Source organism: Pseudoliparis swirei, chromosome 11 (genome assembly GCF_029220125.1).
Source record: "Pseudoliparis swirei isolate HS2019 ecotype Mariana Trench chromosome 11, NWPU_hadal_v1, whole genome shotgun sequence".
Taxonomy (NCBI): domain Eukaryota; kingdom Metazoa; phylum Chordata; class Actinopteri; order Perciformes; family Liparidae; genus Pseudoliparis; species Pseudoliparis swirei.
The window spans coordinates 11892258-11948857 of NC_079398.1; the positions used below are offsets into that span (position 1 = coordinate 11892258).

General features: G+C 48.3%; 4 protein-coding genes and 1 non-coding gene across 47 annotated transcripts; 3 read left to right on the top strand and 2 right to left on the bottom strand.

Moving 5' to 3' along the window:
• The first annotated feature begins 1335 nt into the window (after positions 1 to 1335).
• Positions 1336 to 4176, top strand: marcksl1a (MARCKS-like 1a). Its single transcript, XM_056426441.1, has 2 exons — positions 1336 to 1654; positions 2740 to 4176. The coding sequence occupies exons 1-2, from the start codon at positions 1565 to 1567 to the stop codon at positions 3283 to 3285; spliced, it is 636 nt and encodes a 211-aa protein (XP_056282416.1). The 5' UTR covers positions 1336 to 1564; the 3' UTR covers positions 3286 to 4176.
• Positions 4177 to 5654: 1478 nt separating this feature from the next.
• On the top strand, positions 5655 to 5736 carry trnas-gcu (transfer RNA serine (anticodon GCU)). The gene has a single exon. It is a non-coding gene; the product is annotated as a tRNA-Ser (tRNA).
• Positions 5737 to 7618: 1882 nt separating this feature from the next.
• Positions 7619 to 13713, bottom strand: LOC130201391 (gap junction beta-4 protein-like). Its single transcript, XM_056426389.1, has 4 exons — positions 13595 to 13713; positions 9921 to 10110; positions 8985 to 9286; positions 7619 to 8851 (listed from the first exon to the last, which is right to left on the bottom strand). Exons 2-4 carry the CDS (start codon positions 10089 to 10091, stop codon positions 8509 to 8511), a joined length of 816 nt encoding a protein of 271 aa, XP_056282364.1. The 5' UTR covers positions 10092 to 10110; positions 13595 to 13713; the 3' UTR covers positions 7619 to 8508.
• A 1214-nt stretch (positions 13714 to 14927) lies between these two features.
• On the bottom strand, positions 14928 to 55574 carry ldlrap1b (low density lipoprotein receptor adaptor protein 1b). 5 transcript variants are annotated; one of them, XM_056426258.1, is made up of 10 exons: positions 55171 to 55574; positions 34756 to 34898; positions 34109 to 34221; positions 32469 to 32583; positions 31355 to 31427; positions 28617 to 28712; positions 24860 to 24954; positions 19787 to 19821; positions 18428 to 18459; positions 14928 to 17906 (listed from the first exon to the last, which is right to left on the bottom strand). In XM_056426258.1, exons 1-10 carry the CDS (start codon positions 55253 to 55255, stop codon positions 17860 to 17862), a joined length of 834 nt encoding a protein of 277 aa, XP_056282233.1. In that variant the 5' UTR covers positions 55256 to 55574; the 3' UTR covers positions 14928 to 17859. The 5 variants fall into 5 exon arrangements, with proteins under 5 accessions (XP_056282233.1, XP_056282232.1, XP_056282234.1 ...); XM_056426257.1 differs by having other exon boundaries at positions 24821 to 24954; XM_056426259.1 differs by lacking the exon at positions 18428 to 18459 and adding an exon at positions 38167 to 38256 and having other exon boundaries at positions 24821 to 24954; positions 55171 to 55260.
• Positions 19788 to 24814, top strand: LOC130201314 (uncharacterized). Of its 39 annotated transcripts, XM_056426239.1 has the most exons (8): positions 19788 to 20201; positions 20237 to 20961; positions 20997 to 21338; positions 21719 to 21994; positions 22030 to 22133; positions 22410 to 22549; positions 22862 to 23242; positions 23311 to 24814. In XM_056426239.1, exons 2-6 carry the CDS (start codon positions 20574 to 20576, stop codon positions 22545 to 22547), a joined length of 1248 nt encoding a protein of 415 aa, XP_056282214.1. In that variant the 5' UTR covers positions 19788 to 20201; positions 20237 to 20573; the 3' UTR covers positions 22548 to 22549; positions 22862 to 23242; positions 23311 to 24814. The 39 variants fall into 39 exon arrangements, with proteins under 39 accessions (XP_056282214.1, XP_056282191.1, XP_056282198.1 ...); XM_056426216.1 differs by having other exon boundaries at positions 22030 to 23242; positions 23311 to 24245; positions 24315 to 24814; XM_056426223.1 differs by having other exon boundaries at positions 22030 to 23242; positions 23311 to 24002; positions 24107 to 24814.
• Positions 55575 to 56600: the final 1026 nt, after the last annotated feature.

Sequence of the window (56600 nt, forward strand, 5' to 3'; positions counted from 1 at the left end):
ATTACACCCAAAACACGTTAAATATCTTCCAAAACATGTGGTTCGCCCTTCTTATCTCGGAGTGCAGATTTTTTTCCCTAGAAACTCCTGAGGGTGTATTCCACATGCTCAGCTCACGGATGGAGATCTTTCTTCGGGGGGGGCATACATACCGCATACCGCATACCGCATACCACGGCGGTGACGTGCTCCTGTGAGTATGCGTGGAGGAGGTCGTCCTGTGTGCCATCGGATTGGTGAAAACAATTAAAGAAAGCCTAAAGAGAGAGAGAGAGAGAGACACTCACACACTTAGCTATAAAGGGATGGCTCGAAAGAATACGGGACTTTCATAAGAGGAAATGATGAATTCCTCTTAATGAAGTCCCATAAAGACGAGAAGCAGACAGAGAGACACTTTGTTGAGACGAGGGCCTCGTCGACGGGAAAGAAGGGATCACAATTAAGAGGAGCGGCTTGAAAACGAGGCACCTACACGGCTCACGACATGTCCGTGGGAAGCAGTCGACTGGCTTATATTTGTCATCTTAAAAACTCGGAATGACCCCTGACCTCGCCAGGGTCGCAAGAGACAACCCGTCAGCGTTGGGCTCCCAGTGAAGAAGGAAGGGAAGAATAAAATGCAGTGTCATTGCTGCGATCGTGGGATTCGCTCGTCTGGCCCAGAGACCTCGTTACCGGCTCATTCACCGTCTCCCCGTCTCGGTGCCGGGGACAGAGACGCCCCGGTGTCGCCGCAGGATCTCCACAGAGTGCGTTATGTAACACGTTGTGTACCTTTGGGGAGCCGGGCCTGTCACTCCAAAGCAGATACCCGAGGGGTTTAAGTGCTCACTGCTCCAAGATAGATGCACCATAACAAATGAGACAGGGGGGGGGGGGGGGGGGGGGCATCAAAGAAGTTGCTGTGGTTGGAGTCTGAAAAAATCAAAATAAGTAAAGCTAACTTTTCAGATTAGCTGGTTGAATGGCAAACACATGTATACTTCATGCATGTTGCTCTCACTGCCGCATGCATATCACAGTCCATGCTGATGAAATGGTCAGTGACCTGGATGACGTCAGTTGCTGTTGATGGAAAACGTTTTAAAAAGTTCAAAATGCCCCCCCAAAAAGTTCCAGACATGTGAAAGAGTGGCGCGAGTCCCGCTGATCGGCGGCAGACAGTTGCAGTGACAGGGGGCGGAGGGGGGAGGGGAGTCCCATCCTTTCGGCCTCTGATTGGACAGACGTCCGGCTGGCCACGCCTCCTGGGCGGAGACTCCGGTCGAATTTTTTTTTTTGAGGCGCGGTAGAAATACTCACAGCCTCATCACCGACATCCTTTAATTTGAGCTCAGCCGCCGTGGGGTCCGCACTCACTGAAGGGGGATCTTCTTGTGTCAAGACCTAGCTCGGGGAGAAGGAGATCCGGTCGGATTTTTCTCCACCTCTTTGGAAAGACCTTACCCATCTCGGCGCTCGATTTTAAAATCTCCACACACGCAAAAACAAAAGATAGAAAGAAACCCACCGAGGTTTTTATTTTTCGCTTTTGCTTTTTTTTCACCACACACAGTCGAAAATGGGAGCCCCGTTGTCCAAGAGTGGAGTAGCTGTCGAGGGCAAAGCCGCCGCCGCCGCCGACCCGATCGCCGCTAAAGCCAACGGCCAGGTGAGTGAAGTAGGCCTGACATGCGCGAGGACCAGCGGGGAGCCACATGGCACCCAACGCCCACCACGGGCACGCCGAGCCGCTCCTGCGGTAACCCGCATGGCTACAGAGCGAGTGAATACTGGGGGGGTTGTCAAAAAACAATCCCGGGGACCTCCAGCGCCATGGCGCGGCCGTCGAGTGGCCACGCTCGTCCCCACCAGACCTGCCTTTTGTTAAACCCCGCCGGTCCCAGGGGGCCGTTTATCCGCACGTTAGACGCGAAATAACGACATATTCGGGTGGGCGCGTGCGTTTGGAGCGCGTTCTCTCTCATGAGTTTGCCGCTTGTCGGCTCGATGGTCGCGCGCGACGTCGAACAAAAGAAGCGAAGCGAGCGGCGCAGAGGATGCAGAAATGCGCGCTGCTGGAGGCGCAAACAAAAAGCGGTGAGGGCCGGGAGCCGGGTCAACCCCCCCCCCCCCCTTCTGCCTCCTTTCCCAAACTATTCCACAGCGATGTGTTTTTATTAAAAACCCGGAGCGGGAGATGTGCGTTGGCGAACAAGATAACGTGTCGATAACGTTCATCTGACCCCCGGATCAGAAGCCGCGTTATTTAATATAATATGAGGCGCGTGCATACGTGTTGCTTTGAGAGTAGTTGACGTCATTATGAGTCTCATTTAGTGTGACTCTTGGTGCATGTGCGGTGACCGGCGGGTTCTGGATCCGCGCGGAGAGCTGCGGCTCCGGAGCGGAACGCAAGGGTTCACGGGAATTCCTTTGTTCCCCTCGATCAGCTGGCCGTGCTGCGGCTGAACGCTGCACTACCGCCCCCATGTGGCCGCGTGGTGGTCGTGCAAACAGCTGTTAACCACGCCCCCTCGCCCACATCAGGGCAAGAGGCTTTCCTCAAGCCTAACATGGATTGGGGTAAAATGGGCTAATCTGTCATAGCTCAGATCACTTTGTACATGTTTTTGGAATGATGTGCATAATTTCACATGCAGTTTGGTCCATATGTTTAATTAGGTGACCCCCCCCTTCCCCACCACATATTTTTTTGGGCCCAGTTTGAGTACTAATGACTCCTCTTCTTTGCAGGAGAACGGTCATGTCAAGACCAACAGCGACGTGTCGGCCAAGCCCGACGGGGAGGTGGCCGCCGTGGACGGAAACGGGACAGCCGAGCCGACCAAGGAGGGTGAGAACGGCACCGGGGACGCCATCGAGCCGGCCCCTGTCGCCGAGGGGGAGGCCGCCAAGCCAGAGGGTGAGGCCGCCAAGGAGGGCAAGAAGAAGAAGAAGTTCTCCCTGAAGAACTCCTTCAAATTCAAGGGCATCTCGCTGAAGAAGACCAAGAAGGGCGGCGAAGAGGCCAAGGAGGAGGCCGCTTCCCCCGCGGCCGAGGACAAGCCCGAGGAGAACGGCCACCCCGCCAAGGAAACCAAACAGGAGACGCCGGCCGTCGAGGCCAAAGAGGAAGAGGCCGCCGCCGCGCCGGCCGCCGATGCCGCGCCCGAAGGAGAGGCCAAGGTGGCGGTGGCTGAAGAGGCCCCACCCACAGAGGCTGCCCCGGTCGAGGAGGCCGCCGCCCCCGCCGAGGACACGACACCTGCAGCCCCCGAGGGCGAGGCCAAAGCAGAGTGACTGCACCCCTCCTTCCCTCTCCACCCCCCCCCCCTCCCCCTCCGGCCGCGGCACCTGAACTGACTTTCCAAGATTAAAGTATATAAATATATATATGAGAGACGCGTGCCACGTTCTTAAAAGTTATAAACAAAACTAAAGAAGAAGACAAAGGATATATCACGTCTGCTGATTCCACCACCAGTTCACTGCCTTGTTTCATTAGTTCTTCGACAGACGGAATCTCACCGGGCCCTCTCGTGATCAAAGTGTCGCCCCCTGCTGGTACACACAGGGACTGGCGTGTGGCGAAGGTAATGGATTGGATGTGGAGCGAATAAGGAATACTGACTTATTTTCCCAATTCATGGAGAAGCATCCTTTTTTGTAACAGCGTGGCAGCCCTATAACGTTTTTATTTTCTTTCTCATCTCTTTTTGGGATCTAAAAGTTTGTCACCGTTGCGGAGCGGGGCAGAGCATCGGCTTCACTCAAATGACTGTTATATGGACACATGAAAACCTTTTCAACAGATCATTTGTTTTTAGAACTCTACATTCCTATGTTTTTACCCCCAAATTTAAAGTATTTTGTCATGTATGGAAAAGTTTTAAAAATCGAGGAGGAGAGGAGGAAGAAGAGCAACGTCTTTGTTCGTGCATTTCGATTTTCGATATTTTTTCTGGATTAAAACCACATTCGAGCTTCTCGACTATTGCAGTGTTCACATTTCAGAGTTTATGATACAGGGTTTGGGGTTGTGTACAAACATGTGAGCTTTTTATCTGCAAACCGTCTCTGTAAATATGTTTTGGCCAATATTTTTTGGTTCTCTTTATTTTGCTATCGCTTGAAGATGTTAATGGTTTTATTGTAACTTTTAATAAGAGTAAATAAATGTTCGATCCCCTCCGCCTGTTTCGCCTTTTGATTCACCCTCAAGGACACTTCAGTGAGACGATGACTGAACGATGACACGCTGATATTCAATCAGCTGATTATGAAAGTGGAACAATAAATAAAAACATTGGTGGTTCTTTGCCCTGAATCACACTTGCACTGATATTGTGGTGTATATATAACACTATTTGCATATTCATATTTAGATATATTTGTTCAATTTCCAGACTAGTCTTTTTAGCACATCAGGCACACATCTCATTGCATAATTTCACTACACATACTTGTGTGCGTGAAAAACATTTAAATCCAAATAGTGGATTTCTCTTTATACATAATTCTGAATTACTTCTAGCGGCATGGTCTGGATGCAGTTCATGATCAGAGGCCTCACATAGCATTGTGTATTAGTTGGTCTGTGGCTCCCTGTGGAGGACTAACACGTGTATCATGAGTCAGCACCGTGTTGTGTTATTAGATGAGATGATATAGAGCAATTTCAGTTCAAAACGGTGTGCCTTGTGATTATGGTACTGTGCCTCATTGTTGGATGTGGGACTAATGATTCAGAATATGGCCACTGCTGGTCCTGAAGGAGCTGGAAGCGGCTTCATCCAGACACTCGTCCTGGAGGCGGAGCTGTGCGACTACGGATCATAGTATGAAGTATGAACCCAGACACGGGGCGCTTGATGTGGTATTTCTACAACAAGTATAACGCAGAAATAGTTGTTAATGTCCCATGGTCGATAGCGGAAATGAAAACAGTTTGACAGGAATGTGACCGGGCTATGTGCTGGTAACTAGGGGTAACTAGCGAATTAACCACAAAGTGTTGAGCGAGTGAAATCAGGTAAAAAAGTGTTGCGAATATTCAATTCCAACCGCTGAAATCTTTCTTTGGTAATGCAGAAGGACATGAGGTTGCTGGGCTCTCGCATAATCAAACAGCGGACACGATAGCCAGGTCAACTTCTTCTGACATTTAATAAGTGGACACCAAGATGGCGCGATTGAGATTCTGACATCACGTGAATGCGCTCTATATACTTTATTACTCCACAAGGGGAAATTAGTTCTCTGCATTTAACCCATCCTTAGTTATTAAGGAGCAGTGGGCTGCAGTGATGCGCCCGGGAAGCAACTGGGGGTTCAGTGCCTTGCTCAAGGACACTTTGACTTGCAACAACTAATGGGGAGAGCCGGGATCGAACCGACAACCTTGGGGTTGCAGGACGACCCCCTTACCCCACTGAGCTACAGCCGCCCAAGTAGACCAAGTTAGCTTATCTTTAGCGAGGCGTATGCTCCGTTTGAATACGATGTTGAAGTAGATTTGGCCTCGCGTGTTTCCGTAGAACACATTAAGGCGGATGAAAGCCTCGACCGATATTAATAAATTGATCTCAAATGGTCTAAATCGCATATTTCTCTTCCAGAGATATGATAATGACGCTTTGTGTAAGTTGAGTTCTGACGCTGTCGCAACAGACGAGGTGGCCGAGTGGTTAAGGCGATGGACTGCTAATCCATTGTGCTATGCACGCGTGGGTTCGAATCCCATCCTCGTCGGAATTTTCGTTGAGATTAATATTATGTAGGGCCACACATTACATTCAAAATTACACTTAAACCATTATTCTTTCGCTTTGGTAAGATATATTTATACCGTATGAAAGATTTGCCCACGCGAATGTGGGAAATCCATGTTTTCCAGAAGCGGTAGAGTAGTGACGCCGCCCACACGCGCACCTGCGTTTGGAGCTCCTGCTGCACATCACGTGGTTTTGTCCACGTCAGGACTGCACGGGTAATGTGTGTGCTCCTTACCTTGATGGGTTATAAATACGTGTTGACTACTAATAACTCGAGACAAAATCCCTAAAATGTCTATGATAGATTGATAGATATTGTCATTGTATTGTTGGGAGCTGCTGCCATCTAGTGGGAACAGATCATAACAATACTTGTAGTTTTTGATGACGTTCTGGGATAAAAATGTTGCCTTTAACCAACCAAATTAACGTGCATGCTATTGTAAATAATACTTACGGTGTCTGACCTCCACTTAGCTGCAACAATGAAATACACGATAACGATAACCACAATTAACATTATACAACTAAAATCAAGTTGAGATAATGTACAGCAGCAAACCGAAGTTGCATGTTCGTGTCTTGTGCAGAGGAGCAAGTCGGACAAAATGACGAACCATCATGCAGTTCGAGTCGTGCAGGCCTCCGACGGGCCGGCTCGTCTCAAACGAGCCTTGTTTACAGGATGACTTCATTTGACCGTAAAACAACATGCACTTGGTTAGCTTGTTGGCTCAAAGCTTTATAACCTCTTCTGAGCAGTGGCGGGCCGTCAGGGCCAGCAAGGCCTTCTCTGCTGGCCTAAACATCATCAGAATATATATTTTTTTCTAAATATATTTCCCCACAAATATGTATTCAATTATTTCCCAGAGTAAGAGTTATTCTCTTAATTTCATAGCGTTCCTCTTGGTTGCGCTGCTGCCAGCGCCAGGTTGAGATTTGGAGGGCTGGTCTTTATGTTAGATCTTTTATCCAATCATATTCAGCCATCGTGTGTTGCCAGGGGGCTAACATCTGCCCTTAGGCCTTCAGAATCAACATTGAAGGCGCTGGTAGCTTCAAGTGAATGGGAATGACGATGTTGTGTCAACCAATCAGCTTTAGAGTTGGCTCCTCTAGGCCTTCTCGAAGGCCCCGGAAGCGGCACAGGAGCCAGCTAGCAGGCGGAGTGCTGCAGGTCTTTTGATTGGATTACCAATATTGAGAGGCGGGTCCTATGGGCAGGTAGATGCAAAACCTCAGAACTAGGAAACTGAATTTGATAAAGGAATTAATTCGCGGACTACAAAGCTGTTTTTTCAACCCACAATGGCGGAAGGAGGAGAAGATGTCGATTTGGTCGAGCATATACTTGAAATCTGCTTTGGGTGCGACAATGCCCTGTTTAGTGAACAAACGAGTGCAAGTGACTTTTTTCTTCTTTTTCTCCGTCCCGATGCGCGCATTCTGCAGCGGGCGAGATGGAGAGCCGAGAGAAATGACATGCTGTTGTGTAGATACGATCAACATCAGACGGCTGTTTAGTTTAATAAATGAACAAAGACGTGCTATAGAGAAAATGACGGGGGCGGGCCAATTTTTTTTAATGTCATGCGATCTACCAATACTACGCCGTGATCGACGTATTGAGCCCTGGTCAAGAGCCATGGCATCATAATGGAAATGATAGTAATAAGAGGTGGATTAATTCGGGTGGGACTGTGTAGGACCTCACTGAAGGCCCAGGCCCCAGGCCCACGGCCCGCCACTGCTTCTGAAGATGGACCGTCTTCCATCCTGACTTTCGGTAACTCCGGGAGAAGAGCTGGCTCATTGGTGTGTGTGTGGACAACAGAACAGACCTTTCTTCACAGAGGGACAGTCTATAGGCACTGAGCCTGATCAATATGTTTTATTTTTATTTGACAAGCAATTAAATATAGCACTATATGGGTAAAAAAACAACAAGTCTACAATAGACTATTGAACCACATTATGACGTTCCAGTTGACTCTTTAGTATTTGTGTGTCCGGGGTGTCCATGATGACCGTGTCCTGTAACTCCACCCTGTCAGCTTGGCTACTGTTCAGCCAGCTCGTCAGAAATAATCTCGATTTAAACCGTCTTTCCATTGTGTGAAGAGGTAAACCTTTAAGGATGACTCGTGTTCATTAAATCCCCATTTTTTACCTTGGTCACACTACACGACTTTAACCCCTGATTTTCCATCTCCGGCAATTTTCGTAGCTCAGAGGCAGCTAAGACACACACACTCACACACACACACACAAATCACACTCATCAAATCCATCTCGCCATTGGGTTCAGGTAAGTGTGTTTTGTTGTCCAGAGACCCTCTCCCAACTCCAGTCAAATATGTGGTGTGAAAACCTCCACGACTTAAATAAATGACAGTGATTGTGTTAAAGAAAACACAAACAAGTCAGAGCATTTTATTACCCCCCCCCCCCCCCCCCCGCACTTTCCCAGCGTGGTAACGCTGGAAGCCGAACCTCTCTGGAGCACCGCCACAGCGCTGTAGAGATCAGACATACGCGACGTTTAGAAATGTGATATCCAAACATCGTGGTACCGGTCGTCCTCTCCTCCTGACCGGAGGTGTCCGAGATCCTTCCCAACGGGAACGCCGTGAATGTCTCGTGTGCCACTGGCTCATGGCCCTTTGGTTCAATGCCTCTATCGGGGTACCTCGAGTTCCTGTAATGTCTCCACCCCCCCCCCCCCCCGCACCCCGCACCCCGAGTCCTACAGCGTCGTACTTATACCACCTTCTCTGACCTTGTCCATCTTGTGTAAACTCAGCTGGCTGTCCGTGAGCGTGGGGTCGATCCTGCGGTACTGGGACCTGGGCATGGCCATGTTGGTGAGCTCGTGCTGCTCGGCGAAGCGGATCCGGTCGTTGCTGTTGCGGACCCGCACCACTTTGGAGATGCGCTTGCCGACGAGGTAAATCATCTCGCAGAGGCACATCATGATGCACAGCACGCTGGAAACAACCATGAAGATCATGAAGATCTTTTTCTCGGTGGGGCGACTGATGAAGCAGTCCACGGTGTTGGGGCACGGATCCAGCGAGCACTTGGATACCCTGAGAAGAAAAAGGAGTCGAGAAGAGTCGAGAAGAGTCGAGATTCAAGGGCCGATCGGTTGGGCCGATCCCTCCGATGTCCACGCAACAGATGATTATCACGCTTTCGTCTGATAAGTCAAAGGTACGTTACCTGGGCAAGTCGTATCCGTGGTATATCCGATACAGGATGTAGAGAAACGCAGCGTCGAATCCAGCCTTGAAGACCAAACTCAGCAGGTAGGTCCACCACAGCCCCCCCCTCTTCTTGCCCGGGTTGGCGTACAGGTGAGAGCCGTGGTGCAGCTCCTCGTATTTCTTGTCCTTTCCTTCGCGTAATTTAACGTGAGCCATCACCATCATGGACGGGCAGGTGATGAAGATCAGCTGCAGCGCCCACAGACGGATATGGGAGATGGGGAAGATGTGGTTATAGCAGATGGTGGTGCAGCCGGGCTGGGGACAGAGGGAAAGACGTGGGTTATGTAAACCGGTGTTGCAAATGCTGTTCTCACATTACTGAAATGTCTCGAGTGGATAAAAGAAGTGAAAGGGTAGGTAGACACCACTAGAATAACAACAACAAGGTATCACGACTGTTGGGATCCAGTTGGGATTACAGACTCAAGGATGGCTATAGCAATAAGAAGGTGTTGCTGTATTGAGTGGTGCTGATTGGCTACCAGTTACCTCGTGTCATATGCTACAACATGAGTGAGTGAACCTCAGAATTTGACACGGGGGGTTCTTCTAGTCACAGGTGTAAGTACCAAGAAGTCAGCACATTCATTTGGTAAGGCGGCAATTTGGTGTTGCACTTTCACAAAGTCCGGTATAGACTCACTAGAGACCAGTTAAAAACAAGAAAGGTACAAAATGATGCCATAGTGGCAACTATATTTCCCATAATGCAACACAATACTGTCTTTTGTCCAATGCCAACGTCTCTCAAACTCCCGATCCGAGATCACCCCGAAGACGTCATCCATCGTCGTCTTCACTGGTTCTCACGTGGTTGGACTCACAAACAGTCCGGCCAGTCCTTATTTTTTAGAGAATATAAAGACGTAATTCGAAGCAAACGTCTCACCTGCCGAGTGTTGCACACAAAGTCTTTGCCCTCGTCGCCCCACACCCTCTGCGCCGCCACCACGAACACCATGACGCGGAACACGAACACCATGGACAGCCAGATCCTCCCGAATGCGGTGGAGTACTTATTGACTCCACTCAACATATTCTCCAGTCCCGACCAGTTCATCGTTGCTGCTGCACTGGGCCTGTTGGGCGAGAGACACACTCAGTCACCCTTTCACAGAGAGAAGACAAAGGGTGTGTGTGTGTGTGTGTGGGTGGTGGTTCAGATGTGGATACATAAAGGTGTTGTTCTCTACAACAGTAACATCAATGGTAGGCTTCTGGTTGAGGATTAGTCAGAGGCAAGTTACGTGAATAGTTTCTGAACACAGCTGCGCCCAGAACTGAGGGCTTTATCTCAGAGCTTGCTCGGGCTTGTCTGGAATTGTTCACCTGAACCGGAAAAGGAGGAAACATTTCGAAACAGAGTTGTGTCTCATGTTTCTTTGATGACTTTTCTCTATTTTTGTCCAATGCTTTGTAAATTGTTATTGAGGACTATATGACATTATCAGGCCCCTTCACTAATGAAGGTCCATGATTTATTTGCTCTACGCAGCCCAGAGAAGGTCACGTTAGCCGCTGGTTAGCATAGCGTAGCACAAAGACTGGAAACAGGGGGGGGGGGGGGGGGTTGGGGGGAGCTAGTCCAAAGGAACCCTTAAACTCTGGTTTTTCATCTGGAAGCAAGTTGCGGTTCATGTGCGGGCCGGGACCACTTCCTGAAGTGACCACCGGTTGCCCGGCAACTGCTCCCCGAAAGAGAAGTCGTCTGACACACAAACCCTCACAACACTGTGAATGTTTCCACTGTGGGTCAAGCTGGCCGAGTTCCCCTCTTTCAATGCAGTCTCCGTGCTCCGATATTAAAGCCCTCTGAGGAAAATTGGTAATTTGTGATTTTGGGCTGTATGAAATAAACTGAATTGAGCTAATCACTCAACTAAATCCAGACTGCTTGCTGTCCCGGCTCCTCATTGGTGGAACGAGCTCCCAGCTGACATCAGGAAGTCTCTACATCTTCCACCGGAAACTAAAAACACATATTTTCAGACTATAGCTTGAATAAAAAGAGATTAGCACTTCAGTGGCACTTGAATGGAACTTATGGTATTACTCATATTATTACTCATGGTATTATTCATGGTATTACTTATGGTATTACTTATGGTATTGCTTATGGTATTACTCATGGTATTACTTATAGTATTACTCATGTTATTACTTATGGTATTACTTATGGTATTACTCATGGTATTACTTATGGTATTACTTATAGTATTACTCATGTTATTACTTATGGTATTACTTATGGTATTACTCATGGTATTACTCATGGTATTACTCATGGTATTACTTATGGTATTACTCATGGTATTACTTATGGTATTACTCACGGTATTACTCATGGTATTATTTATGTTATTACTTATTGTATTACTCATGGTATTACTCATGGTATTACTTATTGTATTACTCACGGTATTACTCACGGTATTACTCATGGTATTATTTATGTTATTACCTATAGTACTTTTGTAGTTTGGCTTACTTGAAGAAATGTTACTTTCTGGATTCTTGTTGTTCTGAGTTTGTCCTCATGGTTGATTCACTTATTGTAAGTCACTTTGGATAAAAGCGTCTGCTAAATGAAATGTAATGTAATGTAATTCAATATGCTAACCGGTTGTTAGCTGCACAGTTACCGTGACGACAGCAGCGTGGTATCAATCTGCTCTTCTGAAGCGCGGCAACAAAGCAGCTTTTTTAAGCTGTATTTGCTATTTCGTCAAAACAAACATTATTTGCTCAGCATTTAGAGAGACACATTTACAACAAACAATACAAATGTATATTTCAAAAGCATAATTGTTTTGGAAAAGCAGACAAACCCGTTTGAGGAGGAGTGTGAACTTAGGAATGTGACACTGAAAGTTGTCATAAGACCTTTTCAAGCCACGCCACTTCCACCTGTGAAGATACAGCGCTGCCTAAAGTTGTGTGAGTTCATGACACTTAAATTTTTGCAGCAGTAATCGTGAGTTATTGTTTTTATCTGTATTTGGACCCAGCGTGTACACGCATGTTGTACTTTAATGACATTATAATTCAAAGCTAAATGTGGCAACATGTGTGGGTGCTGTGTTTATTTATCTTCATGCTCCATCTTGGATGCTGATTATTGTGTACACACAGCTGCTGTGTGTGTGTGTGTGTTCACAGTAAACATCGCTGAATGAACTCAGAGGGAACAAAGGCACGTGATGTGTTTGAAGTTGATGAGGTTCATGAATGAAACGGCCTTGTGTCGTCAGCCGGGGTAATAAACCTCCTGGCACACACGTGGTCTCAGAATTTATGATACCTAGATACTGAGTGTGTGTTTTACAAACGTGTGTTTATCCTTGCTAACTAAATATAAAGTGTGTTACACAGTCAGTGCTCAGTCTATTGAACCATGTTTGTCAAAGTTACATTGAGTCTGGCGTTGTACATATTCTTCTTTTTCGATTGTACGATAGACTTCATTTGTCGTCCTTTTATTGGAAAGCACCATTACAATAATTCTTTAAAATTCAGTATTTTGCCACACATATATATACATATAGCTCCTCTTTCCTACTCAAATAAACGTGAACCACTAAAGCTTTGATTAAGTTCAATTACAGGATTTTTCTTCTTTTTTTCTTCGATGCTTTTCTGGAAGTATTTTCCATTAGTTTGACTTGAAGTGCCTCTACATCCCACGTGAGGAGCAGTAAGGTCGATCTGAGACCCCATCCTCTACGCTGTGTGTGGTTTCTGGAATGACTGCTGTTTAGAAACGAGTACAATATTTAGAGATCATTCAAAAGGAGAGTCTCACCGCTGTTAACACTATAAACTCTGGACTGACTCCATTACTTGAGTCATGTAGGCTGAATAAAACCAAAATATCCACAGCAATGAGACTCGTCCCGTCTCACTGCTGTCGGGATGAGACTGTCATGGTACCCTTCTGGAGTCTACATTCATATTTTGTCTTTTTATTTAACTTTTTAACAAGCAGTGGTTGTTTACAACATATAACATGTTGTTGTAAAATATGATGTGCATTGTTAGTTACATGTATGAGGGATAAACCGTAGATCTATCTTCATTATAGAGGGAATAAAGCAAACTATGTTAATGTCATGAAGGCATTTCATTTGAAATACCAGTTGCATGGGTTAGACTATGAAGTAGATTGCTATACATCAACTTGTGTGTGTGTGTGTTTAACTTTTAAGAAGGCTACCTACCCCAATTATTCTGTCTGTGTGTTGAATCTACATTTTATATGAAAACCACACTTTCCATATCCTGGTTGCGGAACATCTCTCCATACTTTGTGTCTTAGTCATAGCCAAAGGAACCGCGTTACTCTCATTGGGATTTTTTGGTTTTCTTTCATGTTTAAATCACTTTTTCCGCATATGTTGGCACGAATGATAGTTTTTTATCGCCCTGTTTCAGGGTAAATAAGGAGAAAGACATCTCTGTAGCTCTGTACTCAGACTGTGTTCACCTCAAACTCTGCTGGCTGTTGTTTACCGATCAGTCCTCACTGAAACATATACCATGAGAATCAAACCAAAAGACTCTTACCTAGTGCTGAGAAGAGACTCAAATACCACGGTCCAGTATGTCGACACCAGCAGGAGAAGATTATAAACAGCTGTACAGTTAACAAAGTTACGTGAAAACTAGTTTCAACTATTCTGCTGCTTTTCCTCCCCGTCTGCCTCTGCTCCCTCGCCCTGCCCTCAAAAATCCGGCCGAACCAGATTCACAGGCTGCTACGTCACCAGACACACACACACACTCACACACTCCTCATGCCCTGTCTTGTCAGTTTGCATGCCACAGGAAGGCTCCACTCCCTGTGAGCTATGTAACCTAACACCTCACAGGAGAAGGAACAAGATACACGAGGAGCTCTATTGATCAGGCGACAGAGCATCCATCCGTCCCATACAGTGTGTGTACGTGTGTGTGTGGGGGGGGGAGAGAGTGAGTGAGAGTAGGAAAAAGAGAGTAAGAAAGAGAGAGTAGGGAAGATGCCACACCCTGTAGGGAGAAATGCAGATGTGTTTAAAAGTGGGCAAAATATTCACATGGCAACCGACTCGCAGAACAAAATATATATATGTATATATATATAAATATATATATGTATATATAAATATATATGTATATATATATAAATACATAAATATATATATATATATATATATATTTACTATATATATAAACAACAATTTGGTTCCGTTGACATGGTTTCGACATCACCATCGTCATGACAACGATATAAAGGTTAGAGGTCGAGTTGTAAATACAGAAGATTACGGCCAATGAGAGCATCAACATGCTCACATTTAAAGAAGTGTGTATGTGTGTGTGTGTGTGTGTGTGTGTGTGTGTGTGTGTTTGTGTGTGTGTTTGTGAGTATGTGTGTGTGTCACTCCTGGGGTATTAAGTTATTCCTGGAGCGCCCAAAAAGTCCTTATTTCAAAACCGTATTGGAGTAAAAATAAAGAATAAGTATAGAAATATAGCTAAAGTATGACATAATAGACTCAATAATATACATTTTTATATTATGATTATTGATTCATTACCAAATGCAACACCTGCTTATTGCAGCCGATTATTTGGTTGGAAATGTTAAATACTGAGCAGCCAAGGAAAACAATATAAATCTGTAAAGTAATTTAATTTGTCAATGACATTAAAAATTGGAGTCATGATAGAGTTAGTGGGGTGGAAGTATGAAGTAACTCCACTTCACTTGAGTAAATGTACTGAGTTACATTTAGTTCACACGTTTATCCAAAGCGACTTATAATCATGTTACATTCATACAGCGTAGACACAGCTGGTAGATTTAAAGTATCCTGTAACTACCATCTGAAAAAGGGTCATAAATGACAAGAGAAAATGATAGAAAGGGGGATTTATTGAGTGAAAAAAGTAAACTTCAAGACACCAATAACATCAGTGTCAGCAGCTCCTCCCCCGAGAGGCTGTGGAGTGACATCACAGAGGAGGTGTACACTTCCTTGAGGCTGACGTCACGTCACCAACATCCATGTGAACATGTTTTTACAGATGACATAAAGCATGTACAGAGGGAGAGAGTCCCTTCAGAAGCTCAAACAGAATACAAGTATTACTTCAGTGTGGGTAAACATATTCTAAAGTATGTCTCTGAATCACTGTTGTTTGTACATTTTGTTATGTAGCTACTTCTTCTAGTATTTACCAGGGGTCGCGACCTTTCCTATCCAAAGAGCCATGTGGCCCTAGATTATGTCTTAAACCACAAAATGTATATGTATATATATATATACATATATCCGCCCACTCCACTCCTCCTTTCTACCTCCATCTGCCTGATGGATCGTGGAGGTCTCCATCGTGGAATATGCCTACTATGAACTATTCATACACTCTGTCACATTCATTGAATGTATTTAAACTCTAAATCTGTCCTTCTGGTCACATGACATCTATTACACCTGTCCATCCTGGAGAGGGATCCTCCTCTGTTGCTCTCCTGAAGGTTTCTTCCCTATTTTTTCCCAGTGAAGGGTTGTTTGGGTGTTTTTCCTGATCCGATGTGAGGTTTTGGGGCAGGGATGTCTATGTCTACAGATTTTAAAGCCTCTGAGACAAATTTGTAATTTGTGAAAATGGGCTATACAAATAAACTGAATTGAATTGAAATATACATTTATATATATATATATATGCATATTTATACATATATATACATAGACATATTAATTTACATAAACAAATGCCCAGTCAAAGGTTCAGGTGTGTGTTCATGGTAAATTTACTTCAAAGTAAACAAACATGTATTTGAGTCCTTTGGTAAACTAATTAACTTTAGGTCCGTCACTGCATGACCAACAGGTGGTGCAGTACACGTCCACTGCCAGCAGGGGGCAGCACTGCATACGCATTGCAACGCATCCCACAGGAGTTGAAAAGGGTTATCAGAATCAGAATCAGAAACAGTTTTATTGCCAGGAATGTTGACATTATTAAAGTTGACATATTAAAAAAAGAACAATAACCATGAACAGACTCCATCCATGGAGTGTTTCATTCGCTTGGGGGCTTGTATTTCCTGCTGTCACCGCAAACTATGGAGATCAATTAAAAACTGCATTGATATGAACATTTCTATTAATTATTTTACTTAAAAACTCTCAAGGCTGAGAGGGGCCTCCTGGTGGCCTGGGGAACATCCCCCCACAAGATCTCCACCTCATGTCTAATTTGGTGTCACTGTGATATAGACTATTGATTTATTTGACTCATTCCGACAGTCGTGCCCAGGTAGTTACCCAGGTAACACCAGCTGGCACTGAGCCAAGAGGCCCAAGAGGCCTGCAGCCAATGAGAGAGATGGAAACAGACTTAATTTATTTAAAAATAAGTACACGTTTGAATTATTCTTTTTCTATCAACTGAAGGAACATTTCCATCCTTCAGGGAGTCGAGTGTTTGACGTAGCCTCCGGCTGCGGATCCTTTCAAATGGAGCGGCTGCTCACCACGAGTCGTCATGATCAATGAACCTCACAGGTATCAATCTCAAAGAAACATTTGGGGAAAGAGGATTTCAAAATGTAGTGTGTTGATTTTAAGTCAGGATCAATCAAATGTTCTGATCAAATGATGTTTTCGATATATTCTCGCATGCTGATTGGACTTTATGTGCCATTCCAACACATTGGACATGCCGTGACTCCACCAGTGCAGCTTGACCTTTGACCTGTTCACTCCTCAGGGGCGTGAGCTTCAGCCATGAAGCATCCGCTCGGCTCCACACTTTTCAGAACAGACTTTCACCGGCAACGCTTATTTTCCGAGCTCGCACAGTGGTGACATTAAGATGCATAAATAAATATCACACAACGTTTTATTTTGTATCGACTTTTATGTAAATTAATGAATTAAATTAAATCCATACAGAAACAAATGCCAAAAGATATTAAAAAGTAGTAAACTAGTTAATGCAACAATATAATTTAAAATACAGCGGTAGTGCCGGTAAAACACATTCAAGCTCTCGGACTTCATGTTGTATTTTAACTATGAGTCAGATGGTAACCGTGACGACGAGAGCCTGCAGAACAACTCCACCATGAGCGGGATTATGACCGGATTTGGGGGGGGGGGGTAAAACGAATCAAAGTTAAAACAATGAAATGTGACAAGAGTGAATAGAGGCACTGCAGAGGAGCTTAAATAAGCTTAATGCTTCTGGACATGAAATTCCCTTATTTTAAATATGTGCTTTGAGAAGTGGATGAATGCAAAGTGAGAAAATAGATTTTGCATTAGAAAAAAAAAGAAAAGGGGGGGGGGAATTGTCATTTTGTTCTCATCCATTTCTTCTAAACATACTCTTTTTTTTTTTTTAAAGCTTTTGTTTCCCGACCAAAGGATGCATCCTTGGAGCACATAGGGAGCAACTTTGTTTCCTCAAACACTGGAACCGGTGACCTTTCCCTCTAATCCAGTTACAGCTCTCATAAATACAAATATGAGACCCTTGTTGACCTTTAACCCACGTAACAACCGACTCAGATCACACACACACACGGTTCGTATTGATTTGGCCTGTTCCGTGAGCCGCCTGCTCTCGCTGTCCTTCAGAGGGCCGGCGGCGGGGAGACGGGTAAAGGTGGGACCCTTTCACCGATGTCTCAAACAATGTCTGTAGTTCCACCGATTCTCCCCGCCCCCCCGCCCTTCCGCTCCTTCAGAACGCGTCTTTCTCCGCGATGAAGTCCGTCTCCTCCGGGCCCCACTGGCCGTGGGACAGGCACTCTTCAGTGTTGAAGTCCTGAGGGTTTACCCCAATGTCCAGGACCTGGGGGTTAGTGCGAGACTCAGCGAGTCTGGAGGAGCACGGAAGACATTTCATTAGACATCTGATCACAATTACAACTCATTGCATTCAGGAGGCTTGTGAACAGTGAGTACAGACTGGGTATGGACAGAAAGCATGACTCAGCAAAGTGGCATCTACTTGGGATGAAGAGATGAAAAGTGACATTCCCCTCTGCGAACGAAACCATGGCAACCCAACGTGACCCAACGTACAAGAATGCCGACTGGAACACAAACGCGTGAACGTCCCGACGCCCGTCATGGAGGCGAGGGCGGGGGACATGACACGGTGATGAAGACGGTGGGACACGTCATCAGGACGGGTCGTGAAGCTCGGGGGTGGAGTGACGGTGAGGAGGTCGTTCCTCCCCCGTGATGCGTCTCTAATTACGGTTATTTTAAGCTTTGTTAATGGTATGCGGCCTTAAAAAGAAAAGTGTGAGAACTACAATCTGATACTCAGACGGATGAGTCGAGTCGGGAGGATGAGGGTGGAGGAAGTCACTGGACCAGTGAAGGACGGCGTTACCTGAGTAGGACTCAAAGCTATCCAGACTGCGGCTGGGGGGGGGGGGGGGGGGGCAAAGGAAACATCACAAGTCAGGCAACCATGTCACTCTTCTTAACAGCCTCAGTGAAGTGAGTCGATACATTTATGCGGCTTCAGCCACTTCATGTCCAGATGAGTTTAACCAGAATTAGAAAACAGGCGCTTCTATTTTTGGGGGCCAAACAGACGAAAATAAGAGCATCAAACTCTCCTCGTCTCCACTATGATCAACAGGCACCGAGGAGCCAGCAGGGGGCGCTGCGGCCCCTCAGGCGCCACGCAGACCTCTCAACACAGAATCATCTGCGGCTCGCAGCCAACAGTAAGGGAGCAAAGTACTCATCGCAGAGAATTTAAATGGCAGAATTAAAGCGGCGCAGTGAGGGAGCAGACGGTTACATGAGCTCTGGTTTGTGGAGAGGAGGCCCCCGGTGCATTGTGGGGGTTTTCCAGGAGGACTGAACAAACGTATGAGTGCATATTCTGTCACTAGTGCAAAGAGAATAGAAAAGAAGCTCATAAAGCAGCTTCATGAGGCGAGCTGGTTTCTCAAGCTCACAGCGGCTTCGTTTGTCTTTTACACGACATTCATCTCAAGTTCTTTTCAAGCCTCAGAGATAAATGTCACGACTCTCCGGCATCGTCTTGTTCAACCGCCACTCTGTAACATCCTCACTCAAAACATCATGAACGCTCACCCCGAAATCACCCGGTACAGTCCGGGGGTCTCATGGCGGACAGAGACGTCAACCTGCCCCCCCCTTTAATTACATCAATATACACGTCTGCGCCGATGCCGAGAGCGTCCCTCATTAGTCACAGAGCGGGAAGATTAACGGCATCGAGTGTAATTACAGTGTGTGTGTGTGTGTGTGTAGACAAATAATCATCTGATAACGGGGCTGAACACGGCCTCCGAGCGCTCGGTTAGACACGGTGGAGCCCGTTCTCCTTCAGGAAACAACGTAGCGAGAGGATAAGAAGCCCGCGGTCCAATCAGCAGCGCGACTGCAACGCGGCGACAAAAGGATCCGAACGCACAAAGAAAAGTGTTTGAATGAGTGAGAAACCAACGACCTGAGAACCGCCGAGTTGACACATTCCTCACAGTGGGCTCCCTAAAGATCAGTTGGTTGAATTGGACTTTCAACCTGCAAATGAAAAGACCCGATTCCACCCCCACCCAAATAATTCAGCTTGTGCTTCTATCCAACTGGACCCCCCCCCCCCCCAGAGGACTGCCCTGCTGAGGGAGAGGGTCCCATGCAGCTGCTGAGCAGAGCCCCCCCCCCCCGGGCCGCTCAGGAAACACCCCAAAGAATCCACACCGATTCTCACCTCGAGAACGCCTCGTCCAGCCCGTCCTCCAGCTCCTGCCACACAGAACACACACAGGCACGGGTCAAAGGTCACGCTCACGTCTCAACAGGCATGGGTTAAAGGTCACGCTCACGTCTCAACAGGCATGGGTCAAAGGTCACGCTCACGTCTCAACAGGCGATGGGTCAAAGGTCACGCTCACGTCTCAACAGGCGATGGGTTAAAGGTCACGCTCACGTCTCAACAGGCATGGGTCAAAGGTCACGCTCACGTCTCAACAGACGATGGGTTAAAGGTCACGCTCACGTCTCTACAGGCGATGGGTTAAAGGTCACGCTCACGTCTCAACAGACGATGGGTCAAAGGTCACGCTCACGTCTCAACAGGCATGGGTCAAAGGTCACGCTCACGTCTCAACAGGCATGGGTTAAAGGTCACGCTCACGTCTCAACAGGCGATGGGTCAAAGGTCACGCTCACGTCTCAACAGGCATGGGTCAAAGGTCACGCTCACGTCTCAACAGGCGATGGGTTAAAGGTCACGCTCACGTCTCAACAGACGATGGGTCAAAGGTCACGCTCACGTCTCTACAGGCGATGGGTTAAAGGTCACGCTCACGTCTCTACAGGCGATGGGTTAAAGGTCACGCTCACGTCTCTACAGGCGATGGGTCAAAGGTCACGCTCACGTCTCTACAGGCGATGGGTCAAAGGTCACGCTCACGTCTCAACAGGCATGGGTCAAAGGTCACGCTCACGTCTCTACAGGCGATGGGTTAAAGGTCACGCTCACGTCTCAACAGACGATGGGTCAAAGGTCACGCTCACGTCTCTACAGGCGATGGGTTAAAGGTCACGCTCACGTCTCAACAGGCATGGGTCAAAGGTCACGCTCACGTCTCAACAGGCATGGGTCAAAGGTCACGCTCACGTCTCAACAGGCATGGGTCAAAGGTCACGCTCACGTCTCAACAGGCATGGGTCAAAGGTCACGCTCACGTCTCTACAGGCGATGGGTTAAAGGTCACGCTCACGTCTCAACAGACGATGGGTCAAAGGTCACGCTCACGTCTCAACAGGCATGGGTCAAAGGTCACGCTCACGTCTCAACAGGCATGGGTCAAAGGTCACGCTCACGTCTCAACAGGCATGGGTTAAAGGTCACGCTCACGTCTCAACAGGCATGGGTTAAAGGTCACGCTCACGTCTCAACAGACGATGGGTTAAAGGTCACGCTCACGTCTCAACAGGCATGGGTCAAAGGTCACGCTCACGTCTCAACAGGCATGGGTCAAAGGTCACGCTCACGTCTCAACAGGCATGGGTCAAAGGTCACGCTCGCGTCTCTACAGGCATGGGTCAAAGGTCACGCTCACGTCTCAACAGACGATGGGTTAAAGGTCACGCTCACGTCTCTACAGGCATGGGTCAAAGGTCACGCTCACGTCTCAACAGACGATGGGTTAAAGGTCACGCTCACGTCTCAACAGGCATGGGTCAAAGGTCACGCTCACGTCTCAACAGGCATGGGTTAAAGGTCACGCTCACGTCTCAACAGGCATGGGTTAAAGGTCACGCTCACGTCTCAACAGACGATGGGTTAAAGGTCACGCTCGCGTCTCAACAGGCATGGGTCAAAGGTCACGCTCACGTCTCAACAGACGATGGGTTAAAGGTCACGCTCACGTCTCTACAGGTGATGGGTTAAAGGTCACGCTCACGTCTCAACAGGCATGGGTCAAAGGTCACGCTCACGTCTCAACAGACGATGGGTTAAAGGTCACGCTCACGTCTCAACAGGCATGGGTCAAAGGTCACGCTCACGTCTCAACAGGCATGGGTCAAAGGTCACGCTCACGTCTCAACAGGCGATGGGTTAAAGGTCACGCTCACGTCTCTACAGGCATGGGTCAAAGGTCACGCTCACGTCTCAACAGGCGAAGGGTTAAAGGTCACGCTCACGTCTCAATAGGCGATGGGTCAAAGGTCACGCTCACGTCTCTACAGGCATGGGTCAAAGGTCACGCTCACGTCTCAACAGGCGATGGGTTAAAGGTCACGCTCACGTCTCTACAGGCATGGGTCAAAGGTCACGCTCACGTCTCAACAGGCATGGGTCAAAGGTCACGCTCACGTCTCAACAGACGATGGGTTAAAGGTCACGCTCACGTCTCTACAGGCATGGGTCAAAGGTCACGCTCACGTCTCAACAGGCGATGGGTTAAAGGTCACGCTCACGTCTCAATAGGCGATGGGTCAAAGGTCACGCTCACGTCTCTACAGGCATGGGTCAAAGGTCACGCTCACGTCTCAACAGGCGAAGGGTCAAAGGTCACGCTCACGTCTCAACAGACGATGGGTTAAAGGTCACGCTCACGTCTCTACAGGCATGGGTCAAAGGTCACGCTCACGTCTCAACAGGCGATGGGTTAAAGGTCACGCTCACGTCTCTACAGGCATGGGTCAAAGGTCACGCTCACGTCTCAACAGGCGAAGGGTTAAAGGTCACGCTCACGTCTCAATAGGCGATGGGTCAAAGGTCACGCTCACGTCTCTACAGGCATGGGTCAAAGGTCACGCTCACGTCTCAACAGGCGATGGGTTAAAGGTCACGCTCACGTCTCTACAGGCATGGGTCAAAGGTCACGCTCACGTCTCAACAGGCGAAGGGTCAAAGGTCACGCTCACGTCTCAACAGACGATGGGTTAAAGGTCACGCTCACGTCTCAACAGGCGAAGGGTCAAAGGTCACGCTCACGTCTCAACAGACGATGGGTTAAAGGTCACGCTCACGTCTCAACAGGCGATGGGTTAAAGGTCACGCTCACGTCTCAACAGGCGATGGGTTAAAGGTCACGCTCACGTCTCAACAGGTGATGGGTTAAAGGTCACGCTCGCGTCTCAACAGGCATGGGTCAAAGGTCACGCTCACGTCTCAACAGGCGATGGGTCAAAGGTCACGCTCACGTCTCTACAGGCGATGGGTTAAAGGTCACGCTCACGTTTCAACAGGCATGGGTCAAAGGTCACGCTCACGTCTCAACAGACGATGGGTTAAAGGTCACGCTCACGTCTCTACAGGCATGGGTCAAAGGTCACGCTCACGTCTCAACAGGCGAAGGGTCAAAGGTCACGCTCACGTCTCAACAGACGATGGGTTAAAGGTCACGCTCACGTCTCAACAGGCATGGGTTAAAGGTCACGCTCACGTCTCAACAGGCGATGGGTTAAAGGTCACGCTCGCGTCTCAACAGGCATGGGTCAAAGGTCACGCTCACGTCTCAACAGGCGATGGGTCAAAGGTCACGCTCACGTCTCTACAGGCGATGGGTTAAAGGTCACGCTCACGTCTCAACAGGCATGGGTCAAAGGTCACGCTCACGTCTCAACAGACGATGGGTTAAAGGTCACGCTCACGTCTCTACAGGCATGGGTCAAAGGTCACGCTCACGTCTCAACAGACGATGGGTTAAAGGTCACGCTCACGTCTCAACAGGCATGGGTCAAAGGTCACGCTCACGTCTCAACAGGCATGGGTCAAAGGTCACGCTCACGTCTCAACAGGCGAAGGGTCAAAGGTCACGCTCACGTCTCAACAGACGATGGGTTAAAGGTCACGCTCACGTCTCAACAGGCATGGGTCAAAGGTCACGCTCACGTCTCAACAGGCGATGGTTAAAGGTCACGCTCACGTCTCAACAGGCGATGGTTAAAGGTCACACTCACGTCTCAACAGGCGACGGTTAAAGGTCACGCTCACGTCTCAACAGGCATGGGTCAAAGGTCACGCTCACGTCTCAACAGGCGATGGTTAAAGGTCACGCTCACGTCTCTACAGGTGATGGGTTAAAGGTCACGCTCACGTCTCAACAGGCGAAGGGTCAAAGGTCACGCTCACGTCTCAACAGACGATGGGTTAAAGGTCACGCTCACGTCTCAACAGGCGATGGGTTAAAGGTCACGCTCACGTCTCAACAGGCGATGGGTTAAAGGTCACACTCACGTCTCAACAGGCGAAGGGTCAAAGGTCACGCTCACGTCTCAACAGACGATGGGTCAAAGGTCACGCTCACGTCTCAACAGGCGATGGGTTAAAGGTCACACTCACGTCTCAACAGGCGAAGGGTCAAAGGTCACGCTCACGTCTCTACAGGTGATGGGTTAAAGGTCACGCTCACGTCTCAACAGGCATGGGTCAAAGGTCACGCTCACGTCTCAACAGGCGATGGTCAAAGGTCACGCTCACGTCTCAACAGGCGATGGTTAAAGGTCACGCTCACGTCTCTACAGGTGATGGGTTAAAGGTCACGCTCACGTCTCAACAGGCGATGGGTTAAAGGTCACGCTCACGTCTCTACAGGTGATGGGTTAAAGGTCACGCTCACGTCTCAACAGGCGATGGGTTAAAGGTCACGCTCACGTCTCAACAGGCGATGGTTAAAGGTCACGCTCACGTCTCTACAGGTGATGGGTTAAAGGTCACGCTCACGTCTCAACAGACGATGGGTTAAAGGTCACGCTCACGTCTCTACAGGCATGGGTCAAAGGTCACGCTCACGTCTCAACAGGCGATGAGTCAAAGGTCACGCTCACGTCTCAACAGGCGATGGTTAAAGGTCACGCTCACGTCTCTACAGGTGATGGGTTAAAGGTCACGCTCACGTCTCAACAGGCGATGAGTCAAAGGTCACGCTCACGTCTCAACAGGCGATGGTTAAAGGTCACGCTCACGTCTCAACAGGCGATGGGTCAAAGGTCACGCTCACGTCTCAACAGGCGATGGTTAAAGGTCACGCTGACGTCTCGACAGGCGATGGGTGCACGGCGCTTATTCATTCACTTTAATACGTCAACAATACTTTTCCTCACACACTTTCCTCTGGCCTCACGTGGAGGTTTACCTCGACCCTCTCCAACCATTGGATACGGTTCTGTTACCGTCTAACCACCGGTACGGCAAACTACCGAGCCCTCCGGCTCCTTAACCGGCGTGTCCTGCGCGGCTCTCTTGTCCTCACGTGTCACTCACTGGCCCGCCCGTCTCTTGCCTTACCCATACAGTATTGTTGTTCTCGGTTGCGTGATTATGCACCATAAAGGGGTCCGGTTCCGCCTGCTTTGTTCCCGAGTGGACCAGCGCCGCGTTGGCTCCCTCCGCCAAGTCCAGAAGTTTCCCCGTGGCGACCTCTGCCACACACAAACATGTCGGAGAGATTTAAAAGCAGAAGAAATACAACAACAGCAACAATGTAAACATCCTGACCTCTGTGTGTATTTTCATATTCTGGGCTCAAGCTGTAGCGACCGGATCCCAGAACGTAAACACCCACCAACGTGAAGATACGGGATAAGACAAATAAATGCCAATAGTCAAATCTGGGGGTCGGCACAGAGGAGGACTGTCACATGTTTTTTAGGAGGCAGGTTTTGCCCCACTGACTGAAATCCAGAGGCATTTGCACAGAAATTGGGGGCTTTTTGACATAACATTAAACCTTTGTTGAAAAATAATAAATATACTTATTTAGGCTTACAGGATATTAGCAATTGTAATAAAAATGTCAATAATACTATTAGGCAATTATAAGACTATTAGACAGAAATCTACAGTCAGTTTTTTTAGATTTTTTAAACAAAAAACAAACAGAAAACATAAATCATATTAAATTGTATCCTTATTTTTTGTAGTTATGTATTGTTATTAGTGCTGTGAAAAATAACGCGTTAACTCAGTTAATTCAATTACAGGTTTAACTAGTTTTTTTTTATTAAACGCATTTAACGCATGCGCAGAATGAGCTTCCAATCCGTCTGTTGTTGGTCGTCGGGACGAAAAAAAAGTCACTTGCAAAATGAGCTTCCAATCCACCACTTCAATCTGAACTCTGTCCGCTCTCATGCAGACGGTCTGTTCATCGGTAATGATCCTTCCGCAGGTTCACCTCCGGAAACCTTGTTACGACTTTTACTTCCTGTAGATCAGGGTCTCAACACGTCGATCGCGACCTGCCAGTCGATCGCGCCGTAGTGTCGGTAGATCGCATGACATTAAAAGATTGGCCCGCCCCTGACATGTTCTCTAGAGCACGCCTTTGTTCTTTTATTCAACTAAACGTCTGTTGTTGATCGTATCTCCACAGCAGCATGTCATTTCTGTCTCTTCGTTGCGTTAACACTTATCGATCTCCGTCTGGCGCGCCACAGAGCTCCGTGCGCGCATCGGGACCGAGCAAAAAAAAAGTCACTTGTCAATCTGTCCACCTTTAGATTGTATCATGGTGGAGTTAATGGTTGACAAACAAGAGAAAAATACTCTGTTTAACCCTCCTGTTACCTTTACATTTACGAACATATTTTACCCTCGGGGTCAATTTGACCCCAGCAATTAAAACCTCCAGAAAATTATTAGAATTAATATTGCTTCCCAAGTTTAAGTGTGAGGTACTTTATGTTTGTTTGTTGACTACCTAAATAGCCCTTTAAATAAATAAAAAAGTTGATATTTCTGATATGTTTGACACAGTGAAAACCAGCCTGGGGTCAAATTGACCCCAAAGAACACCGACATTAAACATTGAATGGGGTCAAATGGACCCGAAAGGTAACAGGAGGGTTAAACATTCTGTTTAGGATGAAGATGTATTAATGTTCCATATGGAAGAAAACTGCTAAATAACTGCTGAGTTGCAGCACCATTGTATAGAAGAATGTATAAATGTATATATCCGTCTTTTGTCATAAATCTCTATGTTCTCACAAAATATACCGAGAATATCGGTAATATGTGATTAATCATGATTAATCCACAAAAACCTGTGATTAATCCGATTAAAATTTTTAATCGTTTCACAGCCCTAATTGTTATTACATTTTAATACAACTATTAACAAATATTTTAGTTTTTTTCTAATTTAAAATTATATTTATAGATTGTTTTGTGTACCTACCTATTACAGTCCATACAGATAGGACACACACAACAAAGAACACAAATAAAATGCTATTAAATTAACATTATGGGGGCATTGTTTGCCTCTCCTCGTGATATCAGGACCAACATTATATTTCTTAGGGGCAGTTTTGTCCTTTGCCCTTGTGTATTTCCGGCGCTGGGTCGGCATGCAGGTGCCATCACACTCGTGCAACACTTCACCTGTTACTATGGTGACCTGTTACCACGGTGAGCTGTTACTATGGTGACCTGTTACTACACTCAGAAATCCAATGGCTCAGCAGGGGACACAATTTGTAGTGTTTTTGGTCACTTTTGGGCGAAGTCAAAGAGTTGATGCGCTCCAAAGGGGACGACGCCTCTCCGCTCGAGGACAGCGAATGGATCCTCGACCTCGCTTAACGGACATCACTGAAAACCATTTGAACTGTGAGCTGAAGGTCAAGCCGTTGCCGTCAACGCATTTAAAGCCAAGATGAAATGTTCTCGATGCTTTTAGAGAAAGAAAGAGCTCCACTCGCCCGCCGCACATCAGGGTTGACACTTTAGACAAAGCTGTAGAAAAGTGATTCCTCCACAGACCGGGGCAAGAGCTTGAGGACAGGTGTTGTGACTCGGATCAACTCGAGCCGTCTGCGGGTCACTCGTTTCAAATCCCTTCTTCAAGTGGACGTGAAATGCGTTGCTGAGCAACTGAGTGCTGTTCCACTTGGACGCTGGACAGGTGGAGAAGGACATCAGAACGTTGCAAAATGACCCCCACCTCAAAACCCAAAACCCATCACAATGCACCAAACCTTTGTATAGAGGACTTAAAATATCTTGCGTATAAATAAATAAATGCACTCCTGTGGCCAATCATGCTTTAGACAGAGGTTCGGACCGCCCCAGCTCATTTGCATATAAGGACACATAAATGTCACGCATAAATAAATGAAGAAATACTTGTGTACACAAATAGAGGCATAAATAAATGAAGAAATACAGAAATAGATTTATTTAATGATGTCCTGTTTCGGTATAACTAATATTTATTTCATCCTGTATTTATTTATACATTTATTTATTTATTTAAGCATTTATTTATTTATTCCTGTATTTATTTATTTATACATTTACTACACAGTCGGGGGCCACGGCCCTAAATAAAGTGTCAGAATGGTCTCTCCTTTTCTTTCCCTCCCTCCATCCCTCTCTCTTTATCTCTCCCCTTCTTTCTTTCTTTCTTTGCCTCCCTCCCTCCCTCTCTCTCTCTCTCTTTCTCTTTCCCCTTCTTTCTTTCTTTCTTTCTTTGCCTCCCTCCCTCCCTCTCTCTCTCTCTCGGCGACTGAGCTGTGCACTGAGGGAAGCTCAATACAAAGCTGATGTTTTGTGCCCCTGTACCATTTGGAGCTGGCGGTTTTCGGGTTCGCCGCTCACAAACGGAGACGGGGAAAGGCAACGCACAAAGCCGGCTGACAAAGAGGAAGCGTTTGGGGCGTACGTGCTCAGCCATTGTGCCCCTGGCTACCTGACGCCCCTCATCTCATCTCGGCCGTGGACAGCACGATAATACTGCCTAAAGGTGGTTTGGCTCACTTGGACGTCAACAGCATGTTCAGGAGCCGCGAGACTCGAGTCCTGGATTCTCCCATTGTAAAATAGGGGGGGGGGGGGGGGGGGCATGAACAGTTCTCTATTGTGTGGTTTTTAATGGATCTACAACAATTTAGAATTAAAATCATCGCGCACCCTGTCATTTACAATTGTCGTTGTCATGACGCCGGCGAGAAATAATAACAGAGAGAAAGGAACAGAAGATTGTTGTTGACCTGCAGCTTCAATGCAGCAGCAGCAGCAACTCCTCCTCCTCCTCCTCCTCCTCCTCCTGGGAGAGACGTGCTGATGGGTGACTCACCTCCTGCCTTCAGGCTGCCCAGGCTGGCCGAGCTGTCCGACTGGGAGTTGCTGGCTCCTTCCCCGTCTGAACCCGACTTCACTCGCTTCTCCTTCTCTGCGTGGGGAAGATGCAGAAGGCGAGAGAGTGAACTGTGATTCAGGAGCTCGTGATCACGCGCCGATTTACTGGAGGAGCTGCTTACTTCTCTCGCTGCTCAAACTGCCCAAAATATAGAACGAGTAAACAAATCAGCGGCAGCAAATTGGCAGATAAGGTGAGAAGCCATTAATCAGCCATCTGCCAGCTGATCCTGGAGGGCCTGGCTGCAGAGATTGCGAAGCACACACTTCACACAGCAGCCCAAACATTTAAATAGGACTCAAAGTAAACTTTTAATCTGAGAAGCCCCTCCTGACATCTTCTCCAACCGCACACTTTAATGTCCTACAAGTGGTCCTGTGATGTCACGGGTACAATGTAACGGTGCATCTTCTTTCTTTCCAATATTCCATATTCTTCTCAGTAAGGCTATTTTAAAATCATTATTAGAAATAGCCTTATTAAAAAAGAAGATGATCCAAGGGCCTATAAAAAATAGATTTTCCCCGCGGTAATTAAGTCAAGTCCGCTCCCGGCGTGCACATTATGAGGCGTAGAAGTGCCATCAACGTGTGATTCACGGCTTCCCATTATACTCGCACAACACTTGCGCGGCTGCATTTCCTCTCGTTTGCATAAAACGAAACACCGCGAGGACGTCGGTGTCCGTGGGGACGCCGCGTCGTTCTGCGCATCACCAACAAAGTCTTGTTGTCGTGAAGGACTGAATGTCTCCTGGCTACTTGGGAGCCCTTGAGCAGCGATAGGAGGATTTATTAAGTCACAGATGTCGAAAGAAAACATTTTTATTAAATGCTTTTACTCAAAACAGTAGGTCCCTGAAGTGACTAAGACAAACTGTGCCCACTAGCTAAAGTGTCTCCTTTTCCCAGGAAGTGAAGGTAGATCCTCAAACCAATCACAAGACGCCTCAACAAGCGAGACGCTGACTCACTGGAACCGGAGCTCTCTGTGTCCACTTCTCTCTCACAAGACTTACTGTAGGAGGTGTTGTGTATTTCATCATCATCCTTGATCTAAAAAATAATAATAATAGATCTATACATCCTATTTCCCATGAGCCCAGGTAGCTTAGTGCTACCAAGCGTTCCCACGGGCAGCTGTTCCCCCCCCAATGCTGTGAGCAGTTCCCTGAACATCTTTAAAAGATAAGCGAGAACAAAAGCCAGCTGTATTGTTCCCAGTGAATATTCCATGAACACAGACCCGTGGACGGGAGCAGGAACATGCAGAGGAATGTGGGTCAGGAATGTGTGGCGGGCTGCGCAGAACCACCGTGGGTGGTGGAGGAGAGTCAGTCTCTCTCTCAATCTCTCTCTAATGAAATGAATAAAAATATATATACACAAATACATACATATTATAAAATATATATAATATTATATAAATATTATATATGGTGAAAGAGTGAGGAGGCAGACGATATAATATTCAACTCAGTTACAAACATCCAAGTGAAGAGGCGCGAGGCAAGCAGGAGCCCATGGCCTTGACGTGTGTATGTATGTATGTGTGTGTGTGTGTGTGTGTGTGTGTCTCTGAAGTTACTGAATAAATAAGCTTGCCTTCGCGTGAGCCGGGATCAATGGCACCGACACTGAATCCGTCAGTGTGTTGATCTCCCACTGGCACACGCACACTACACTGTTCCTTTCTCTCCATCACCCTCCCCACCCCAACACGCCTTTCATGCTGGCCTGCCCCCTCTCCTCATCCCCCATCCCCCTCTTCTTCTGCTTCACCCGTCTCCCTCCTTATAATAAGCAGAAGCAGCGAGCGTCGCGACGGGAGGCGGAAGAGGGGAAAAGAAGATTACTCGACGGGGGTGGGGTCAAGGTGCCAGGTGCAAAACAAGAGACAGCAGCAACAAAGGATAACCACAGAATACAAGAGGGTGAGTCCAAGGCGACAAACATGGAGAGATGGAAAAAAAAGATTGTGGGGTACGGGTTTGAGGGTGGTGGGGGGGTGATGCAGAAACACAACATTACGAGGCGAGGGCTGCTCATTTACTCTGGAGTCACACATGCAGTAAATGACACGCTTGTTCTGCTGAGCCGTACAAAAGAGACGTCCGAGGCCGCTCCTCTCAAGACGTGAGCGGCGCTTTCCAAGTTTGACGCGAGACGGAAAAAAGGAGGAAAAAATAAATGTTTGAGGTAAAGAGGAGATATATCTGCCCCAGTGTGACCTCCAACCCCCTCCACCACTATCCACCACTCTCCACACCACATGAGTCTGAAACGATGACCGAGTCGTCGGTAATAAAGACGCCTCGCTAATCTAAAAAGAAAGAAGGTCTCTCTGTGCTTAACGGGTGATGATGTAAGCGCTGTGGGGGGGGAACTGGTTCAACCAATGAGGGCATCGCTCCGCTGTGTGAAGGACATCAGCGACGGGCAGCAACAGCCAAACTATTCTCCTCCGTTCCACACGACCTGTGGCGAGGCCGCGCAGGCCGTGACCGGGAAGACACGGGGCCATCAGGACGAGACACGGGACCGTTGTTGAGCGATGAAGAAGGAATGTAAAGGGTGTGTAGAGTCAACGGAGAGAATGACGGCAGAATGGAATAGAGGAGCGATTTTACACTCATCCGTCACACTCCCGCGCTCCGGGTGGGCGGCCATGCGTACCTTCCTTGGCAGCCTGCCAGAACTCAAACGCCACTCTGAAAGCCTGGGCCACCGTCAGGGTGACCGCCTGGGCCTGTTGGAGGGAAGCAGAAGAGACCGAGGGTGAGACGGCGGGAGAACGAGAGCGAGAACGAGAGCGAGAACGAGAGCGAGAACGAATGAGCGACGCTCGCAGGCGTCTCGTCCGCATGCGGGAGAAACTCTAGGAAGACGAGGAGCGGCGATAAGAACAAATAAATAAACAGGAAGTGACCACCGTCAGAAGAGGCTCCTTCAGACACTTGAGAAAGAGGGAAGAGAGAGCCGAGTGCTGCAGGGCCAGATGTTTATGTAGCTGGGAGGACACGTGGCCTTTGGGCCAGAGCTAAATTAGTGAGGGGAAGGAAAAGGGAGGGAGTGGCTGCTAACCTCCAGGGATGGAGAGAATGCCAGAGAGAGACGACGGCCTTCCCGCCCTGGATGTTCTCACTCAAACTTATTACTTGGACATTTGCATATATACAAGTACAAATCTACTGTATCAGCATGAAGAGCTGTACACAGATAGCCAGCAGCAAAAGGCTGAATGCAGAATGCTGCACCATGAAGATCTATATATATATATATAAATACACACATATACATATATGTATATATATTCACATATACACACACATATATATACACACACATACATATATATATATATATATGAATAAATAATTCAAGGGATTGGGCCAATTTTCTTATTTTCTTTCTTGCCAAGAACAGGAGCTGAATAGTTCAGGAATGCAATAAGACTGGAAAGGGAAGGCAGGAAACAGCGAGGCTACTTCCTGAGGTGAGAAAACCACGACCAGACCCTCTGAAGCTCATTAATGGACATGTTCAATTGTGTTTATTTATTTTGTACTAGCATGTAAACGTAATGAGAACAAGACGTTCTTGTCCAGGCCGGTAACGGTCTGAATGATCAATAAGTGAGCTTTAAATGATTTAATATGCAGATTGTATTTACATGGCACATTTAGCTTCAGCTGGACACGGTGTGTCTGCTCACAGAAGCGTGAAACCTCCGTTATTGGATAAACAGAAAGTGTTGCAACACCTGCTCTGCACAGACTCATTTCCGTACCATTTTCCTCTTGGTGCAGAGGAAGGCGTGACACTCCAGAGTCTCGTTGTGCTGGCTCTGGACGATGTAGGCGAACACTTTGTCGTGCATCTTGTCCGCCGTGCAATAGGATATTCTGAGAAACACAAGAACCACAACACAGATGTACACACTTTAAAAACTCTCAAGACTGAAGGGAGTCATCGCACTTCATCTGCACTAAACCCTTAAGCCGGGCGAGCACTTGGATTCAAACTCTTCAATTTAGTCTTTCTCTAAACTGCTATTAAAAATGTTTTATATATAATTATATACATATTTATATTGTATATAAATACATATTTATATTATATATATATATATAAAAAATCTTATAGCCAGCTGCACTCACAGCCCCACCGCTCTGATCAAATACTCAGCCCAGCTGAACACGTGTGTAGACATCTGTGCCGGCTTTCTCAGATGGGCTGGGGGTTCCTTTCAGCTTCCTTTAAACAAGTCATTACATCACACTCCCGCTGTGTCCATCTGCTCCACAACATTAGAGGAAATCTCCTGGTCAGGTACATGCAGAGACTCACACCAAAGGGAGACGGGCACCTGGCAAATTGGAGAGCCAGACCCCAAATGATGGCGGAGGGGCAATAATGAAAGTCTGATCACACACACACACACACACACACACACACACACACACACACACACACACACACACACACACACACACACACACACACACACACACACACACACACACACACACACACACACACACACACACACACACAGGGGGGAATCGTCACGGCCGTCTCTGCACAACACAAGATTTACGGGGGATATGTTTTGAAGAGAAATTGGGGCGTCTCGGCAAATCCATTTCTTTTATTGGCCGTCCATCTTGTGAGCAGACGTTCCCGGGGAGGAGAGGCAACCAGCTGCGTTGTGACTCCACAGCATCCCGAGGTCACAGCCAGACCCCAAGGAGTCGGGCTTTTGTTTTGCTGCAGTGTTTACGTCGTAGTCTTCAACCGACAGAGCGGACTTTAGTGTGAATGTTCGTCATGTTACATCTGAAACAGGCCAGCAGTAACGAGCACAGGTTTTGATTAAAAAATATAGAGATTAATCCTGTACGCCAGATATCATAACTCCATCCAGGTTATTCTCAGATGCGGTTGTTCAACTATGTATACTCATTTTCTCGTCCTCAATCTGCCAGCTTTTAGGCCACATTATTCTGCATAAGCCTATTCATGCTTGGGAAGAAATGATGGAAAGTCCCATCTTTCCTTGAGATGTAGTCATAAATGTGGAATTTGAGAAAAAGCAATTCGAGCTTGGATCATAAGCTCGAGGGCCAATGGAGGTTCTGCAGCTTTACGCGTGCAGGCTGTGGCAGGCAGGTGAGATCTGTAGGCATTTACTCGAGAGAAGGTGTGTGTGTGTGTGTGTGAGAGCATGCCAAGATCAGACAGAGCTGATGCAATGCTCCAAAGAGAGTTGAGTTTCATCCACACACACACGCTCTTGCAATCTCATCCACCCCGTGATGGATGGATTAGCGCAAATAACTACTTGTATTGTAGTGTGGGTGATAAGGGGCCGGCTCAGGCCCCCCACCTGAGTCGGTGTGTGAGGCGCCGCGGGGAGAGAGGACTGACCTGTATATGGAGATGTTTTCAATCAGCTGGGTGGAGGCACTGTCAGACAGGATGATTCCTCGCGGTGAGACCGTTACGGTGACTTTCTGGAGCTTCTTTCCACTGGCTTTGGCCTGGATAGGAGGTGTAGGGGAAAGGGAGGAGGCCACAAAGAGAAGAGAGGGGTATGTGAGTGAGACGGAGATAAGACACGAACATCGATCTGCGTCAACCTGATATTTATGTAACGGCTGCTATTTGTTCTTTAATCAGACCAGCCAATCAGCCGACTCCCCCCCCCCATACATCACCGCTAACTACATTATCCACTGAGCTGCCAGAGCCAATAACATTAAGCCCTTTCTGCCATGATAAAGCTGGCTGAGCCACATACGGAGCAACAGTGTCTAAACTCTTCTAATTGTCCGCCTGGGCCTCAGGGGGGGAGGCGGGGGGAGAGCAGGCAGCCAACCAGTCGGTCACAAACAGGAGAAAACTACTGTGTGCACCCCAAGTGGTGGAGGCGGGGTGGGGAAAGATATAAAGATGTTGCATGCGCTTGAGCAAAACTCATTTTCTGGGAATAGTTTTATGAGTAGATAGTAGAAGCCATTCCAGATATACGTGTGTGTGTGTGTGTGTGTGTGTGTGTGTGTCTGGTCTCTCACCGTGGCCACTATCCTCTTGACCGCGGCCGCAGACAGCTCCTCTCCCTTGGGCTGCTCCACCATCGTGACCCCCAGGTACTTGAGCTGGAACACCATGCCCTCCAGGAGGGTCTCCCTGGTGTCCGTCCAGTTCTCGGGAAGCTCTGCGGGACGAGAGACGAGCATCGGTGAGGCTCCCGCTCATCACCCCCAACCCCCAACCCCCCAACCCTTGCTCTGTGGCGGGCAGAGAGACGCCCTGTGCAGCCCGCCGTCGTCTGTGTCCTCATAAAAAAAGTGTCCTCGTTGCTGTTCCTCCTCGGGTGGGGAGGCAATAGCACGCGCTCCCGTATCTTTACTCCACCGGCCAAAACGACTACGCCGTAAAGTTATACTACCTCCATAAATGACTACTCTCTGATGAAAAATCCAAGTTTGTTGTTTTATGTGACGATATTAAATCAATATTGACACACGACTGAGCATAAAGCCGTAATAGATGTATTTCATTGTTCTGTTCATGATGTAAAAAGTGAGCAGGGTCACGGTTAGAGATGCGCACCATCCAACAGGCAGAAATAAAAAGTTAAACTACAACCCTGGTCTGTTATTTCCACGTAATTATGAATCCCACTGCTTTTTTGTGTCACGACGCTATTAGAGTGGACCCAATAGCACGACTCAGACAGGAGTAACAAAGAATACTGTCTTTGGTTGGAAACAGGCTGGGTCAAAACCAGGAGATCAGTCGAAGAAGCAAACAAGTCCAAAAAGGGGCAGGGCAGAGAATCAGAGGTCAGAACAGGCAGGTCAGGAATATACTCTAATAACGCTGGAGAACTTGGCACGAAAACACAAGACAATCTGGCAGAGGACAATTGGAAGTGAGGGAGCTAAATAGTGAGGGACTAATGAGGGGATGGGCTGCAGGTGAGAAGGGCGTGAGGACCAGGTGAAGGGAATGAGGGACTAATGAGGGAGTGATCAGAGGCAGGTGAGGGGAGTTGGACTGACGAGATGGTGTGACAGGATGAAAACAACTGTTACAAAAAGGAAGGCGTGGAGCTAAACTGTTACATTTTGTGTGGAAAGTCCCTCTCTGTGTAACTGGTGGCGGGGGAGGCGATTGCTTGAGGTTAGAGCTTCGCCTCAGCTAGACGGCTCAGGGAACAGGGCGCGTCTCACCAAGAGCCGGCGGCTTCATGGCGTGTTATTTATGGGCGCCATCTTTGTTTTTAAACTTGGCGACGGGAGATGCGACGATGTTCGAATCATACGGCACGGCCTGCAGCTGCAACCTTACTGTTATTTAGGTTTGCGAGGTGGACGTTTTTCACAGTTTTACAAAAGGTGACCTGGTCAGCTGAAGGGATGCAGACACTTATTCACAATTCAACCTAAAACTACAGACGGTGTTGAAATCTGTGGTGTTATTATACATTTTCAACTCGGTGTCTCGTATGGGGGGGGGGGGGGGGGTGCTAGTGAGAAGCGAGAGTGTGCTCACCTGTGTGCTGTGAGTGCATGCGCGTGCAGACAGCATTTAACGAAGCAGCGCGTGCGCTCTGATCGCTCTTTTAATGAAGTATCGATACTAAAAATATGCTAAATCACATCGTTTTTAACGTACGGGTACTTTGTTAGTATCGCTACACCGTGCAGCGTGACAGCAGCAGATGTAGCGGACTAACAGTCAAGCTAACCTAACTTCCCAAACGCTGTGGACATCTGAACGCTGATTGGCCGAGATGCGACACGTCCCATCAAAGATGTTTTATTGCGAAGAGCACCAGTTCACATTTTCTCCGCGTCTCACTGCAATCAACGGCAGCGGGCCAGGTGAAAAAAATAATAAATCGGAACGCGTCTCTGGTATTGTTCAGGGGGCCGGTCCAAATGTGGAGGCGGGCCGTAGTTTGGGGACCACTGCTCATGACCATCCTCCAGAACTCATTTACAACCCCCGCCACCTCCTACAGGCAAAGCCATTCATAAAAGATGATCTCCTCCAGCGTACGAGGCGCTGACGCTTACTCAGGACTCCATATTGTACATTTCGTCTTCGGAAGGAAACTCTGGGGCTGTGCTTTTGATTTCTTTCATCAGAGGACTCGCTGGGCGAGCTGCTCGAGGCGACACACTTCATAATATACTCGTGTGAGGATAGTCAGAGGGAGTGTGTGTGTGTGGGGGGGGGGGGGCTTTAGAGTTGGAGCAGTGAAAGAGAAAAGTAGACGACATGTGAAACTGCCTTCCCATGTGTCTCCTCTAAAAAAAGGTCCATGAAAAAACAGTCGACATCATCAGCACCCTTCCCCTTGTGGGAGATTTAAATCAACACTGAAGATGCATTGACCTGTAAACGTTATACAGTATTTTTTTTAAAGGGTGAAACATTACCGATGGGCACCGTTTTTTTTCTCCATTTGTACTTTGTGAACAAATCTCTCGTCTTGTAGGAGCCCGTATTGTTTAGGGAACCACTTGGAAACCGTGGCAGAGATGAACCTACGATGTTCCTCGTCTTCACGGGCCACACCGAGCCAACCCGAGTGGTTCTGGAGCCTGGAATGGTCCAAACGCAGCTCCACCCAAACCCATACTGAAGTAACGGGTGAGTCTCAAGGGAACACTCGCTCCCCCCCCCCCCCCCCCCAAAAGAAGGTCAAGGCCTTGGAGCTCCTAAGTGTGAGGAACACATCAGCCGACGTCTTCTCCTGATCCCGTGGCTACATTAGTGCCCGGCTTAGTAGCGCCCTCGCTGTAATACGACCTGCGGCGAGGAATCATTAGCTTCTGTTCACGACCTAAATCAAGTTAGAGCGGTCTACGAGTGCCCATTACGGGATGTAGCCACTTAGGGCTTTTGTATTGAGCGATGCAGATACTCTGGGGGGGGGGGGGGGGGGGGGTAACGGCGGCTCAACCTCAGTCGGCGTTTTCTCACCTCCAGTGCAAAACGCAGCACCGCCGACAGGTCCGCTCAACGACATGTACGATTGTGCTTTGAGAGACGCTCCGAGGGGCTCGAGCCGAGGCTCCGGAGAGAAGCTCCACGTGAACAGGCTCGTCTGGTCCAGCGGAGACTTCAGAAGCAAGCCTCTGGACTTCAGCTGCCCACACCGATGCTGACAGGAGGCAGGCGCAGCGGTTCAGCTGCAGGAGCCTCGGGAGCAGTGGCGGCTGGTGACATTTTTTTGGGGGGGGGGCGCAGTTGGGCGACGTGGTTTAAATAGCACTCAACAATGAGAAGAGGTTTTGAGTAGAATATTGTAAAAAACAAAGCTTTATTTCAAGAACACAGCGTGCTCAACACTGTCCAACAACAACTATCAACACACTGTAACTTTGGGCATGAGAGGTTCAGAGCAGCTTTAAGGAACATTGGGTTGGGTTTCAGAGGTTTGCAAAATAAAAGAGTTTCACCCTGACATGAAAGAGGTTCAGAGCAGATGTAACTGATGTGGAACGGGCATGGAAGAAGTCGGCTCAGATGGTGGATTTTCCCAGCACTTATTTATTCTGCAGAAGACAACAGAACACACACATTTGCCTTCCGATTTGTCTCTGCACTTCCACTTCCCTCAGCAATAAAAAAACATGGTCCATGGAAGACAGGACCACATTAAATCTAAATAATAACAATTCTCATAAAAAACCATGACATGTAACATACAAGGGAAAACAGAGACCCTAATGGACAAAATAAATAACTACATGAGCTAGAAAGTGGCTCAATGAAACCGCCACCAAACGTATATTTTGACAGTCTAAATGACACGACAGCTGGACGCCGGGATCGTATTAACATTCCATTACTGTATGTAACATAAACGGTTAATTTTTATTAAAGAATATAGCCAAAATAGTGCAAAATCGTTTTTCACTCAACTCACCCTCGGCAATATAAAACCATTGTGACGGAAAGACGGACTCAGGAGCAGGAAGTGCAACAGATGGAAAGCAATTTCCGCAGGAAACAGATCTTTAAAAATAACGCTAAATAAAAATAGCTCATTAAAATAAAATTCACAAACACTCAATAATATGGGGGCGGCTTTAGCTCAGTGGGGTAAGAGGGCCGTCCTGCAACCGCAGGGTTGTGGGTTCGATCCCCGCTCTCCCCATTAGTTGCAAGTCGAAGTGTCCTTGAGCAAGGCACTGAACCCCCAGTTGCTTCCCGGGCGCTTCACCGCAGCCCACTGCTCCTTAATAACTAAGGATGGGTTAAATGCAGAGAACTAATTTCCCCTTGGGGATTAATAAAAGTGTATATTCTTATTCTTATATCGTTGAACAACAAACACAAATTAAATTAAATACATTGAAAACAAGAAATGACAGAGTGCATTTCTAACTGTTTGACAGAGTAGACCCACTATATGTAAAGAAAAGTAGCCTCCTCTCTTTAAAGTGGTCAAACTTCTCAATAACTCTGGTTAAAGTCAATCATGTCTGTAACCGGCCTGTTTCCATTATTCTGGAGGGAATGTGTCTGTTTTTCAGAACTTCTTTGTTGTGTTTTCGATGCCAGTTCGGTCTGCAAACAGGGTTAGCTTCATGCTGTTAGCGAGTTAGCTCCATGTTCTTAGCTAGATAACTGCGGCAAGATTCGTGCTTTACACTTGTCTGAAGCTCTGTAGATCCCTCACCCCGTTGTAGTCCAGAGAGTTTCCGTCCCAGGACTTTGGAAAACAGACAGGGGAAACAAAAAACGAATTACTCATGGAGCATTCAGCTAACCAGCTCCGGTTAGCATATCGGCTTGAGGAGAACCTCCGGGTGTACGTCCTCCCGCGGTCAGCGCTTTGCTGCAGAATTTTTAAATCCGGATGTTCGGGTCCCAACTCTTTCAGCCTCTTCTTGTCAATATCTGACCGTCGATTGAAAGGTGTTTGGTGTAGAGATACCAGAGTTTTCAGTCGCCGACGCCATGCTAACATAAAGCTTCTGCTAGCTATGTTGCTCGCGTACCTCCGTGGAGCTCTGGGCAGCAGGGTTGCCAGGTCTGTGTGACACAACCAGCCCAAAAACCAGCCCAATATCAGAACTCAAAATATGCCCGTGCCAAACCATATACACTGCTTTTAAAGTCCAACAGCATTGCTATCATTGCCAAATGTATTGTAATATCTACAAAGTAACAACATATGTTTAGTTTGCCAGCATTAAAAGCAGTTTTCCCTCAAGTTATTTCACCTAGGTCCTAAAATGGCCTTGTTTAATTATACAGTATATTATCATAAATAAAATGTGTACGTGCTGATCTGAGTCAGTTTGGTAGGATTTGGGTATGAATAAATTATTTCATTTAAAATATGGATTTTATTTAAAGATATTCATGTAATTTGCATGCAAAATAGGTCTACCGAACCAAGGACAACAAATTCAACCCGCAACACTTCAAAAGTGGCCCGATTCCAGGAAAACCATGGACCTGGCAACACTGCTCTATGGGCTGAGGAACATACGGGTCTCTGATCTGCCGAATAATCCAATCGCGTGCGCACATTTGTGCGCCCAAGATTCAGTTTCATCCGCCAATGTGAAGCCGGTCATTGCCAAAACGACTGAAATGTTGTATCGATGCCGTACACACACGTTAGACCAGCGCCTCGAAAAAGGGGAGGGGCTTCTCTCCGTGATAATGGCGATATATATTTTTTCACATTAAGTTAAGTGGTTGTTGACAGGGGCTTACGGTCTCCCACACACATTTAGCGCGTCAACACGGTATATTTACTATTTAAATGATTTGGCATATAATGTTTTTTGACATACTTTTTTTTTTTTCTTCTTTTTTTTTCATCTCCAAATTTTAAGAGGGGCGGCGCCCTAGCGCCCCCTATGGACGAACCGCCACTGCTCGGGAGACCCCCGTCCAGAGAGGTCCTGAGGAAGCTGCTTTGACTGCTAGGCCAAAAGACGTGTGATGGTACTGCTATGTTTAGACCGGGGCATGTACCCAGAGTGCTGCTTTGCATGGGATAATAATCCATTTTCATATTGGTCACATTTGCATTCACACAACCAATACACCACCACCCCCCCCCCCCCCCCCCAAGCTCCTCTGCAGCGCTGATTAGAGCAAAACTTCAAAAGGGCTTTTGAGCTAAGCTGGAGCCGTGACTGGTCAGAGAGCGCTGCTCGCCAGGGTGGGTGAGAGAGTGAGTGAAAGAGTGAGTGAGTGAGTGAGTGAGAGAGAGGATGTTTGCCGAGTGGGAACTGGGGATGGGATTTTGGGGGGGATGGGTGGAGGCAGGTAGAGGGGCAGCGACTGCTTCAGCGGGCGAAAGACGTAGCGAGGGGGTTCGTTAAGCCAATTATCTTCAAAGTGCGATGTGGATGACAACGGGGGGGGGGGGGCTCATTCGGTCTTGTTCGGGTGCGCTCTGCTCTGCGGGTCTTCGCGGGGCCACACCCGGAGAAATCCTCCAAACACACAAACCACTGCAGGAATATGAACCGGGCTCCAGCCCAGAGAAATGTGTTATGGAAGGAGAACAAAACAAATATCCGCTGCTTGACATCCAGGTGACGGGGGGATTGGAAAAGGAAATAATAAGAACGAACTCCGCCCAGCATCTGTCAACCTTGGACCAAGTCCCAGATGACATTAATCTCATCAGGGAAAACTAGTGGAAATAAAGAGTCTTACATAAGAGCCGCTCACGCAGAACTGAAACGATCTCCTCGGCTCTGTTGTTGGGCTTTGGAGTTCACGTCCAAGTCGTTCAGCTAAGCTCCAGGATATCAATATGCATGATTGTGTATAATATTCACACGGAGGGATTATCGAGCCTCATCAAGGATTTGCTTTGAAGGCCGACTCGCCTTCAAAATGTTTCATGTTAACCACTCGAAACACAAAGGCACTATATCTGTATATTTGTGTGGATGAAACGTTGTTTTTTTGGCGAGCCGTTTTATTTCTCTACAAAGTGGGTAAAGTGAGCTCGCTCTGCCGTTCACCTGCACTGTAGAACAAGTCCACAAACCTTTAGGAAGTCCACGTCACACAGGTCGACAAAGCAACACGAGGGAGGTCATTAAAGCCAATAAAGGTTTCTTTGCAAATGATGTGTCCAGTACCATTTCAGGTGTCACACTTCTTTGAGAGCCGATCGTTTGAAGCAGAAGCCGGGACTCGTCATTAAGTTTTAATGAAGTGAAGACTACAGAGGCAGCTGTGCCTCCTTTTGATTGCATCAAGAGATGTGGGGAGGCGAGCCGCCACAGAGGGTCGGGAGTTATAATCAAAAGGGATTGGAGGGAGGAGCCCGCGCAGCACGAGGAAGCCACGGCGGGTATTTTGGTCAAAGCCGACGCTAAAAGGAGACGAGACGGGCGACTCGGAGAGGGGGGGGGGGGGGGGGGGAGTATCACCGTCAACCGTGACAGTAATGAGGAGAGAGGGTCTGCTCTTCCCGGCCTCGCCTCCAGACGGGCATCCAGCGGGGGAAGGGAGACGAGACGGGCGGAAGAGAAGCTCACAGATGAGGAAAAGAGTGGATGAAAAGAAAGAGAGAAAAACAAACACGCGCGATGGAATAAAAGTAAAACGCCAGAGATGTGCAGAATGTTGGCAGCGAGGCATCATCCCCGCCTGCGAATTCATGTAACGTACAATTAGGGAGAGACTAAACAGTCCGGTCACCGTGGAAACAGTGGGAGTGCTCGTCTATGCCGTAGGGTGCAGGCTGAATGATGCACTCTGGGGCTGGCGGAGCGGGAGGTGTGCATGCGGCGGGACTGGCACGAAAAACACAAATTACCACAGCGCCCTCCTGACAACGTGGAGGAGTTGTCAGCGCGCTCTGACTTCCTTCTCGCAGATCATCATTGTGCTCGGCGTGAAAGTGAAAAACGCTTCCCGACAGAAAAGCCCCGCGTTGGGACGGAGATACAAATCAAGGCTGGAAAAAAAAAACGCCCACTCAGTGAGTCGCTTCTCAACCCCCCAAAAACAACTATGGGAGCGTGTGATGACAATTTGGTGGGACCCGAAGACCCACGCGGTGATGAACCGCCGCGTGGCACCACAGTGGGCGTGGATGTTCTGGTGATATCTGGGTGGTACCAAGCGACACCAGATGATGTCAGTGCGAGTACAGCGACATGAGGAAGTGTTGAAAGGTCACAGAAGTTAAATATTCAATCCCAGTCTGAACAAATTATCCTTTTGGGGGGGAAGAGGGGGGGGGGGGGACTTGACACAGCCTGGTTGAACTGACTGACACAAATAACAGGCCTTTAGGTCAACAGTCAGATTCCCCACCGACGCTCCAGCCGGTCGAGCTCGCTGCATTAGCAATTTCCCCTTTGTCGAGGTTTGAAAGGAGCCTCTGAGCTCTGAGCGTGGAGCCGCTGGATGAGTGAGGGGACAGAACCCGCCGGACCCCAAACGCTGAGCGCCTGCATCAGGCTGGACACACTCACTGCCTCCTGGAGGGCTAACAAACATCTGCTCGGGGGCTTCTCGGTTTTTAAAAGCACACGCACATGTGGACACACACAGTCTCTCACACACACAGTGGGATGTTGGGAAAAGGTGTGTACTCCTCCCGGAGGATCTGACAGAGGTTCCCAATATGGGACGGCGTAAGTCACCAAAGCAAAAGGTGCTCAGTGGAGGCCTCGGCTGACCTGGCCTGTGGTGAGGTGACCGTCCTCTTACCTCACAGCGACGACACACAAGCAACAAAAAAGAAGGAAAAAGACCTGTCCCAGGATTATTAGACTCCAATCAGGACATTTGGGCGAGTTCAGAAACTGCAGACTCAGGTGAGGAGCGATGCCTGCAAGAGAGCGCCTTGGACAACCTCCAACTTTGCCGCCAAAAAGTGAGCTCCTCCATGAATCTCTGTGCGAGCGCCTTCTTAACGTCAGCTTCTGTGTGAGGGGACGCGGGAAACGTTTGACATGTTGTTGAAACAACCAGGTCATAGCCTCTCGGCGCGAGATACACAAACAGTCGATTCGAGCGACCACAGAGACATAAACTAGCGTCCGGTTCACTGAAGGATTCAAGATTCAAGATGATTCAAGATGTTTTATTTGTCACATACACACACAGGGTGTGCAGTGAAATGAAAGTGGCAATGCTCAGCAGGAATGTGCAAGGGCAACAAGTACACACTATTTACAATAAAAAACAACACAATATTTACAGTAAGTGTGTGTGTGTGTGTGTGTGTGTGCCTAAGAGGGGCAGTTGTGTGGGTCTATGTGGGGGTCCTGGTGAGGTCGGAGTTCACAATCCTGATGGCCTGAGGAAAGAAACTCCGTCTCAGTCTCTCTGTTCTTGCAGCGTGACTACGGAGGCGCCTGCCTGACCGCAGCAGCTGAAACAGTCTGTTGTTGGGGTGGTGAGGATCCTTCATGATCCTGCCGGCTCTGGTTCTGCACCTCCTGGTGTACAAGTCCTGCAGGGTGGGAGTGTAGTTCAATAGTGCGTTCAGCCGAACGCACTACTCTCTGCAGAGCCTTCCTGTCCTGAGCGGAGCAGTTGCCAAACCAGGCTGTGATGCTTCCTGTCAGGACGCTCTCTACAGCTCCAGAGTAGAAGGACTGAAGGATCCTCTGGGAAACTTTAAATTTCCTCAGCTGCCTGAGGTGGTAGAGGCGCTGCCTTGCCTTTCTCACCAGAGTGTCTGTGTTCGTTGACCATGTCAGATCCTCGGTGATGTGGACTCCCAGGTATTTATACCCGCTCACCCTCTCCACAGTAGTCCCGTTAATCCCCAGTGGTGAGTACGTCCTCTGTTGTTGTACCCTCCTAAAGTCCACAATCAGCTCCTTAGTTTTGGTGACATTCATGATGAGGCTGTTGTCCTGGCACCAGAGTGACAGATCAGCAACTTCCTCCAGGTAGGCCTTCTCGTCGTTGTCGGAGATCAGGCCCACCACCACTGTGTCATCCACAAACTTGATGATGGTGTTGGAGCTGAACCTGGCCACACAGTCATGTGTGTACAGGGAGTACAGTAGGGGCTGAGGACGCAACCCTGGGGATCCTGTGTTCAGGGTGAGGGATTTGGAGGTGTGTCTGCCCACCCTGACCACCTGTGGCCTGGCGGTCAGGAAGTCCAGGATCCAAGCACACAGGGGGTGTTCAGTCCCAGCTCAATCAGCTTGCCGGCCAGTCTGGAGGGGACTATGGTGTTGAAAGCTGAACTATAATCAATGAACAGCAGTCTCACATAGCCCCCTCTGGCTGTCCAGATGAGAGAGTGTGGTGTGCAGTACCTGGGAGACAGCATCATCCGTGGATCTGTTTGGGCGATAAGCAAACTGCAGCGGGTCCATGGAGGAAGGGAGGAAGGCGCAGATGTAGTCCTTTATCAGCCTCTCAAAGCATTTCATGACCACCGAGGTGAGGGCCACGGTGGGTACTCATTCATACATGCTGGAGAAGTATTCTTGGGCACAGGGACAATAGTGGATGTCTTGAAGCAGGCGGGGACCACGGACTCAGCCAAGGAGAGGTTGAATATTGTGGTGAACACTGGAGCTAGCTGGTTAGCACAGGTCTTCAGTACTCGCCCAGATATGCCATCTGGACCTGCAGCTTTCCTGGTGTTCACCCTCAACAGAGCCCTCCTCACACTGTGCTCGGTCACAGAGAGTGTGTGTTCATCCCCAGCGGTAGAACTCACCTCGGCTACGCTTAACGGTGTTGTTGTTAGCCGCGAGCTAGCGCTGTTGTTGCTAGCCTCAAACCGTGCATAAAATGAGTTCAGGTCGTCCGCTAGGGATGCGTCGGCACTCACCATAGCGCGGGTCTGCTCTGGTAGTCTGTGATAGTCCGTAGCCCCTGCCATAGGCGCCTGGTGTCGCGCTGCTCCATCTGTGATTCCACTCTGTCTCGGTACCTCCTCTTGGCTTCCTTCACCGCCTCCTCAGTCCATAGACCGCTGCCTTGTACTCGTCCATGTTGCGGATACAAGACCGGAGTTATAGGCAGCAGTACGGGCGTTCACAGCTTCACGGATGGATCTATCAACCCACGGCTTTTGGTTAGGAAAGACCCTAACTTTTACCGTGGGGACGATGGTGTCCGCTAAGCGTTGCTATGAGGCTCATTGCTACTTCCAAGAACTCGCTGACGTCACTGGAACTGGATTGGATCATGTCCCAGTCGACGACACGCAGAGCGCCCTGTAGCTCAGCCTCTGATTGGTCAGACCACCGCGTTCGTTCCTCGTCACTACCGCTTCCCGCGATCTTTTGTCGGTACTCCGGAAGCAGAAAAATGGCGGCATGGTCTGATTTGCGAACGGAGGAGAGAGACAGCCTTGTAGCCTCTCTTGAATGGCGTATAGCAGTGGTCCAACGTTCTTTCCTCTGGTAGCACACGTAATGTGCTGGTGAAAGTTCGGCATGACTTTTTAGGTTTGCCCTGTTAAAGTCCCCAGCCACCACCACAGCCGTCGGGATACTTGTTCTGATGCCGACATAACACATCATGTAGGTCCGATAGTGCTACGTCGGTGTCCGCTTGTGGTGGAATGTAGACGGCTGTGGTGATGACCGAGCTGAACTCCCGGGAAGGTAGAATGGACGGCATGAGATCGTCAGATGTTCCAGGTTCGCGAGCAGGAACGAGAAAGAGTCTTAATGTGCTTGGGGGCGCACCACATGTTGGTAGTCATGAAGCAAAGCCCTCCACCCTTAGATTTACCAGACTCTTCCGTTCTGTCTGCACGGAAAACAGAGAAGGACTCGGTTGGGCATATGACTCGATCCGGCACCAGCCGGGTCAGCCAAGTTTCCGTCAGACAAAAGATGTTACAGTCCCTCATGTCCCGTTGGAATCTGATCCTTGCCCTAACATCATCCATCTTATTTTCCAGAGACTGGACGTTAGCAAGAAGGATGCTGGGCAGAGGTGGACGGTGGGCTTGAACTCTCAGTCTGTTCCGAATTCCGCTCCGTTTCCCTCGATGTTTTCGTCGTCTCCCCGTAGTAGCGGCTCCACTGTTGTTGATGTGGTTCGCTCGTACGATCTCTGCCGGCCACGCTGGATCGATGGAAAAAGTGGACAAAAACCCTTGTTTAGCGCAAAAGTTTATGTCCAAAAGTGTGCTGTGGTCGTATGCTGTTAGTGCCGATGTGTTTGTGGCAAAGAAAACATTAAAAATAAACACAAAAACTAAAAGAGCGCACAATCTCCGCGGAGCTACCTCGACGGCGTCTGGACACAGCCGCGCCATTTTTTTTGCGATCGATACCAAGTAAGTAGGACGAGCAGTCCCTCTTTGCTCCCCGTCCCCGGGCAGCAGGGTGGCCGTGGTATTCTTCTACCCCGGCGAGGCCTGGACGATGTTCCTAAACGTCGAAGTCGCTGTAGGACGCCTAATGGCTTTTTGGTGGCCGTTCAAAACCGATTGCAGTCGGGTCGGCAGAACGGATTTGGAGTCGTGGTTTAAGTCACGACCCTGAGACACGCGTCTTCCAGCATTAAAATGAATCCACTCAGAAGGAAAGTGAGGAGAGGGGAGGGATTACAGCTGATGACCAGCTGAGGCCAGAATGTCCTCTCGACAGGAGGCCGAGTTATGAAGCGGATCCTAAAAAGCACACCGTGCACCGACCCGCCAACCCGGGGGAGCTGGTTTCTGCAAACGAACCATTAGAAACATGCCTCTCCATCATGTGTGTGTGAATAATGCTTGACCTTACACACACATATATAAATAAATAATAGAAATGGCTGTGGTATGTTATGTGATAATATCCCAGCTGTTGGTGGTTAGTGCAACACCATCGAACGCCCACGCCCCGCCTTGCTGCGTGTGGCTCAGCAGATGTTTCACGGCTCAAACCCCTCCTCAAACTAACCATCAATGTCTCCGTTATGCAGCGGCTCCGGGGTACAGGGTCCAAACCGGACAGGTTGACTGGGTCAGCGGTGGGCAGGTCCATCTTTCAATCGGTGTGGGTGGCGGTTCAATCCAGCAGCATGACCTCTGACCCCGAGTTGCTCCCTGTAGCCGTGTGTGAAGTGTAACTACGATTGTAAGTCGCTTTGGATAAAAGCGTCGGCTAAATGTCACTTCATGTAAATTACGAGGGCCGCTACGCCAAAGCAGGACAATGAAAACCAGCATCAACATAAAGTCAATGAGCTATTCTCTGGCTCTGACGGTTTGACGCCTTGTTTGGTCACATCATGGCCTCAAGGGCTGAGGACTTTACTTCTTGTTGAGCCAGTTCCTCACCGGGACCCTGAGACTTCACAGATGTGCCTCTGCAAATCTCCGCTTGGCGTCCTTACTCCAATATTATTATTTTCATGTGCCTCTTCGCAGAGACATGTTTTAACGTGTCATTTTGGCAGCCGGGGCAGACGTACAGGGTGGGGGGGGGGGGACGGTCAATGAGCGGTAATGGAATCTTCCATTCAGAAAAATAAATTAAAAACCCTCCCCTGCATTCCTCTGGATCTCCTCTCCAAGCCGAGTGCAGGGTGTGTCATGTGAGGTTTCACTTGCACAACCTCTGACGGGACACGACGGGGAGGTCTGGACGTCTTGGTGCGCGAGAGAAAAAGCATGTTTTACCTGAATTACATGCTGACCAGTGGTAGTGGGGGGGGAGTTCACGACCCAAAAGATTGCCATAAACTTCGGCAGCTTGACTGACGAGTTGGAGAAAAGTAATGCTGGAGGTACCCAACAACGTCTTATTCCCGCTTCTGCTGTGGAGCCGTGGTCTTAACATCGTATAACAGTGTTATTAACTCTCCTTGCTCAGAACAGATTACAGACTAACGGATTTGTAATTGCTGGGCTTAGTGAGTTACCAACTATTGGCTCAGATAGCAGTCTGAATATAGACCACCGTTCAAAAGTTTGGGGTCACCCAGACGATTGTGTTTTCCATGAAAATTCACTTTTATTTATCAAATGCAAAATTAATAGAACATACGGTCAAGACGAAAAGGATAGAAATAATGATGTTTATTTGAAATATTAATTGTGTTCTTCAAACTCAAAGGAAGGCCAGTTTTATAGCTTCTCTCACCAGCATAACTGTTTTCAGCTGCGCTTAACATTAAAAAGGGTCTTCTAAGGCGTACCATTAGAACACTGGAAATGGGCCTCTATACACCTATGTCGATATTTAATTAAAAAACAGACGTTTACACCTAGAATAGTCATTTACCACATTAACAATATATAGCGTGTATTTCTGATTAATGTAATGTTATCTTCATTGGAAAAAAAGTGCTTTTCTTGCATGTCTACATTTTTGACCCCAAACTTTTAAATGGTAGTGTACTTAATTGGCATTTCCACGTATTGCTGTAAAAGTTTGACGGCATTTATTCAGCCACCGATAACTCCTCCTCCTCACGGCGCCGAGGAACCGTGAACGAGCACACTGACCACATGTCGACGGCGCATATGGCTGAAGGAGATTACATGAATTATTTCTCAACAGGAAGGTGGACTGGTTAGCCCCCGAGCATCCGGCCCAGAGCTTTCTTCTGGCTTCACTGAATGCCATTATCTTTCAAGTAGCCCCACTCCCCACGGTGGGGAAAAGTGAGGCGAATAAAAGATGCTCTGTTCCCTCTATTCCCTTAACTAAGAAAAATAAGAAAATCAATCTTAGTGGAGTTTTATTTTTCTTAGTCTCTGCCATGAATGTGTATGTTTTAATTCTAATTAGTCTTTTGGAGCAATTTATGCAGTTTACACAGAAAGAGGGGGAGTGTTTACTTTGAAATAATGACTCAGAAGCAAACATAACTCAAAAGGGAATATATGTACATTGCTCTAATCACGGGCGACTGAAAGCAATATCGCACAGCGAAGAAGAAGAGAAAATAGAGCGCCTTGTCAATTTAATCAGACTGCAGTTCAACTTGGCCTGTGCCAGTTACCGACGTGACGGCAACAATTACCATGTTTAAAGTTTCCCTCTTTTTCCTGCTGCGTCAGCCGAAAACACCAGAGAGGCAAACATCCATTTGTGTTATTGTCCTGGAGGAGAAACGGTGACAGAGCATGTGCAGTCCTCTCCGTACAGTGACTCCACACACACAGAGGCGTACAGATACAACAGATCTGAACAGGGCTGTAAATCACTGAGGGCTTTACAACTTCATAAAGGAAGCTGGAAGCAATCTGCATTACAGCCTCGCAGCCCCTTAGTGACTTTGTGCAGGGGACAGAGCGCCGTGGGGACGGTGTGGACCACATACAGTCTCTATCACAACACATCAATAAAGAAAGGGAGGCTACTTAGCGTAAACAGCTACTTAAAGGCCTACCCAGTCTGTAATTAACAAGTACGCCTCTTTAAATTAAATAAAAAATAAATAAATATACACTTTTATTAATCCCCAAGGGGAAATTAGTATAAAAAACACAAATATAAGAAGGGTTAGTGATCTGGGGGAGAAGGTGAACTGTTGTAGAGCCTCATAGCGGCGGAATATGTTCCTTCTCCTCTCTCTCTTGTGGCAGCGGAGCGTGAGAGACGGCCTGGAGAAAGTCCTCCTCTCTGTCAGAGGGAGGTGGTGTGGGTGGTCATGGGTCCAATATGGACACCAGTTTCTTCAACAACCCTCTCCTCACCACCACCTCCTCTCTCAGCTGGCAGGCATTATGGAGCCAGCCTTAGTTTGTTAAGACGGCTGGTGTCACTGCTCGATGCTGCTCCAGCACACTGGCCACAACCGACTGGTAGAATAACTCCACATCTGCTGCACACGCTGAAGATCAAGCTTTCAGGACTCCGCCCAGGTACTTGTACTCCCCACACCATGTCACGCCACTCCCAGGACACTCAGAGGGTGTAGCTGCTGCCTCATCTCTCTGGTTGGCCACGTTCAGCGCAGGTGGTTCTGGTTCTCATCTTTACAAAGTCACTGTCACACTCACCTGCTCCTCCTCCCTCCATCCCTAATACACCACCACTGGTTCCCTGTGGGTTTGACATCACCGCACCAGACTCAGACAGCACACGCCATTCTTGGTCTGTCTGTCTGCAGGCTGTCCTGATCAGTAGATGGTCCAGAGATGGTGGCGTCCACACCACAGCTTCTACTGGAGAAGTCAAAGTGACTCTCACAGAGACATCGGTTCCATCCAGGTGCGACTGAGCTCAAGCAGCAGGTAGATGATCCCACATGAGGCTGGTAAGCAAATTGCAGAGGGTCCAACGGATTTTCACACCGGCCGGAGGTGGGCCAAGAGCAGCCCAGCACCTTATGGGAGGTGAGGCGACTGTCGGTAGTCGTTGAGGCCAGATGGTGCTGACTTTTTTGGGACAGGGACCAGGCGACGCGTTCCAGCACTGACGGGACCCCAGCCTCAGGCTGAGGTTGAAGAGGCGCTGCAGGACTGATGCCATCAGGACCTTCAGCTCTTCTCACCTGGTCAGTCGTCACACAGAGAGGGGGGAGGAGAGGAGCCCATTGTGAGGGCTCGGTGGGGTGGATGTGCAGCTCAGGGGGGGGAGGGAGGGGGAGGGTGTGGAGAGGTGATGTGTGTGAGAGGAGGGGAGGGTGAACAGCTTTCTTCATGTTAAGCGCCTTCTCCCTGATGTCCTCCCCTGCGGTCCACACAGCACATCCCAGTCCGTTGACTGCAAGCAGTCCTGTAGCGCCGTTAGGCCCAGAAGCCGACCCAGCTGATGGCGGCACGCACCACGACAACCACAATGGCTCTCGGCAAATCTCTCGGGGCACGGCCATACGCCCACGGGCCAATTTTAACGGTATTTCCATCCCGCCTCATCTTACCGCTCTGTAGTGCCGCCTCTGTCAGCAACAGTCCTGAAGCTTGGCAAAGACGCTGTTGATCCGTCAGTGCGCATGCCAGGTCGCAGTGAAGCACAAGAGAAGACAAAGAGACCGAACGAAGATCCTCTCGGTACCAGCGCCGAGCTCATCTCGGCTTATTCGTTATTAGACCAGACGCCCGCCTATGACGACGGTACCGGTGGGGTTTTGTATCTCCCGTCTCGCTTCTCCGCTGACTCCACCATGCAACCGGATCAGCCTCCTCCGTCCAGCAGAAGCTCAGGTCTCTCTGTCTCAGCTCGGGCCGCCTGCACCTGCATCAACTGAGCAGGATCGCGACAGCGGTCCCGTCCCAGTGGCTTGCGTTGTTAGGTAGCCCTCACTCAAAACAAAAGTGAACAAAAGCCAGTAGTATAGAAAGTAAAGTAAAAGTTAGTCAAGAAAAAACTGAAAAAAGAGAAAAGAAAAGAAAAAAAAAAAAAAAAGAAAAGAAAATAAAAAAAAAACAAAATAAAGCAAAACAGCATACACACGCTTGAACACAAACTTCTGCCGCTGCAGTGACACACGCCACCTGATCAAATGGAGCCAAATGCAAATGAGCCAACAGCGACACAGACTCTCCTCTCCGGCTCGCCGACACTACCGGTCAAAAGTTAGGGGTCACTTAGACATGTCCTTATTTTTCAAAGAAAAGCCCTGGGTTTTTCCAATAAAGATAACATTAAATTAATCATAAATACACTCTAGACATTGTTAATGTGGTAAAATGACTTCTGTTTTTAATGAAATCTCTCCATAGGTGTGTAGAGGCCCATCTCCAGTGTTCTCATGGTTCATTGTGTCATCGCCTTAGAAGACCAACGGGGGGTAAGAAAACCCTCGAAAACCCTTTTCATGTGAGCACAGCTGAAAACAGTTATGCTGGTGAGAGAAGCTATAAAACATGCCTTCCTTTGAGCGACAAGTTTGAAGAACAAAACTCATATTTCAAATAAAAATGTATTTCTAACTATATTTTCTATTCATTTTGCAATTCATCTGATGAATAAAAGTGTGAGTTTTCATGGAAAACACTAAATCCTCTGGGTGACCCCACACTTTTGAGCGGTAGTGTCGTTGTTTTAATGATGCAGTGGCATCGGTTTGACGCCATTCTCCCATCATCAGCCCTCTGCCACGGGTGGACAGGCGTCCCCGCGTGTGCCCGCTTCAACATCGACAACCCCACAGAAGAGAGCTCCTTGACCGGAGACGTGGGAGGGAGCCGTCTCACTTCAATGCAGACGGGGATGTTCTGCCCTCCCACACTTTTCAGGCAACGGAAAAGAAAAGACAACCGGCCTCCATGACCTAAAAATATGGTTGCTGTTGCATACCACCACCCCCCCCCCACCCCCTTTGAAACAGGAACTATTCAGATGTTATGGGGGGGGGGGACAGGATGATTCTGTCAGCTCAGCAGACTGCCAAAAAACAACAGAGCGGTTTGAAACTACGCAGGAAATGACACATTCTTGCACGTGCCGGCTGAGGCCAAAATCAGCGGAAACGTGGTGCTAATGTACGCCAACGTTAACATGGTGACATGCAGGGATCACTCAAAGAGACAGTTCTGTAAAAAATAAATAAACAATGCTGGAACCTGTCAGGATCCAGCTGTGACGGTGGGAGAGAAGGAATGCGGAGGGATGCCAAAGAGAAGACGGGCTGCGATCACGCCGGAGGAAAAAGAAAGACCAGCTCAGGAGACCACATTTTGCTCTGGAGCATTTTGGCCCAAATTATGCAGCCGTCTAAAATCTGCAGATGAAAAGCAGAAATCACACGAATGAAAAAGAGGAATTGGTCCAATTCACACAGCATCGCGTGTACAATGACGACGGCGTCTGGTCACGTCTGGTGCCAGGAAGCTTCTGCCTCAAGATGAAACAAGTTGCCTTCCTAAATCATGACTCTGCAGTTCACTGGTGCCAACCGAAACACAGCGACGCCTGCAATCATCTCAGCAGATTGAAGAAACAAAGAAGAAGAAGAAAAGAGGAAGATGAACAGTTACTTGATTACAGACAAAAGAGGAAGCTCAAATGAATAGGCATTGTGGAGGATGACAAGATGAGATAGATATCACATTGGTTGACAGTCAGACTGTCTGTCTGTCTGTCTGTGGCGACAGCAGAGAGACAGGAGGATGTGTTGCCACAGATTGACTGTCAAGTCGCAGCAATGATCTAATTGGTCGTTAGTCCTCCGTGACCACTGCATTCACAATGCATATTGTGCAACAAAGCATCAATTGCACATGTGTAACATCTTGCTGCTCCATTGTCTGTGAAATAAAAGGGGGAGGGGGGCATTCCCCCTTTTGTAAAGCGGGTGGAGGAGCTCCGCCTGCTCATGACAGCCTGCTGTCAGCCAGCGTGGTGCTGATTGTACACATTGTAGTTGGAGCCGGGCTCGTAGAAAAACCTGTGATTAAAGCCCCGGTATTCCAGCTCCCCGCCCCTCCAAAAAAAGAAAGAATATTTAGTCCAGGAACATAGTATATCGCCTAGCAACAGTGCGTTGCTAGGCTCACACAGCCTCGCCAGGAAGACAACCCTCACTTCTTTCCCTACAGTGACCCCCCTCCCTCCCTCCTCCCTACAGTGACCCCCCTCCCTCACTTCACTCCCTACAGGGACCCCCCCTCCCTCCTCCCTACAGGGACCCCCCTCCCTCACTTCACTCCCTACAGCAGGGGTGTCAAACTCATTTCCCCCCGTGGGCCACATCTGCATCATGGCCGCCTCTTAAAGGGCCGGTTGTAACAGAAGTATATAAACGTATAAACTACTCCCCAACATATTGTTAAATCTCTCTCTCGTCATTTAATTATTGCTTATTTGAGTGTAGAAATATTGTACATGAAAATAGACTAATATTATAACATAAATCCATTTCATCTGAAACCTTCAAAATAAAAGCACGGGATTTGTTGTCATAAATGTCTTTAAGAAAAGGTGATCGTGTGTCTTTCAAGCCGTCGGGGGGCCACATGAAATGAAGTGGCGGGCCACATTCGGCCCGCGGGCCTTGCGTTTGACACCTGTGCCCTACAGTGACCCCCCCCCCCCCCCCTCTCTCTCAGCAGTCCTCACCAGCTTCAGCTCCCCAGCCGAGCGTCCCTGTTGTAAATGTCTCCCGTGTCAGAGGGACGTGGCAGAGGGCTTCCAGCCTTCCACTAACTTTTTGTTCACGTTGTATTTATAAAATCACGGCGCTGCCGCTTTTGTTCCGCGGGGATACAAACCAACAAAAAGTCGCTCGACTTGTAAGAAAAGTGGAGAACTTGTTTCTCCGTGAGCGAAACCACCCAGCAGCCTCCAGCCGGAGTCCTCTTCCCGGCTGCGAGGCGCTGCTGTCAGCTTCAAGTTCAACATCATAACATCATTTATGACTTCGAGTTTAACTACTGGTGTTTCGGGTGGACCCTCCGCCCCCCGTCCCCACTCCCTCTACACCCACACTGACAGCTATCTCCCCCCTGACCCCCCCAGACAACTGGAGCTGATGCCCGGCGCCGCGTCGCGCAGCCCGGCTCCGTGAGCCCCGGAGAGCCGCTGGTGGAGGCTAGCTTGCTTCGGTGTAGCCGGCTAACGCCTCCGCCGTCACGCACGAACAGCCCCGATACTCACTTTTGTGCCTCCCGGCGGCCCACGACTGTTTGGCGATGCTGGGGCTCCGTATAATTGCCCTTCCGGCGGATTTCAAAGCGTCCATATCGTGCTCCAACAAAGTGTGGCGGCGAACTGCCCGGCGAGCGCCCGTTGGGTGTCGGCGTCGAAACGAGCCGCACTCCGCTCCGCACTCCGCTCGCTTCACAACAGTCTCCCGTTCAAACTTTGTTTCTGCTGTTTCTCCTTCCTCCCCTCCTCCGCGCGGACGCCTCTCAGTCGACGGTAGATTATCATGTTCGTCCCCCTGGGCGGCGTTTTGTATGTAAATTTAACCGGATAATGTGCGTGACGTCCGGGTTGTGGAATCACGCGAGTGAGGTGGTGGTGGTGGTTGTAGCGGCGGCGAGAGGCGGGCGGTGTTTAGTTCCTGTTAAACACACACGCACACACACACACACACACGCACACACGCATGCACGCACACACACGCACACACACGGCGCCGCTTCACTCCCACCCGGTGTGCTTTGTGACCAACGGTTTGCCAGTCACATCACGGGCTGAGGTCGGACCCCCGAGGGGGGGTCTTCAGCCACGTGGCCTCCCCCGTGTGGAGCCTCCTGTCAGGGGGCGATCGTCCCCTCCAGAACACGGGTCGGAGAGCATTAAACAAAAATACTTGGATTCAGTTGCCTCACCTTTTCAGTTTGATGCATTCAATGTTCTGCACCGGAATAAAAACGACATTAATATTGTTATTATTATTATTATTATTATTATTTATTATTTTGTCACGGCCATTCTTCGCAGTCTGCAAGATGCTCTGATTTGGTTCCATACTCATAAATGAACCCCCATATTCTGCCCTGGCTATAGCCCACAGGAGAACAGCTGCAGGGGAGGGGGGCTATGTATGTGTGTATGTGTGTGTGTGTGTGTGTGTGTGGTGGTGGTGGTGGTGGTGGTGCTTTCTTGGAAAAAGCCACTGTTAGTGAGTCAAAACAGAATTGATTGCCAAAGGAGTCCCTGCTGGGCATGTGGAGGAAAAAGGGGTTTCCTGATGAAAGAATGAGGTCAGGGAGATCTGGACTGAGGACAAAAGATGTCTAATGTCTTAGGAAGAGGAAACCCCTGCTCGCCACCCAAGAGCAAGTCATGTCACATTGATCTTTGGTTGTGCGTGATTTAAAAAACATGTTGAATGGCCAAAGGGACGAGAGACGGACCACGACTGAGATCAAAATGACCCTTTGTGACCTTTTATAGTGCGAGTGTTGAGATGATGCAAGGAAACACGTTTAATTTCATCATCATCCTCAAACTGAGATGGTATAATATATAATTTGGGCGTTGGCATTGTATCGGCTGCATTGTGCAAAAAAACATTTTAAATGACACCAAGCACAATTTCTTTAAATTGAATTCTTTTGAGCTGCCGTCATCGAGTC

Excerpts from the sequence above, each read along its gene's own strand:
- LOC130201314 (XM_056426211.1), top strand. The coding sequence starts at position 20,574 with ATGGGTCAAAGGTCACGCTCACGTCTCTACAGGCGATGGGTTAAAGGT. Across the intron at positions 20,962-20,996 it reads TCAACAGGCATGGGTTAAAG|GTCACGCTCACGTCTCAACA; the intron begins GTCACGCTCACG and ends GATGGGTTAAAG. Across the intron at positions 21,339-21,718 it reads TCAACAGGCATGGGTTAAAG|GTCACGCTCACGTCTCAATA; the intron begins GTCACGCTCACG and ends GAAGGGTTAAAG.
- ldlrap1b (XM_056426254.1), bottom strand. The coding sequence starts at position 55,255 with ATGGACGCTTTGAAATCCGCCGGAAGGGCAATTATACGGAGCCCCAGC. Across the intron at positions 32,584-34,108 it reads GAAAACATCTCCATATACAG|AATATCCTATTGCACGGCGG; the intron begins GTCAGTCCTCTC and ends TGTGTTTCTCAG. Across the intron at positions 24,955-28,616 it reads GGGCAGCCTGAAGGCAGGAG|AGGTCGCCACGGGGAAACTT; the intron begins GTGAGTCACCCA and ends TGTGTGTGGCAG.
- LOC130201391 (XM_056426389.1), bottom strand. The coding sequence starts at position 10,091 with ATGAACTGGTCGGGACTGGAGAATATGTTGAGTGGAGTCAATAAGTAC. Across the intron at positions 9,287-9,920 it reads TTGTGTGCAACACTCGGCAG|CCCGGCTGCACCACCATCTG; the intron begins GTGAGACGTTTG and ends CTCTGTCCCCAG. Across the intron at positions 8,852-8,984 it reads CACGGATACGACTTGCCCAG|GGTATCCAAGTGCTCGCTGG; the intron begins GTAACGTACCTT and ends TTTTCTTCTCAG.
- marcksl1a (XM_056426441.1), top strand. The coding sequence starts at position 1,565 with ATGGGAGCCCCGTTGTCCAAGAGTGGAGTAGCTGTCGAGGGCAAAGCC. Across the intron at positions 1,655-2,739 it reads CCGCTAAAGCCAACGGCCAG|GAGAACGGTCATGTCAAGAC; the intron begins GTGAGTGAAGTA and ends TCTTCTTTGCAG.